Source organism: Palaemon carinicauda, chromosome 12 (genome assembly GCF_036898095.1).
Source record: "Palaemon carinicauda isolate YSFRI2023 chromosome 12, ASM3689809v2, whole genome shotgun sequence".
Classification (NCBI taxonomy): domain Eukaryota; kingdom Metazoa; phylum Arthropoda; class Malacostraca; order Decapoda; family Palaemonidae; genus Palaemon; species Palaemon carinicauda.
The window spans coordinates 135,278,302-135,335,544 of NC_090736.1; the positions used below are offsets into that span (position 1 = coordinate 135,278,302).

At 38.7% G+C, this 57,243-nt stretch overlaps 1 protein-coding gene across 2 annotated transcripts; it reads right to left on the reverse strand.

The window, feature by feature from the left end:
* Nucleotides 1-6,196: 6,196 nt before the first annotated feature.
* On the reverse strand, nt 6,197-43,257 carry Cbp20 (cap binding protein 20). Of its 2 annotated transcripts, none has more exons than XM_068384574.1 (4): nt 42,910-43,257; nt 13,833-14,026; nt 11,555-11,681; nt 6,197-7,996 (listed from the first exon to the last, which is right to left on the reverse strand). In XM_068384574.1, exons 1-4 carry the CDS (start codon nt 42,961-42,963, stop codon nt 7,907-7,909), a joined length of 465 nt encoding a protein of 154 aa, XP_068240675.1. In that variant the 5' UTR covers nt 42,964-43,257; the 3' UTR covers nt 6,197-7,906. The 2 variants fall into 2 exon arrangements, with proteins under 2 accessions (XP_068240675.1, XP_068240674.1); XM_068384573.1 differs by lacking the exon at nt 42,910-43,257 and adding an exon at nt 19,897-20,335.
* Nucleotides 43,258-57,243: the final 13,986 nt, after the last annotated feature.

Here is a 57,243-nt window from a genome sequence, read left to right on the forward strand (position 1 = left end):
ATTATGCCAGAAGATTACTATTTCAAATCTGGTAACAAAGGTTTCAAAATTGTCGTATTTGAAGAAAATTTGAGTGAAATTTTTTTATACCTTATACTGTCATATATGTCATTAATTACCATGACACACACACATGTATATATATATATATATATATATATATATATATATATATATATATATATATATATATATATATGTATATATATATATATATATATATATATATATATATATATATATATATATATATATATATATATATATATATATATATATATATATATATATATATATATACATATATATACATATATATATATATATATATATATATATATAATATATATATATATATATAATATATATATATATATATATATATAGAGAGAGAGAGAGAGAGAGAGAGAGAGAGAGAGAGAGAGAGAGAGAGAGAGAGAGAGAGAGAGAGAGAGAGAGAGAGAGATTATTTATTCAAGGTAAGTCAATTTTGTAGACAAATTAACTTTACCTAAACATCATTCCATCATTATTCATTGTTGTAAATGATGATTAAAGCCAAGCTTGATACACAAATCATATTAATTTCATCCCTAAGGAAAAAAATATCACATATTTAATCTTTGTATGTTTTCATTGGTTAAGATTATTTTATACTAATTCTTCAGTTGTATTGGCATAAAAAATAATTTTTATTTGTAAACGACTAAACTTTACAAATAACGTGTCTAGGATACGATCACCACTTCTGACGTAGGGTTGTAAGTAAATTGTTTCATTCAGGCAATCTATAGTACAGTTGGACATGGGAGTCCCTGGTACACCTTGCTCCAAAGAAGGGCACCCTGTTACAATCATACTGTGTGATAGGACCAAGAGAGCAGCTGTTAAATTAAGAAAAAAATATAATGGAAGGGATGTTCTGCAATCGTAATAGAAGCAGGTAAAGCATTCAAATTTTAGCCTACGGGATAAGAGCCTGAAGGAAATAACTATCCTTCAAGGAATGATATGTTAATATTAAATTGTCCCTTGGACCTAATCATTGCATATTATAAAGCTTATTACAAGTATAAAACTATTCTAATATACTGTATGTTCAACAGATCCTTTAACTGAATCCATTCCATGCTATTATTATCATTATTATTATTATCTGCTAAGCCACAACCCTAGTTGGAAAAACAGGATGCTATAAGCCTAGGGGCCACAACAGGGAAAATAGCCCAGTGAGGAAATGAAAGAAGGAAAGATAAAATATATTAAGAGGAGTAACAACATTGAAATAAATATTTCCTATATAAATCATAAATACTCTAACAAAACAGGAGGAAGAGAAATTAGATTGAACAGTGTGCCTGAATGTACCCTCAAGCAAGAGAACTCTAACCCAAGACAGTGGAAGACCATGGTAAAGAGGCTATGCCACTACCCAAGACTAGAGAACAATGGTTTGATTTTGGAGTGTCCTTCTCCTAGAAGAGCTGTTTACCATAGACTTTTAAAAGTCTAATCCAAAACTCCTTTATTAGGTATGAAAAAAATTTTCTTAAAAAGGTTACTATTAACCAGCTTGCTAAAATTACGAACCTGTGCTGCAATAGTTGACTGGCAAGACCTGTTATTACAGGCAACAGGTAGTAGTTTGACCAGGGCACCAGCCGCCCGTTGATACTACCGCTAGAGAGTTATGGGGTTCTTTAACTGGCCAGACAGTACTACATTGAATCCTTCTCTCCGGCTACAGTTCATTTTCCCTTTGCTTACACATACACCGAATAGTCTGGGCTACTCTTTATATATTCTCCTCTGTCCTCACATGCCTGACAACACTGAGATTACTGAACCATTTTTCTTCACCCAAGGGGTTTACCAATGCACAGTAATTGTTTGGCAGCCACTTTCCTCTTGGTATGGGTAGAAGATACACTTTAACTATGGTATGCAGCTCTTCTAAGAGAAGGACACTCCAAAATCAAACCATTCTTCTCTGTCTTGGGAAGTGCCATAACCTCTGTACCATGGTCTTCCAGTCTAGGGTTAGAGTTCTCTTGCTTGAGGGTAAACTCGGCACACTATTCTACCTTATTTCTCTTCCTCTTGTTTTTTTGAAGCTTAGTTTATATAGTAAATATTTATTTTAATGTTACTGTTCTTAAAGTAATCAATTTTCTGTTTCCTTTCCTCACTGGGATATTTCCCCTGTTGGAGCCCCTGAGCTTATAGAATTCTGCTTTTCCAACTAGGGTTGTAGCATAGCAATTAATAATGATAATCTGTCAACAGGATGCAACTATACAGAACTTCAATATGCATAACAACAAGGATTTCAAAGTAGAGTTTGTGTAAAATTATACCACAAATTTGCAGTCCTAAGAAAACATTTCTTTGACTGGCTAATTTGCCACACTTCTAGTCTATGTTAATGTGGAGAGTTGCTGGTATTTGCTTCACTTCTTCAATGACAATTATTATCAGGCTCCCAAGTTATTTTTGAAATTGTTGTAACTCATGCATAACCATCTCTCTAAACATGGGCTCTCTCTTCCCAAAGGTTGAAAGGGTGTTACTTATATAACTATCAAATTTAAAGTTGACTCACGAGCCTAGTAAAACTTTGACATGCTTAAATTTTAAAGTAAAGAATACAGAAATTCTACATCATTGGCACTGGTTAAAAACGTAACTTCGTACGTTAGGCAATACCTCCCTAGTCCTTAACCACCAACGAGCACAGATCTCGTTGCTTCGGTAATCCTACAAAAAAAACCTGTACTGTGCACTGCCTCTATATTTCTGACGTCACCTTAGACAGAGTTTGTCGAGCTTTGTGTGGACGGAGCCTTACTATTCACTTCTAGGATGTAGAATTCTCTACCTTACTGCGTCTCATAAACCTTTCCATCATACATGTGGGCATTACTCAGAAGTTCATTGACACTTCTGGTAATGAATAAGCTATACATCAGCAATCACGCTTGTTTCTCCATTGCCTTACCATAAGAATACAAGAGAGTCACCCTATTTTAACGGAAGCAAGTTTTGCATGAGTGTAGGAACATATAAGAAATTCTTATTTCTCCTAGCTATACAAACCAAGTTCTTTAGAGCAGGGAAAGTTTTCAGTGGACCTGAAACGGACATTGCCATCAGTAAGGCCAGGTGAACACGTGCGAGTAGCACCATCCACTTTCCTGTCAGACTCTATTTCTGACCTAGAAATAAGGACTGAAAACCTATGGTGGTTGAGGTGGGAAGTTTGAATTTAAAAGACTCCAGTTTGTAAAGCTAGGAAAAATACAAATGACTTTTATAATTTATTCTTTGCTCCTACAAGTATGCAAACCTTTTGTCCTTGAAATTAGGGAGGCTTGCTTATTGGCAACTAGGAAGCAATCCCCCTAAAACAAACTGATTGGATCTTTTTTTTCATGGAACAAGCCACTATACCTGGTGTCATATGGGGCGAGGGAGAAGACACGAGCAGCCTTCAATTTGCCCATCATAGGGATGAGTAGGGTAATAGGGTTTGGCCAGTATTTGGTTGTTGGTAAATGAAGTACTTCTTTCACAAAGGAGAGATGTAGTCTATTAATACTTGGTACATGATGGCCATTGTATTCATTCCACCATCCTTAATTACCCTTAAGGGAGGGTGGGGAGAACTACTTTACTTACCTACGGGCTTAGGACTGTAGCTTACCAGCATTAATGTCTGATCCAGCAAGTAACTGTAAAAACACTTCTTCCTCAGGTGAGAGGAAGACACAAAAGACCGCCAAACTTACATTGAGCACGTTATCATAGATAATATACTTCCTATCCCACCTAAGCTAGCTGCACAACTACTTGAGCATACAACACAGAGCCAAGAACTAGAGAATTTAAAGACTTGTGGGTATACTCCCTTGAATGAAAGGGTGAAGGTTGATTGTCACTACTAAACCCCCTCACCACCTATCCGAATGCAAGATTCTTCGGAGTTTATAGTGAGACCAATACCTACCCAACTTCATAAGCTCCAGTTTGAACTGGTACCTTGACACCCATCAATGGTCAAGCATATGCTCTCTGATCACCTGAGGAGGTCGGAAAGAGTCCATTCTACAACACCTTGACCTTGGTTACGCCTTATCCTCTGGCAGCATTGTTCAGTTACTTCTAACAGTTTCACGAGACATCATAATTTTGAACATACTTTCCCAAACTGTACCATCCTGACTTGGTAATAGGTACGCAGTTCTAACAGTTTCGTCTTCTCCATAGCACTCTATCATAAGTTTCATCCAGCTGTAACCAGATTGTGGAACAACTTTTCTATGGGAATTGAATTGGTGGAACTTAAAAAGTTCTAACTTGTTGCACATGCTTCTCTGTTGAATATGCTGATATAGGCGTCACTTCCTAGTTTATATATAATTGACCTATTCAAGTGTTGCCCATCTTTCAATATTTCATACTGATTTTTTATTCTTATTATTTCTCATAGTTTCTCTTCTTTCTTTTCCGCACTGGGCTGCTTTCCCTGTTGTAGCATTCTGTTTTTCCATCTAGGGGTACAGCTGTTCGTAATAATAATGATAAGGAAGAGTACCTGACGCTCCCCCGAGATGTTGTCTTCAGACAGTAAAGCAAAGCCCATACAGGATGCAAAAGCATCTCCTCTTGATTTACACCAGATGCTTTACGAAGGAAAGGAATGGAGGTCTCAGACCTAGGTTATGTGACAAAAAGTTTCAGTTTTTGGTCACAAATTCAAGCCCAAAACTAAGAAAGCTTTGTCCAACCTTTTGACTGGGTTAATAAAAGTATCTGTGTAACTTATAAATACTACAGCTGCAAAAATTAGTTTTGAGAGTCAGATCTCTGCCTGATGATCTCAAAATGCTAATTTGGGGCATGCGTAAGACTTGAGGATATGGGCCACGTCCCATTCAAAGCTTTTGAGACACTTCTAGACTAAGATAGTGTGACTTGACAATCTGTCCTAGACACTAAAAGATCGGGATATTAATCGGCTTGAAACCATGTTTGATCAACCAGGTTTATCCGAGACATTCGGTTGATAAGCCGGCATATCAGACTAAACGAGAGAAAAGGCATAGGAGTCCAGATGATACATGGGTATTTATTCTAATACTGTCTATGGATCTGGAACAGAATGCCAGAAGCATCCTGTTTAGCTGTATGGAGAACAAGGGAAGAAAATTTCTGCTACACAAGGATGTACGAACTAATATAAACCTTCAACTTGTCATTCAGACTGAGTATACCTGCTATTACTGTTCATTCCTTTTCCAAAGAATGCATCTGGCTGATAGATCTTCGGAAATTTACCTCCAACATGCATCTGCTAGTCAACTTGCAAAGGGGTAGGGAAACTGTGCCTCCTTGCCTGTTGGTGTTAAGTTGCTATGGCGGCATTGTTGTTCTTGAAAAGCTTGTTTAATCTCCAAAATGTTGATACAACAGTATTTCTTCTTCTGACCACACACCTGATGTGTCCAGGTCACCAAAGGAAAAGCCCAAGTCCTCCATCGAAGCATCCGCGAACAGCTGCATGTCTGGGGGTGGGGAGTTGCAAGAGACTTGGCCAATGAGTTTTCTGCAGGTAAGATTGGACTGTACCTCCTATCCCACTAGTAAGCTTCCAACAACACTGAAGGAATCTCTGCTGGTAACGACTGTGACTCCCCTGAAGGATAAGCTTTTTCCAAAGAAGAGAAGTGGCCAAGAAGACATCCAACATTGATTATACAGCTTTGAATACGAGGCATAGTACACAACAGTATGTCAGTACTCGTTACAGCAAAAGACAAAAGCGAAGAGCCTTTGAAAGAAGAGTAGGCGGGGCTACTCGGCCGTGTTCACCACCTGTTATTAAATACAGTACCTCGTTAACGATTTCAAAGGCCGTTCTAGGTTTCCTAAAATCACTATTTCTATAGGACGAAGTTTGTGTTACACGTAAGAACAAAAGGTACAGCAAAAGACAAAAGCGAAGAGCCTTTAAAAGGAGAGTAGGCGGGGCTACTCCGCCATCTTCACCACCTGTTATTAAATACAGTACCTCGTTAACGATTTCAAAGGCCGTTCTAGCTCTCCTAAAAACACTCTATTTCTATAGGACGAAAAGTTCGTGTACACGTAAGAACAAAAGGCAAAGTTGTCTGTAACAGGTAAAGAAATAATGAAATACAAATTCTGAATGTATTTTGACCCATCTTTCAAAATACAAATTCACTAACATAATAAATCTAGTGCCGGTGAGACTTATACAATCCATTAGCTTTCATGAATATTTATGTAAAATACAGAATCAAGATAACCTTGACACATTCTTTTTTTTCTGATGGTATGATTTAAAACAAAAAAACACTTACATCTAATGGAGGAAACAATACATTGATTACAGAATGGCTTTAGCCTCAGTCACAGCAATGGATATCTTAGTCGATAGAATTTTATGCATAATATACAGACAAAAGATTCAGAAAAAAAAAATATTCTAAACATTATATTTTCTATTATTGTTTCGGTGTTAAAAACATTTTGCATACATTTTTTTTTCCAATTACTGAATCCATCTTTCAAATGCCAGCATGATTCCTGTATATCTAGATTTACTAAACTTTCTTATATTTCCTAAGTCGATTTTACCCTTTCTACATCAAGTGCACAGATAAGGTAGTGCGGAAAGGTCAGACGACAATACAAAAATCTTTCTACTTTACTAATCCCATCCAAAAAAAAAATTTCTACTCTTATCCAAATCTTGTCGGTGGAATTTTTATATTATTTTCAATTTAAGCAGCCTTTCTCACAGCTATGTTTCATTACTGTTTTCACTTTTTCCTCTTTAAACAGCAGCTGTTACATTTATGTTTTAGTCTGTTTACCTCATCTAAAATCCATCTTCCTGGATATCCACTAATCTTGAAAAAGTTTCTAAACGTCACAACATCTTTTAGAGAGTGTTCTAATTTGTCCTTTCTTTTCCTTACTTAAAACTCTTGTCAAAAAAAGGTTCTAAAACTCTCAACATCTTTTAAAATGTTCTGATGTGTCTCTTCTTTACTTAAAACAATTCTTGTCGAAATCTAGTCAAAGCCTTTCATTGATCTGGCTGCCTAAACTAGTATTTGTCTATAGTTATTACACACTTGAAAAAGTCGACCTACTAAAAATGAATGTTCTAAACCATCACAGCTGGTCTTAAATATGTTTAGAGCACTGCTCTTATAAACTAGTACACTATTTCCTCCCTGGTTACTCTTATTGGCAGGACTTAAAACAACCGATCAAATTGATGAACACCTTCGCGGCACCTTGATATCTGTTGGCCTCGATTTACCGTACCCAAACTTTCAGGCACTTACAAACTCGGCCAGCATCCAATTATTTAAAACGGGTCCCTTTTGGGAGACAATGGATAAGGTGGACTTAGTTAACTGATTCTCCCCATCAATCAGTGGTCTTATACATTAACAATGTGATCAATCTTTTTTGTAAATTAAATTTGTATGAAAATTCTCTTCCTGACATGATATAATGTTTGATTAGCTGTTGGTTTCCTTTTCCTTTTTCTAAACCCTTTCTTTCTATCTATCCAAACCTTGGAAAACTGTCCCCCCTTTCAACCCTCAACAATCTGCCTTGAAGAAAACCCAAAATACATCACCAACATTACAAAAATATATGTTATTCAAGTACTTCAGCATGATCATTTCATGACATATCCTTAAGTGTAATACAAAGCAACGCTACAAGAAACTGTATTAAATAAAAGACCCTTTTGTCAAAGTTACCAAGACAGTTAAGTGTATTGACAATACGGTAATATAATAATAAATGGTACTGAAGGCATTTCCATTCGACCCTTGCATCCCTAGCAAAGTCCTTTTCTTTAAGGTAACTTTGGAAGGATCTTCTGTTGAACGATTTTTCCGTATCCTCCCCTGCCACTGTCGTAGTCCGTTCGATACTCGTCTCGGACCTGTGGACAAAAGAGTACAATGTAAATACTGAATTTGTTAAAAAAATGTAACTTAAATTAACCTAATTTTCAGGAAATAAAAGTTCCAATCTTTCATAGACCTAAGTAAGTGACTGGAGGATGTAAAGTGCCAATTCAAAAGAGCCTTTCTCACTGGGCGGCACGGGTCTCTCGCCCAGGAATAGATTTTTCCTTCGTCAAAATCCCTTTTCTGGGCTCCGACCCGTGGCGCCCAGTGAAATCGTACCAGAGAATGGGGACCCAATATGGCTAATTACCTGAAGAGGGAATAACACAAAATAACAGAGCTGATGAGTTTAATATAAAAAAAGAGGGATGTGGAAACCCGTAAAAATAGATCAACATGTATATGACAGTGATAAATAGACATGGTAAACAATCAATAATGAAACCCGTAGATAGAATTCAACAGATATGAATAGTGGGAATCCAGCTTCACTGGGCGGCACGGGTCTCTCGCCCAGAAATAGATTTTTCCTTCGTCAAAATCCCTTTTTGAAACCACTCCATTTGTTAAGTAATTTTCTATCTATTTTGCTACAATTATAATTTCTCAGGCTCTAATCACCTTCAACAGAGACTCCTTTTCACAAAAGTTAAATTGAGGGGAAACTGAATTTAAAGCTCGAAGCTGGGAGGATGTAGAAGCCACTCAACTTTCCAGACTGCTCCATCTTTGGAGGTTTATATTACAATACCTCTCTATACATGATGTCTTTTGCTTATACAACTCTTAAAATTGAATGCTGAATGTCAAGTTTAGTCCAGTTTGGGTAAAATCGATATGAAATTATTGTAAGCTGTAGGATATCACGAGCGTTAAAGAGTAACTTTTAATTTCATTTTATAAATTTTGGGGACATCGTGAAGCACAGGAGGCCAGCGCAAATACAACTGGGGAAAAATGTAGCCATAGGTGTTTTATAAAAAATGTATTCAGCTTTCTAATGCAATTTTCAGTTCCTATAATCGTTATTCATTGTTAGTTACGTTCCGAAATGTCAACCTTAGTAGGACGACACATGGCGAACGATTAACATAAAATATTTTAGGAACAGTATCAACATCAAAACAGATCTTTCATAGTTATAAAGCCTTCATAAAAAATAAAACAAGAGGAAGAGAAATACAGTAAGATAAAAGTGTACCTCCAATTTCTTTGTAACAGACAGTCTCCGATGCACTCTTGCACTAAGTAAAGGCATCGGACAATGCTAAATTATTATAATCTTTATTATTACTAAACTCAGCTACATCCCTATTTAGAAAACCAGGATGCTATAAGCCCAAGGGTTCCAACAGAGAAAAAATAGCCCTGTCAGAAAAGGAAATAAGTAAATAAATAAACTACAGGAGCCACAGTGAATAATAAATAAACAAAATTAACAAAGATCTGTCAAATATAAACTTTGAAGAGACTTATGTCGGACTGTTCCCCATAAAAACATTTGCTGCAAGTTTAAACCTTTTACTTCCACCAATTCAAGCTCGATTAGGAATATCATTTCACAGTCGGTCACAGCCGAGATGAAATAAAGACTTCTAGATTACTGCGTAGTGTTGAGCCTCATGCTGGAGAAGGCATGACTGTTAGAATTAACCACAAGCCTAGTAATTCGTACTATAAAAGTCCAAAAGCTTGTAGAGTACTGTACAGTAGAAAAAAATTAAAACTGAATTGCACATGAAAGGCTTTATATTCTAATACAAGTTGCAGTGTAAGACTAAAATGATAGAATATCATCCGGTAGCTACTCTCCACTTGGTAAGGGTAAAAGAAACTCTTTAATTATGGTAAGCAGCTCATCTAGAAGGACAAAATCAAACGATTATTCTCTAGTCATGGACAGTGCCATATCCTCTGTGCCATGGTTTTCTACTATCTTGGGTTAGAGTTCTCTTGCTTGAAGATACACTCAGGCACACTATTCTATCCGTTTCCTTATTTCTTTTCCTCAATGGGTTATTTTCCCTGTTGGAGCCCTTGGACTGATGGCATCCTGCTTTTCCAACTAGGATTGTAGCTTCCCATCCATATACCAAGGCACTTCCCCCAATTTTGGGGGGTAGCCGACACCAACAATGAAACAAAACAAAAAGGGGACCTCTACTCTCTATGTTCCTTCAGCCTAATCAGGGACTCAACCGAGTTCAGCTGGTACTGCTAGGGTGCCACAGCCCAACCTCCCACATTTTCACCACAGATGAAGCTTCATAATGCTGACTCCCCTACTGCTGCTACCTACGCGGTCATCTAAGGCACCGGAGGAAGCAGCAGGGCCTACTGGAACTGCGTCACAATCGTTCGCCATTCATTCCTATTTCTAAGCTTGTAGCTTAGCTAGTAATAATAATGGCAAACCCCAACCCACATAAAACATTCTCCCTTATTAAAAGACAAGAGTTTGTATGACACATAGAAACAAATGCATAGCACTAGCTGCCATATAGCAGCTGTCAATATTTTCCCTTTCAACTTGTACAAACAACTTTATGCTTGGCATGTAAGCTGGCTTCATTCATAGGAGCATTCTTTTCAGGTATGAAAAATTTGAATTGCAAACCAAGATATTACAGTTTGAATAATTTTGACTGATAGCCGATCTACCTCAGGTCATGAGAATAAAAGATTTTCGGCTCTCTCTCTCTCTCTGACATTAGAGGCCTATGGCAGGTACACTTGGACACAGGAATTTCTGGTACACCTCACTCTGAGGAAATGCAACCAGCCCCATAGGAGGATAGATGTGAGAGAGGCAAGAGAGCGTTCTAGAAGTAGGAATGAATGGAGAGCGATTGTGACGCAGTTCCGGTAGGCCCTGCTGCTTCATCCGTTGCCTTGGATGACCGCACAGGTAGCAGCAGTAGGGGATTCAGCTTTATGAAGCTTCATCTGTGGTGGATAACGGGGGAGGGTGGGCTGTGGCACGCTAGCAGTACCAGCAGAACTCGGTTGAGTCCCTTGTCAGGCTGGGAGGAATGTAGAGAGGAGAGGTCCCCTTTTTTGTTTCATTTGCTTGATGTCGGCTACCCCCCAAAATTGGGGGAAGTGCTTTGGTATGTGTATGTATGTACATCCTTACTGCTCGGTGGGTTCCTGCATTTAGCCCTGCCCACCCCCTCTGCCATCTCTCCGTCCACTATCTGTTTGGTTACTTGCCGTGAAATAAGGGTGTGACACGGTGCACTTATTTGGAGTGGGGTGTGCCAGATATTCCTGGGTCAAAATGTACCTGGCATCAAGTACATTATCAATAGTAATAGACTAAATTCGATTCTTAGGTAATCCAAAATCACACGACTCATATACACTGATAGGTTATACAGTATTAGTAAACAGAAATAATTAATAATACATGACATAGAAATATATCAGTAACATAAATCTTAAAAGTTAAACGATAGATTTCCTGTACTTTTTTAAAATAAATTCTATAATCTAAAGTAAGGCAATAATTTCCCTGTACTTTTCGTAAAATAAGTTCTATAAGGGTTGAACGATAAAAGCCATTTCACAACCACAGGATTATTTCTTACCTGACCACCACTCTTTCCTCTACCGTATTGCCGGCCTTCTGCAAAGCCGGCGTCCCAATCAGTTCTTATAATTCGGTCGTCCAACCGCGTTCCGTTAACATATCGCATGCACATTTCTGCATCCTCTCTAAAATGTAAGAAGTAAAAAATCATTAATATTTCAAAATAAAAATTACATTATCTCTTTTTTAATATATATAAAAAATTACTGTTCTGTACATAGATATAATTAGAAATTAAGCTATCATGTTTTACAAAATTTCCTACACTTCAGTCGTCCAAAATAAAGGCAGTGATATGTTTGCAATCAGCCATCGCCCATGTGCACGTGCACATATTATTATTATTATTTTTACTATCCAAGCTACAACCCTAATTGGCAAAGCAAGATGCTATAAGCCCAGGGGCTCCAATAGGGAAAAATAGCCCAGTGAGGAAAGGGAATAAGGAAATAAATAAATGAAGAGAACAAATTAACAATAAATCATTCTAAAAAAAAGTAACAACGTCAAAACAGATATGTCATATATAAACTATTAACAACGTCAAAAATAAATAGGTCATATATAAACTATAAAAAGACTCATGTCTGCCTGGTCAACAAAAAAGCATTTGCTCCAACTTTGAACTTTTGAAGTTCTACTGATTCTTCAAAAGTTGGCTTCCAGCAATTACAGCAACTACTAGTTTCTTCATGTTATGATCTATGGAAATTTCATACAACAGCAAACTCCAGTACTGTATATGCGACCCAATGAAATAATCGTTAGTCCATCAATAACCGACCATATATTCCTTCCAAAACAAACATAGGCTCGTCTGCCATGAACTGTCACTTATGTAAATACACTACACATAAGTGCTATCAAGTTTCCCATTAATGTAGCTGTGTACAGTATCACAGTATGTCAAATAATGAAAACAAAATACATCAGCTGTTCAGAATGAATGCGAGCAAATGATACCAACAATATGCAGTCATTTGCTTTCATTTCAAACAATAGAAATTTAAGGTTTATTTAACCCTTTTACCCCCAGGCTATTTGGAACTTTCCAACCCTTAACCCTCAGGGGTTATTTTTTTTCAAGCACATTTTGCAGTATATTTTTTTTTAAATTACTCTAACAGCCTTAATTTTCGTCATAGAGAGGTCAGGTTGGTCTCATTCTCTTGGAAAATGCCTGAAGTTTCTCAAATAATTATCAAAAATATGCAAAAAAAAATGTAAATAGCAGTTTATTGCAAGGACGTACCGGTACGTCCATGGGGGTAAAGGGATGAGTTTTGTGAAACGTACCAGTACGTCCTTTGTGGGTAAAAGGGTTAACTGTTGGGGACGAAAATTGGATCTGAAATAGAAACATCTAAACAGGTAACAAACCTGGCGGTAGTTCAACACGCTAATAGTGTTAGATTCATTAGGTACTGGACAAAAGAATGACAGGTTGAAGAGGTTTAATATTACTAAGACCTCCTCTTAATACTCCCTGGGTTATCAAAATATCAGGATAATAAATGCTGGCTAAGTAAAGGCTTATTGTAAAATAAAGTACTTTCAGTATGGTACCATACAACCGAAAGTTAAAAGATGAGTTGATGGCATACCAAGAATCTGAAAAGTACCTACAGTATTACCATTGAAAACTGGAACCAACAAGAGTTTAAATTCTATAAATTATTTTATTTTACAGTTGACTAAAATCTTGGGAAGAGTACAATAGCTTCTCTCATCCTTTTTGGTAATGTAATTACTGTACTTTCCTATGTTACAGCAAACTGAAATCTTGGTAAGAGTACAAAAAATTAAAAATTACTTTAATATTTTTAATACAGCAGACTGAAATCTTGAGAAGAGTACAAAATTTCAAAAATTACTTTCCTATCTTTACTATAGCAGACTGAAATCTTGGGAAGGGTAAAAAATTTCAAAAATTACTTTCCTATCTTTATTACAGCAGACTGAAATCTTGGTAAGAGTACAAAAAATTAAAAATTACTTTAATATTTTTGATACAGCGGACTAAAATCTTTGGAAGAGTACAAAAACTTCCTTCAACCTTTTAAGCAATATAATTACTATCCTATGTAAATACTTGCCTGGTCTGGCCTTCCGTTTATATAAATAATGACACTAATAAGACAATGGTTTGAAATTTAATGTGTAAACAAAATCATAAATGAAGAGAGAAAATATTAGATAACATATTTTGTTCAAGGCCAGAATGCTAATGGCCTACATTCCTACAAGCTAACAAAAAATAGTAGACCACTACGTACCTGGTGAAATATTCCACGAAGCAGAATCCACAAGGTGTCTTCTTATATTTGTCTAACCCCATGACTATACGTTTAACATCACCAGATCGTCCAAAGAGCTCGTAGAGCTGTTCTTCCGTCGTATAAAAAGAAAGATTACCGACGTACAACGTGGTTGTGTTCCGTAGACACCGCTCTTGGTCCGCTCGTGAACCCTATGGGAAAAGGAGAGGTTATAGAAACTGTTCAATTTGAAAAAATCAGAGGACAAGGACTACCTTAAAGTGTCAGGCCTTTCTGTCCATCATATGCTCAAGTTTGACAGTAAATCAAGGCACAATTGTAGTTATCACCTGCATGACAAAGCACTGGGTAAACTTTTGTAACTTAATCTAGAGCATAAAATACAAACTAAAGAATTAAAAATTAATGAATTACTCAACACTTTGTCATTTGTTTCCCTGAAACACAAACCATCTTTACCTAGGAGACTCATTCCTCGTTTTCCAATGAGGAATGGCTCATAGAAATGACTGGCATTATTACAAAAAAAAAATCAGGAAAAGAGTTACATTATGATACTTTGCTAAGTCCAAATTGTCTGAGCTTACTGAAGAAGACTTAATGGAAAAGATCATCATTAATATGATGCAGTTACCCTTCACTTTCAAGGTTTCATTTACCCACATACAGTATAGATCTGAGAAATAGTTTCAATTTGTTTTGCTAATCCTCGAGATGTCCTCGTGGTTAGGATCACTGCCCAGTGGGAAGTTTTCCCTCAAAACGTTCCGCATCCCTCCTTGCAAAATCCCACTTCTCTAACTTGCTGTCTCTGTCTTACTGTATCCATCATCATGCAAGCATCTCCTTTAGTGTTTGTCTAACATCAATATTCCCTATTCTTTTTTTACCAATACCACAGTCTTTAACCCTTTTACCCCCAAAGGACGTACTGGTACGTTTCACAAAACTCATCCCTTTACCCCCATGGACGTACTGGTACGTCCTTGCAAAAAACTGCCATTTAAATTTTTTTTTGCATATTTTTGATAATTTTTTTGAGAAACTTCAGGCATTTTCCAAGAGAATGAGACCAACCTGACCTCTCTATGACGAAAATTAAGGCTGTTAGAGCAATTTAAAAAAAATATACTGAAAAATGTGCTTGAAAAAAAAAATAACCCCTGGGGGTTAAGGGTTGGAAAGTTCCAAATAGCCTGGGGGTAAAAGGGTTAATAGACTCATCATCGTCTCACGCTGACTCCATGCATTTGATGACTTTAGCAGAAGGTATAAGTACAGTACTCGATAAGTAGTTGGAATAATTGATGTATGCAGCCAAAGGATGATACAAATGTAAAACTCTTTGTTTGAGAGCCTAGATGATCCGCATAGCAAAGGAATAACCATCAACTCACTCATCATTAGGGGAAAACCCGAGCAGCCACGAATAACAATCTTGCACTTAAAAGTCCTTTATTACTGGAAGGGTTTCGCAATTGCAAACTCCCTCTCTGTTGTCAGACAACAGATGACGAATGCCGGCTAGAAACATCTGTGTCCTGAATGCGTGTGGACTTTGCATGTTTCAGTCATGATGAGGCCTTCAAACAGAAGGTGAAGATGATCATAGCCTTGGCATAGCGTGACAATCAAAGGCTTCCAGACCAATATGCTTAATTAAGTAAGGGGTTTCACGGTATGATGGACATAGTCATAAACGTCCTATAAAAAGGGAATAAAAATTCCCGTTTTCTAAGTACACAGAGGACTTGGTCCGCCCATCTACAAATGCTTCTTAAACCTTTATATTTGCAGCACAAATTGATATTAATCATTAGAAACACATGAAAATACCTTTGAACAATGTATTTCACCATTTTTTAGAAATATAGACATATGAAGGAAAATCATATATACTTCTGTAACTGAAAGAAAAACCGAACCAAAAGAAAATATACCCAAATTATATTAAAACCCCAAAAAATATAAGGAGGTCTACAAGAAAGTTTTTCAAAACAATATCAAATCTAAAAGAAGGAAGGGTATAGTCATCCAAGATATCTCATGGATGATAGGAGTCTTTTATTAACCCTTTTACCCCCAATGGACGTACTGGTACGTTTCACAAAACTCATCCCTTTACCCCTATGGACGTACTGGTACGTTTCACAAAACTCATCCCTTTACCCCCATGGACGTACTGGTACGTCCTTGCAAAAAACTGCTGTTTACACTTTTTTTTTTGCATAATTTTGATAAATTTATGAGAAACTTCAGGCATTTTCCAAAAGAATGAGACCAGCCTGACCTGTCTATGATGAAAATTAAGGCTGTTAGAGCAATTTAAAAAATATATATTGCAAAATGTGCTTGAAAAAAAAAAATTGCCAGGGGGTTAATGGTTGGAAAGTTCCAAATAGCCTGGGGGTAAAAGGGTTAAAAGGCAAAGTTTGTATTTACATAGGAAAAAAATTATCATATGAACATCAAGTACATGATTTCCACAAAATTAAACTTCTGGCTCCTGAAGATAAACTGTAATTGTGGATTATTTTTATCCTCAGAATGCTTGGCTACATAGGATGTCGGACGTACAACAGTGACTTGGTAAAGGTTGCGAAATGACCTATAAACGACACAGCAACCTATAATAGGTTAGATTAAGGAATATGAAGTCTCGATGTAAATGGCAAACTAGTTTTTTAGTACGATTATACTGTAGTATACGATAGAGCAATGGTAAACCTAGGATGAAAATAACAATATATCAATGTTCTGATATTCAGTAGCAAAATTTTTCTGCTACAATACATTGGGATATATATCTAATCACAATAATCTATCATAAAATATCCTTATCTCATTTTTCAATGGAAAATATACTCAGGCACGGGTATTTCTTAGAAGAAACGATTGATGACGGGAAGAAAACAGCCTATATTGTTTTTCTCCAAGCAAACAAGACTGCAGGGGGGCTTTTGGAACTGAGACACGGGAGTCACAATCCATCGGTACCGAAAGTTGTCAAAATCCAAACACATTGGTACCAAAGCCAGAACCTCGTAAATGCATCAATAAAGAGCCTAAGTATACAGCCTATACAAGAAGGAAATAATTTCTTATTTTATTAGAATTGAGAGAAGGGGCTGGGAGGATATGGACATAGATGTTAAAGGATAACTCGCTACCCTTCGCAGATGGCTATGAAATGTATACCATGAAATTGCTGAATTAGATCATTTGTATTATGAGTAGTCTAAATGGAACTTTTTTTTCTTATAAATCATTCAGAATGCAAGAAATAAAAATTTTAGCATTCATCTTTACTGGTTAGAAAAGAAAATATTATTGACGACGGACGCACAGCAGTGACTTGGTAAAGGTTGCGAAATGTTCTATAAACGACACAGCAACCTATAATAGGTTAGGTTAAGGAATATGAAGTCTCGATGTAAATGGCAAACTAGTTTCTTGGTACGATTATAGTATACTGTGGGGCAATCATAATGAAGAAAATAAAGTGGAGCAAAGACCAACTGAACTGTTTTACTGTATAATCAAAATAATGCCAAATTCCTCGTCCTCCACGTAGCGAACACTCGAAACGCCACATATACCACTTGCCAGAACAGAGAAGCAATGACATACAGCAATGTTAAATTGTGAGTAAAGTGAGCCAAGACAGCAAAAACTAATAAATTATTAAATAGTTTTGTTAAACCAGCAGACCAATATGCCTGTTGATGCGCTGAACCCTTTTACCCCCAGGCTATTTGGAAATTTCCAACCCTTAACCCCCAAGGGGTTATTTTTTTCCCAGCACATTTTGCAGTATATTTTTTTTTTTAAATTGCTCTAAAAGCCTTAATTTTTGTCATAGAAGGTCAGGTTGGTCTCATTCTCTTGGAAAATGCCTGAATTTTCTCAAAAACTTATCAAAAATATGAAAAAAAAAATTTTCATAGCATTTTTTTGCAAAGACGTACCGGTACGTCCATGGGGGTAAAGGGATGGCTTTTGTGAAACGTACCAGTACGTCCTTTGGGGGTAAAAGGGTTAAGAAAGGGGGTTTAGAGTACTACGGGCACGGCCACAAACTACCTAGAAAATGGGAATGATAATTCCCGTTTTCTATGCATCAGGAAGGCCCTGTCCGTTGATCTACAAACGCTCATATCCCTTCAATTTCCTGTACAAGCTGATATCAACCATTAGAAACATGAAAATACATCTGAACAACATATTTCACCATGTTTAGATACCTCTGAACATATTTCACCATGTTTAGGTACCTCTGAACATATTTCACCATGTTTAGGTACCTCTGAACATATCTCACCATGTTTAGGTACCTCTGAACATATTTCACCATGTTTAGGTACCTCTAAACATATTTCACCATGTTTAGATACCTCTGAATGTATTTCACCATGTTTAGGTACCTCTGAACATATTTCACCATGTTTAGGTACCTCTGAATATATTTCACCATGTTTAGGTACCTCTGAACATATTTCATCATGTTTAAAAATGCACACAAATGTAGGAAAATCATAATTCTGGTAATTAAATACAAACAACTAAAAAAGTTACACAATTTGATTAAAATAATACACAAAAAAGCCTCCCAGAATATTCTTCAACACAATAACAAATTTTTCAAGTAACTTCAAAGATGATTTACTAACTATGGTAGTCTCGTATATTTTTGTCATTATGCATAACTTACATTCAGCCAAATTCTACCCTAACATTGCAAATAAAAACAAAAATCAACAGGCCAACTAGAAATATTTCAAAATAATTATTTTCTTATGCATTTTCAAAGATTATTAATTATCTGGGCTACTTTTGGAAGCTTCTTTCATTATGCCTAACTCACATTCAGCCGAATTCTAGCCTAACAGTGAGTGAGACCAAAAATTACATAGAGGCCTATCAGGGTTTTTTCAAAATAATGCCCAAATTTAGGGAGCCTTTGTACATCAGCGGCCAGTTCCTCAAGCGTTGATTAAAACTGGACATCAACTAACCTAAACCTTTCCCCCCTAACCTAACCTACAAGCCATGTCCTTAACAACTTACCTCACGGGGAGGGGGGAGGGGTTACGGCCCCTGCGACCCCCCTTACACTGCCGTATTTTAAGTTAAACATAATACATACAGGTGGCCACTTTCATACATATACCCTTTAATCATTGAACTTATTTTTAATGCCTAGCCTCACTCAACGGCTTTCTGGCCTAAACTTCCTTCTATGCCTAACCCCATTCATCCGAACTCTAGCCTAACCTTGACAAAAAGCCTAACTTCATGGGGGGGGGGGGGGGGGGGTTACGGCCCCTGCGTCACCCCTTACACTGCCGTATTCTAAGTTAGACATAATAATACATACAGGTGGCCGCTTTCATACATCCACCCCTTAATCTTTGAGCTTACTTTCAATACCTAGCTTCATTCAACAGATTTCTGGCCCAAACTTCCTTCTATGCCTAACCCCATTCAACCGGACTCTAGCCTAACCCCATTCAACCGAACTCTAGCCTAACCCCATTCAACCAAACTCTAGCCTAACCCCCTTCAACCGAACTCTAGCCTAACCCCCTTCAACCGAACTCTAGCCTAACCCCATTCAACCGAACTCTAGCCTAACCCCATTCAACCGAACTCTAGCCTAACCCCATTCAACCGAACTCTAGCCTAACCCCATTCGGGTAGTTTGTAGCGCTACGGCCAAGCGTCCTAATTTACTTATTATCGCTCCGACTGTTATCTTGTATAGAATAAAAACGTTTGGAAATGGTCTACGGATCTTAAATATGTTGTGTAAGGGGGAGTCCGGGGGGGGGGGGGAGCCGCCCTGGGTAAGGATACGGCTTTTGGCATAGGTTAGGTGGGTTTTTTTTAAGTTAGCTTCTCCCGCCAAAATCGTTTTAAGAACGACGGCCACAGTTCAGAATATTCCCGTTTTCTACGTGATCTGGCCGTCACCCTGCAAAGGCTCCCCGAACTCTAGCCTAACCCCATTCAACCGAACTCTAGCCTAACCTCGACAAAAAAGCCTAACTTCATAGCCTACCTTGTAGTGCTGATCACGATAATTACTTAGATCTACACTTGGGGTGACAACAGCTACGGTGACATTCATCTTCGCGAGGTAAGGATATATTCTTGGCAAACAAATCTTGCTTTTGACATTAGGTACGAACTACCTCAGCGTAGGACGTCCCTCGGGGAGGTAACTACCGTAGCGTAGGTATTCTACGAGGTAGGTCTCTCTGTCTTGGCAAATATTAATCCTTCGCACATTAAATCCACCACTTGATGTATATTTTCTTATTATTTGTGGATAATAATCACTTAAATAAGGTAAAAACAGCGGTGGATGGAGAACACTTCGGCCCTGATACGGCTGGCGAGTGTTTTGTTTACGTTTTCAAGTTTTGAGTTTAACCTTTTCAACGGCTCCCCCATAAACCTTAAATTTTTATTCTATATTAATAAAGGTTATATTCACTTAATAAATTAATATTTTATTCCATATTAACAAAGGTTTTCATTAAATAAACCTGTTCTCACTATGTCTTTTTCATATAACTGTCGAAACTACTAATCAACTTTTCTATATTCCTGGTAAAATAACAAAAATGATTAGAGCATTTCAAATTTTTTAAATTATACTTTCTCTCATATATACTTTATTTCATTCTATATCAATAAAGGTTATATCTATTGAATAAACCTGTTCTCACAATCTGTCTTTTTTCATATAACTGTTGAAACTACTAATCAACTTTTCTATATTCCTGGTAAAATAACAAAAAAAAGATTAGAGCATTGAAAATTCTAAAAATATACTTTCTCTTATATATACCCCATAAACCTTAATATATCATTCTATATAAATAAAGGTGATCTTCATTGAATAAACCTGTTCTCACTATTTGTCTTTTTTTCATATAACAGTTGAAACTACTAATCAACTTTTATATATTCCTGGTAAAATAACAAAAATAGATTAGAGTATTTCAATTCTTTTAAATATACTTTCTCTCATATATACTTATGTATTGTTTTATTACTAATTCTTCTTTTGATTCATATCATAATCATTATTACTATCATAATTGTTATTAAAAGGAACGATATTAAGCAACTCAATGTGCCAAACTTGACTTACTAAGCTGGCCCAAATAAATTAGGGTGATGGAAATATATATTATATTAAATTCTATCATACATAGACATTTAAATTTTATCATTTCATCTATTAAACTTATGCTCCTTGAAAGAAGTTAAAATATTCAACACAGATAAACTAAAAATAAAAAAACACTGTTGACATAAACAAACATCTTTCTTTTAAAAACTCATTTGCAAAAAATATATTAAAATACTGTCACACACATTGCACTTTGGAAGTGTCTCATGAGGTATACAAGTTAATGATCCATAGGTTAATCTCTAATGAAATCTTGCTAAAATTTAATGTCTTTAAAATACTGCCACACACATTGCACTTTGGAAGTGTCTCATGATGTATACAAATTAATAATCCATGGGTTAATCTCGAATTAAATCTTGCTAAAATATGTCTTTTTATCTTTGGACTGATAATTCCCCTAGTGAAAAAATAGTTTTACTTGCTTTAATTTATTACTATGATTCCCTATACCACATAATTTGCCACTCTTTTAAAATAAAATGCTCCATTGTCATTACATAATCCTTAATTATTATTATTACTAGCCAGGCTACAACCCTAGTTGGAAAGCGCAAGATGCTATAAACCCAAGGGCTCTAACAGGGAAAAATAGCCCAGTGAGGAAAGGAAATAAGGAATAAATAAATCATGAGAATAAAATTAACAATAAATCATTCTAAAAACAGTAACAACGTCAAAACAGTTATGTCCTATATAAACTATTAACAACGTCAAAAATGGGGAATTTATTTGCAGAAAATTTATGACTGATTTACTATTAATATTACTAGCCAAGCTACAACCCTAGTTGGAAAAGCACGATGCTATAAGCCCAAGGGCTCCAATATGGAAAATATCCCAGTGAGGAAATGATATAAGGAAATAAACTACAAGAGCAATTCAAGAACAAAAACATTAAAATAAATCATACATATATAAACTATAAAAACTTCAAAACAAGAAGAGAAATAAAAAATAATGTGCCTCAGTGTACCCTGAAGTAAGAAACTCTAACCCAAGCCAGTGGAAGACCATGGTACAGAGGCTATGGCACTACCCAAGACTAGAGAACAATGGTTTGATTTTGGAGTGTCCTTCTCCTAGAAGAGCTGCTTACCATAGGTGAAGAGTCTCTTCTACCCTTACCAAGAGGTAGTAGTCTCTAAACAATTACAGTGCAGTGGTTAACCTCTTCATGAAGAAAATTATTTGGTAATCTCAGTGTTGTCAAGTGTATGAGGAACTAGGAGAATGTGTAAATAGACCAGACTATTTTGTGTATGTGTAGGCAAAGGAGAAATGAGCCATAACCAGAGATGGGGATCCAATGTAGTACTGTCTGGCCAGTTAAAGGACTCAATAACTCTCTAGCGGTAGCATCTTAGCAGCACCTGCTTTTCATTTTCTGTTGGAGACCTTGGCTTATAGCATCCTGCTTTTCCAATTAGGGGTGTAGCTTAGCTGCTAGTAATAATAATAATAATAATAATAATAATACAGTGATGGGCCGGTATCCAACATATATCAATATTTACCCCTTGAGGATAGAATTTTAGTGCTCTAATTTGTAATAAAAGCTCCTATCCCATTTAGAGCAAATAGTTAATTACTATCAACATCAGAATGAACCCAACCATCTATCTCTCATCTTTCTTATCTACCAACTAAATCTAACTATACTATACTCCAAGTTACCATAAACAACATGCCTTGGAACATATTCATAGAAAAGGACCATATTATGCTACAGTATATTTATCCTGATAGCCATGTCTTCGATGGGTATTGGCTGTGCAGCAATACCCTAGGACAAAAAAAAGGTTTCCGACTGAAGTATCGGTGTTTATATGTGAACTATGAGCTATTTTGCTGGCAATTAACATGATTAAAACTAAAGATAAAATGGAATTCTTGCAAATACTTAGATGGTGCTCTCCAGTTTTCCTTTATTTTTCTTGTATATTCCTATTATCATTACTAGCTAAGTTACAACGCTGGTTGGAAAAGCTGGATGCTATAAGCTAAAGGACTCCAACAGGGAAAATAGCCCAGCGAGATATAAACGTGTGCCGGAGTGTACCCCAAAGTTTTTTCCTTTTCAGTTTACACCTATATACTGTTGCTTCTCATCCGTGTTTTGATACATGTCCTTATCTTTTCTCGTCCCGAGCTGTTATTTTAGTGGCACCCAATGTTTTCTTATAAAGATCCCCCAAATATTCTGTCTTTTGTATCTTTACTATTCATGGCAATTTATTGCATAAACCACCAATTTTATATCTACTGTAGCTTTCCTATGTATGTCAATTTATCATGTTTGTTCAATACAGAATAGACAGTATTGTAATATTTTGCAGAATGTTTTAATGACAACTTTTTTAGAACTTTTCTTAATAGCTGCACGTTTCTGTCAGACCAACAAAAACAAATCAATTTCTATTTATTTCTTATTATAAATTGTATGTTTGGTAAATGCACTACTGTATTAGAATTACTTCATGTTTAGGGTTACTGCATCTATTCTTATAAAACCTGAACTGTTTGCTTGACTCGAGAAAATTTTTCCTCCTACCGTTCCATCGTTTTTTGGTTACATCGTAATTTATTCTCATTTCCCTTACTTCTGAAAAATCTCTTATATTCACAGGTTTCACAATTGCTGCATTATGCTTTTCTATTCGACCATAATCAGCCTATGTCTATGGATGATATGCTGTACTTCATGTATGTATGAGTAACTGGGCAGCAGCATACAGGCAGTGCCCCTGCATCTGTTACTGTTTTAAAAGGAATAAAGTACCTCGGTATTCATGTGTGCATACGTGTTATTCTTAAGAGTCGATACCCTAAGTGTACCATTTAGTGCTTTTGAAGCTGCCTGAAAAAGCACAAACTGCACTAAATTTTGAGATTCTCAACTCCCGGTGAGTAGAATCAGGTACATCGGCGAGGACTGGAATAAAAGTTCTCTTCTGGGACGTCATGACGTCACTTATAGCAGACAACTTTCAGCTACCGAGGTGTTGTGACAAGTTCAAATATGCCTGTACTTGCAAGGTCTCCCCTATACAAACTGAGTCCGTACATTGCACACTGATATACTGGCCCTAGAGCAGGAGATACAATATTTCTTTGGTAATCATATTGTATTGGATTCCCTGTTCTAGCTTTCCACAGGAAATTCTTAAGAGACCACACAGCACCTCCCAAAAAATAAATTTTTCCTTTGTCAAAACTTCTTAAATGGCAAGAAATTAGTATAAAATGTGTCCTGATGTACACTGCGATGAAGAATAAAAAGCTGAAATATTTAAACACAACCAAAATATATACCACAATGTACTGTATAAACATACATAGGTGTATGGCTTGAAGGTTGCTCATGAATGACTGAGGTAAGGGACAGGTCAATGACCTAGAGACTGTCCACATATACATACAATCAGTACAGAAGCCCCTATCCATCAAGCTTGGACCAGGGAGGGCCAGGTAATGGCTGCTGTTGATTCAGCAGGAAGAGCAATGGACTCCTCACAGCAATGGTAAGTTTGCAGACACTACTAGAAACTATCAAGATTGAGTGGGGCTTGAACTCTCGTCCAACAGATTGCCAAGCAGGGAAGTTTCCAATAGCCTACCGCAACCTTAAAGTAATTTAATCAAAATTAATAAAAATATCAGAAAAAGAGATATCAAATAAACGGTGGCCAAACTGATTCGTAGGTTTCTCTAAAATCCAAAGAGATGTGAAATCATAGACATCTAAAAGGAAATCAGACCATCCTTTACATTCAGATCTCCCTAGACAATTCTATCCTGCTCATAATACTAGGCAAGCAGTTAATTCTAATAGCCACGCCTTCTCCATCATGAGGCTCAATACTAGGCAGTACTCTAGAAGTTTTATTCCAGCTGTTACCAAATTGTGGAATGATCTTCCTAATCGGGTAGTTGAATCAGTAGAACTTCAAAAGTTCAAAGTTGGAGCAAATGCTTTTTTGTTGACCAGGCGGACATGAGTCTTTTTATAGTTTATATATGACATATTTGTTTTTGACGTTAATAGTTTATATATGACATATCTCTTTTGACGTTGTTGCCTTTTTTAGAATGATTTATTGTTAATTTATTCTCTTCATTTATTTATTTCCTTATTTCCTTTCCTCACTGGGCTGTTTTTCCCTGTTGGGGCCCCTGGGCTTGTAGCATCTTGCTTTTCCAACTAGGGTTGTAGCTTGGATAGTAATAATAATAATATCAAAAGAAAGCAGTAACGACAATAAAGAACAGTTCCATTTTCAAGAATACTATTAACTATTAACAGTAACAAATAAACAAATGGAGTCCTCTAAATGGACCAAACAAGGAGTGAAAAGAAGGCCAGCACAAATAAGGAATGATGAGGATGACATATATTTAATCCGATCCCATTTTCTTCCTCTTTTGAAGATGACAAGGGAATTGTTGAGCATTCTTGTTTCTAGAAAATGGCAAGGAAATACTGAGCATTTTTGTTTCCAGAAAATGGCAAGGAAATGTTGAGCATTCCAGTTTCTGGAAAATGACAAGGGAAATGTTGAGCATTCTAGTTTCTAGAAAATGACGAGGGAAATGTTGGGCATTTCAGTTCCTGGAAAATGATGAGGGAATTGTTGAGCATTCCAGTTTCTGGAAAATGATGAGGGAATTGTTGAGCATTCCAGTTTCTAGAAAATGAGGGAATTGTTGAGCATTCCAGTTTCTAGAAAATGACGAGGGAAATATTGAGCATTCCAGTTTCTAGAAAATGAGGGAATTGTTGAGCATTACAGTTTCTAGAAAATGACGAAGAAATGTTGAGCATTCCAGTTTCTAGAAAATGACGAGGGAAATGTTGAGCATTCCAGTTTCCAGAAAATGACAAAGAAATGTTGAGCATTCCAGTTTCTGGAAAATGATGAGGGAATTGTTGAGTATTCCAGTTTCTAGAAAATGACGAGGGAAATGTTGAGCATTTTATTTCTTAGAAAATGGCTAAGAAATCTTGAGTATTGTATTTCTTAGAAAATGGCAAAGAACTGTTGAATATTCTAGTTTCTCAACTATTTCCTAGATGGGTGAAATGGTGGGAAATAGGCCATGAATTAACTCAAGGTCTCATTCTGAGGTAAAGTCAAATGCCCTTAAACCATGGCAATCTGTAGGAGAAACAGAATCCCTACTGTTACCATGGAAATCACCAAGAAGCATAAAAAGACTTTTGATTACCTTGTATCATGATGGCAAGACATTGAGAAATTAGCATCACGTGAGTCTGGATTGCAATTGATGGAACACAAATGAAAGCTGCTATGCCAGCTATATAACTTAAATTTCCAGGCATTCCCATTCACAACACACCTTATGAGAAAAGGGTACTTATTCCTAATGTACACTGACATCCACCTGGTATGGTAGTATTACCACATGTCAGAGCTATTGGTTTCCAAACCTGGAATGAGATCAGATCAGTATCATCTTTGAAAAGCCAAAGTTTCAGGGCCCAGTAAAAGTATTATACTGTCTGGAGACAACTTAAAGGTGTCTAATATTGCCATAGAGTACAATACATTGGATATGATTTGGATACTGTACAATGGTCTGGGATTTTGCTCAATATATCCAAACAGTATAGGAAAATAACTATTAAAAGAAAAGATTTACCAGTCCCATGAGCTTGACTCTTACACACCTGGCCAAATAGGAAATTAAAACTAATAAATAAAGTTACATCGTACTTAACATGGATACGATATACAGTGAACCCTCGCTACTTCGCGGTTCGACCATCGCGGATTCACCACTTCGCGGATTTTTTTCATAACCCATATACATATACATATTGGTAATAACAAAATCAACATACTGTACTGAATAATCAATATAATCGATGCAAAAACTAACCTATACACAGATGTGTACAGTAAATGCGTTTGTTTCTTCATTATGATCAGAGAAACGTAAACAAAACATTGGTTGCCATTTTATATCGTGCTTTTTGGCGTGTTTAGGAAACGCATGATATAAAATCGCCTTTAATATTTGTGCCTGTTGCAGTTTAGGGTACTGTAGTACATGCATTAAGTGTTCTGTATATTAAAGGGTAGTTTGTTAACAGTACTACGTACAAGGGAAGGTTTTAAAAGTCTAAATATACATGTTAAATAAATAGGTAAATATGGTGTCACTACTTCGCGGATTTTCACCTATCGCGGCCGGGTCTGGAACCTATCTACCGCGATAAACGAGGGTTCACTGTACAGTATACAGAATAAAGATAACAGGTACACCAAATGCCAAAAACTGATAAAACTGATCAATTTCTTAACTGATACACTATGCAAGGCTATGTACCCTTCTGGTTAGCCATTTAAACTGAAGCAAAGTAAGTTACTTGTTCATTTACTCTATATTTTACTAAACAGGTGAATGAAAATAAAAATGCCAACATTCACATGAGCAAGGTCAGGTATATTTTGCTTGCATTTATTAACGATTCTTTTTTACAAGTTGTTTAGTCGAATGGTAAGTAGTTACCAGCTGTTACCAAGTTGTGGAATGATCCTCCTAATCGGGTTGTTGAATCAGTAGAGCTTCAAAAGTTCAAAGTTGGAGCAAATGTTTTTATGTTGACCAGGCTGACATGAGTCTTTTTATAGTTTATATATGACATATCTGTTTTTGACGTCGTTAACAGTTTATATAGGAAATACCTGTTTTGATGCTGTTACTGTTTTTAGATTGATATATTGTTAATTTATTCTCATCATTTATTTATTTCCTTTCCTCACTGGGCTATTTTTCCCTGTTTGAGCCCTTGGGCTTATAGTATCTTGCTTTTCCAACTAGGGTTGTAGCTTGGCTAATAATAATAATAACAATAATAATGTCGTATACGCAACTTTAACATCAACGCAGACTACAAAATTAATGAAAATAAGATGGACATCGTTACGGTTTTATCAGGGAATTTAATTGTTGATTTTTAAAGATCAGGTGGGACTTTATTTTTTTTTACCTACTTACACGTACTTACTTAAAACTTGTAAACTTCTTTATTTGTGTTACTTGTCCTTGTTTGGCTGACAGCTCCCTGCGAGAACTGCATGTTTATTTGTTGTATGATTCTGAAAAAACATTCAAAGGATCATACACCCTATTCCATATCAACTGTCAACACGCACAAGATAAGAACTTTGAATATTCTTGAAAGATTTAGTGTTTTCAGTCCACTTTTAAACTGAGAGCTCATTGCACTATTGTACTTTGGGGTTGAAAACATGAAGGTTTTGTATAAAATACTCCAAAGTGCATCTTTACACCCTATTCCATATCAACTGTCAACACGCACAAGATAATTACTTTGAATATTCTTGAAGGAATTAGTATTTTCAGTCAACTTTTAAACTGAGAGCTCATTGCACTATTTGGGGTTGCAAACATGAAGGTTTTATATAAAATACTCAAAAATGCATCTTTGGTTTAGATAAATGACTTGAAACCATGTGATAAAATCATCTATAAACATCTTTAGTCAGTTGTGTTGTGTACATGAGAAAATCTAAAAACAACTTTGGACCGTGTTGTTAGTTTCAAGAGGTTTAGCGAGTAGTATTACTAATTTCTCTTCAGCTTTACATAATTTTGCATAATGTAAGTTCTAACTTTCTGTTGATCTACATATTTTTGGCAAGTGTTACTTTCCACTGTTCCCTACAGACTTTTCCGACACAACTGAATGCTCGCATAGAAGGTTTCAAGAAGGTACTGTAATTGTCTATTCTGTTCATGTGCAAATATTCGAATGTACTATGATAACTAAACAACTCTGTCCCGTTTATAAACATTTACAATTACTAGCCCAAAACCACGTTTATAAACATTTAAGACTACTATCCCCAGTTCAAATTTAAAAACATTTACGATAAATACCCCTAGATCACGTCTATAAACATTTATAAAAGTAATTTATTTTGGTATGAAAATTTGTAGGGTTAACTACAGTAGTTCTGTACATTCAAAGTAAAAACTTTATTTTTAACTACTGTATACATCTTTAGAGATCTGTACGCTTTACGATTGTTTCTAGCGGTTCTATGGGGCGATTGATTCTTTTCTTTTCGCAAAGCTAACGAGATTTTTTAGGTCATTGGTCCCAATTTCCTGGCAAGCATCATATGGAGCTGATGATCTGTAAGTTCAACTCCATCATTATATTTTCATATGAATATACAGCAGGTATACATATCACCACACAAATACTTCAGTACGCTACCAGATTCTTTTTCTTCTACAATGTAGTTGATACAGTGATAAACTTCCTATTTCTTTTATCTAGTAACAGGTTAAAATGTGCATCGGTTAGTAACCTGTTGGCTCAGAACGAACTCATTGGGAAAAGAAGATAAATAACCAATCTATCTATTGTTTTTGAAGGTTCTGCTGATGAAAAGTGGGTGATGGTACACCTAGCAGAAGAGGATAGAGGCATTATTCCCAATTTACTCTTCCTTTTACCTTTGAGCTACCCTATACCTCTATAGAAAAGGAGAGTGAATAGGTGTTCCATACCATGGCCTACAATGTCACTTTCAGTCTCTTACAAGACTGGGAAAAGATGATGTAATAGCATACCTGAAACACAGACTTTGCTTCGGTTTACTATCCTGAAAAGGAACAGATCTAAATGGGTATAAACAGTTGCCTGTGGCCCTACGGGACTTCCTGCTAACGGTCAACTTGAAAGTTTTTTTTTCTTCTCAAAAGAATAAGATTCCAAGGATTTTGAAAAATTCTCAATTATTACTACTATTACAAAGAAATGAAGTTCCCAAATGTAACGCGCACACTCACGCAGAAGACACCTAGATACTCGGATTGCCTAGGCTGAAGCAAGGTAGATCCAGGTTACAAGAATGCAAAGGTATTCCAAGAATAGGTTCTCAAGTTGTAAAGGTCCCTGATGATACACGAATTTGGAACCGTGGTGTAGAAGCATTGATATCGGGTGCCAGGAGCATTTGTCGGACCCGGGTTCATCAACCTGAGATCCGTATAATATTAGCCAATAGCTATAATCGAGGACTATGTGACGAGGAGTGAGAATTGTCAAAATTTATAAGAGGAAAAACACATCAACATGCAGACCAAGTGTTCATGAAATACTATAAAACTCATCTTGCTTCCACATAAACTTTGCTGTAGCAGAATATATATAATTCCATATATTCATCTTTTTATAAATGTACAAAATAGAAACTTATTAAACCAACAGCCATTTAAGTGTGCCCATTCACTGCTGAAGCTGAATAAAAATAAATAGCTTACGTCGTGAGTGGGCGGTACCCTGTCACTTCATGTTAACAACTAATAATTACAACTTTGTTACCAAGACAAAAAGCCTAATTCCAGCCATCATCAGATGCTCCTACATTAGAGGAAGGAGGCTTTCTACTTGTGATCCAGAAATTATCAGGATAAGCCAGAAAACCAGATTACAAGGGTTTGAAGAAACCACAGTTTGTTTTACATTCAGCCAGGATTTGTGGCCATTTTCTATTTGTCGGATTCATATAGGGACCTGTATCAGCACAAGTTCCAGTAATTTCCCTAGAAAGGAATGAGATATCATGCTTCTTGGTCCTGGTAAGAAGCAAGGGCAATAACAACAATATCTTCCTAATCTTATATACTAATTGTTAGGAAATCTCCAACTCTAGGTTTTGAATCTCCAAAGGCAAGGTGCTGACAGCCTCTTCAGGATCTCAAAACTCTCAAGATTATACCACAGGGAACAGAGACTACTGTAAACAAACCACTGAAGACTTTAAGGTTGCTTAAGAATGTATACTATACTCCATACAGAAAAGAGATCTTTACACCAGAGAGGAAAAAACACTACTTTAAACAAACCACTCTGAGGACTGTTTACATTTGCTTGAGAATGTACATTCCAATCAGAAAGCAATCTTTATATTAGAGAGAGAGAAAGAAAAAATATGACTAATTCAAACAAACCACTCATGAGAATGTTTATGGTTGCTTAAGAATGTATACTCCAACAAGCAACAAATCTGGATACATACCCATGAGAGCTAGACAATGGAGCAGACTGTGAGCGATCTCAATACCATTACCTTTTGTGAATGGGTGGAAACTGTCCACAAGCAAACCTGGAGGAACACTTCTTTCCAGTAACAATGGAGGAAGAGGAGCTAGCATACCATGTCAACATTTTCCTTTGTAGTTTCATGGAGCCATAGACAGAGAAAGAGCAGGGATGGTTGTCCTCTGTTCAGACAAGAAAAGGACAGGTGGGCATTCATGATTCACCTTGACCGAGTATAAGATATGTTCAATATTATAACTTAGTCATGGGCAGGACTGAACACTAAAAATTGGTGAAACAGTGACAGCAGCTACACAAGCCCCATGCTATGGTAAATGGGCCTGAAAGGTACTCATCACCGGGTAAGCACCATTACCCTCTCATGAAGAAGGGTGGTTGCTAGAAGTTCGACGAGGATTCTGCTTCTTAAAAAAAGGACCCAAAGAAGAAGAACAGTTGCGCTAGTAGAAGAAAAAAAGAAATGAGCCTACTTGTATCTCTTGAAATATGAACACTTCTCCCCAACTACAGTCACTAGGGGAAAATGATACTCCTAACCTTCCCTGAGGATCACCTCGTGTCAAAACCAAGGTCTCCTACCCCTCCGCCCATTAATTTCTTCAGAGGATCCTGCCCTGCAGGTCGAGAAACACCAGAAAAAGAGGGAGCTATAAAGTTTCTTCGGCATCAGTTTCAGCGCAGCCACAGTTGATTTAAAAGTGTTCTTGTTACATTTCTTCTTGGCAAACTCTGACCTCAGTAGAAGAGGCCACAACCAGCACTCATCGCAAGGGGATAACTGCAAACAGTCATGCCCCCCCCCAAAAGAAAAAAAAAACCCACAGAGCTATAAAATTTCTTTGGAATCAGTTTCAGCACAGCCAAAGTTGATTTAAAAGTGTTCTTGTTACCCTTCTTCTTGGCAAACTCTGCCCACTGCAGAAGAGGCCACGACCAGCACTCATCGCAAGGAGGTAACTACAAACAGTCATGCCACGGCAAAAAAAGAATAACAACAGATAAGGAGGATCAACAGCAGGTTTGCACACAAATCTGCCACATTTCTTCCCATGTTTACCCAAACACAACCACATCTGCACACTTATCCATTTATTCTGGAAAGAGAAAGCAGAAGATTAACAAAACCATAATTTGGGAGGCAGTATGAATACTTGCGTAGTGCTTGCAGCTGAAGACAAAAGTGCTGGTCTTGTTGACCGATATTAGAACTACCTCGGTAAATATTAACGTCTGCTCTAGTTTCGCTGAAGTCTTACCCCCTATTGGAGGTCTCAAGTTTGTATTTGTGAAGGAACAACTAAATTTTCCACGTAACCCAACTTAGGACACCATTTTAACTCAGCGAGGAGAGAACCTCTCGTATCTACAGTGCACTATAAAGATTATACCTTAACAACTCTTAAGTTTTCTTTTTAACTATTATATGTATTTGTTTCTTTAATCATTTCTTTTTCTCTTTCAAAGTACTTATATAAAACATTTCCTCTGTTCTATTTTATTTTCATCAATTATTGGAAAAATCAATATATTCGCTATCAAAATCATCTTTATTCTTTATAGTACAGTACAGTATATGATTACTACACAAATCAACCTAAGTACAGTACTGTATCGTATTCTAACGGGAAGTGTTCCAAGGCTTCGTTACCATTTCCACAAAAACATAGTTCTTTTTCCCTTCCTCTCCAGTTCAATTTAAGCGTCTTTTCCCTTTCATCATGAGTTTACGTTGTAACAGACTTAGTATGGCAGGTTTTCACTCATTAACTATCAAGGTACATTATCTCTGAAAGGAGCACGGGTAAATTTATAATATACTACAAGAAACCTGATGTTGAAATATTAAACACGATTAACTGTATTGTTACCTCAAGAAAATGAAGATTTTACGATAAAACAAAGTTTTATGAATACTTACCAGGCAGATATTTATATATATATAGCTATAGCCTCTGTCGGTCCGGCAGATTTTTCAAAACTCGCGGCAACCGCCGAGTGGTGGTTGTTCGGTTAGGTGGTTAACAACCCTTACAGGGTGGTACTTGGAATCATTCCCATTTTCTGTTCCTCAGATCATGCTCTTGCCCGACATGTTTCCTGAGGGGAGGTGGGTGGGACTTTAAATATATATATAACTGCCAGGTAAGTATTCATAAAACTTTGTTTTATAATAAAAACTTCATTTTTACGAATAGAACTTACCTGGCAGTTATATATATATAGCTGATTCACACATTTGAAGGTGGGTGAAAGACAGCCAACATTGTTGGGAAACAACTATAAGTCATAGGTAATCACCTTCATTCCTTACCAGCTAAGGTAGCTGACTTCAAAGGTTCCTGCCTCTAGAGTTGCTTTCCCTTAGGAGTGCCAGCCAGGTGGAGACCTGTTACGCTGAAACGACTCAATCGAGTCTGTCAAACGGGGCGAGACCAACAATTTGACTAGACTTCTGCACTATCCCCCTTTTATTATCTGCAACCTTACTCAACTTAACCACCTAACCTTGCAGACTAGATATCTTACTTATCTAGCTAGACTGAGGGTGCTGTTCCCACAAGCCAGTACCCTCAGACAACCATAAAAGCACAAACCCAGTTACAGGCATACCGTACAATAGTTAAGGTTGAGGGGAGGTAGTAACTCCTTTACCCAATACAGAAGCAGTAGCTACGCATGGGCCCAAAGTGTAACACTTTTCATAGTCAACTCTTACCTCTCCGAGGTAATGAGAAGCGAACACAGAGTTGCTTCTCCAAAATGTTGTGCCCATTATTTGCTTAACTGACACATTCTTCTGATATGTCAGTGATGTTGTAATCGCTCTCACCTCGTGAGCCTTTACTTTAAACAGACCGAAGTTCTCCTCCTCACATAAGAGGTGAGCTTCTCTTATCGTCTCCCTCAAGAAGAATGATAACGCATTCTTCGAGAGGGGCTTTTGTGGATTCTTTACCGAACACCATAAAGAACTGGATGCACCTCTTAAATTCTTCGTCTGTGATAAATATGCCCTGAGAGCTCTAACTGGGTAGAGGAGTCTCTCCTCCTCTTGGCCCACTAAATTTGTGAGGTTAAGAACCTCAAAACGTCCCCGGCCAGGGTTTGGATGGGTTCTCCTTCTTAGCGAGGAAGTCGAGCCTTAACGAACATACTGCTCCATCCTGGTTGAAGCCCACCTGCTTCTCTATTGCATGAATCTCGCTGACCCTTTTTGCTGTGGTAAGAGCCATCAGGAACAGAGTCTTCTTAGTTACATCCCTAAGGGTCGCTTGCGAGATGGGCTCAAACTTCCAGCTGCATAAGAACTTCATACATCCAAATTCCAAGCCGGGGGTCTGAATTGAGTCTGTTTAGTCGTTTCAAACGACTTTAAGAGATCCTTCACGTGTCAATCTTGCGTCAAATCTATGCCTCTGTGCCTAAAGACAGCCGAAAGCATATTTCTGTATCCTTTTATGGTGGATACAGCCAGCTTAGAGTCTTGCCTGAGGAACAATAGAAAATCAGCTATCTGGCTCACATAGGTAGAGGTTGGAGACACTTTGCGTTGTTTACACCACGATCTAAAGGTCTCCCACTTCGATTGGTAGACTCTCTGTGAAGAGACCCTCCTCGCTCTGGCGATTGCTCTTGCAGCTTGTGTAGAATAGCCTCTCGCTCTGACAAGCTTCTCGATAGTCTGAAGGCAGTCAGTTGCAGAGCGAGGGGGTTTTGATGATACCTCTCGAAGTGGGGCTATTTGAGAAGCTTTGGACTGGAGGAAGGCTTCTCGGAAAGTCCACTAACATCTCCACCACCTCTGTGAACCACTCTCTTGCTGGCCAGAATGGAGCTATCAAGATCATTCTCCCTGCCTCGAGAAGAGCGAATTTCTTGATGACTAGGTTGATAATCTTGAATGGGGGAAACGCAAAAGTGTCTATCCCTGGCCAGTCCATCAAGAAGGCGTCTACTGCTATTCCTTCCTCGTCCGGGACTAGGGAGCAATAGTTGGGGATTCTCTTGCTCTGGTTGGAGGCGAAGAGGTCTATTGAAGGCCTCCCCATAACTTCCACAGCCTCTGACAAACCTGATGGTTGAGGGTCCATTCTGTGGGCAGAACTTGCCCTTTCCTGCTGAGCATGTCTGCTCCTACCTTCTGTCCCTGCACGAATCTCGTTAAAAGCTCTACGCCATTCTCCTCCACCCACAGAAGGAGATCTCTTGCTGTTCCGTACTGGGATAGAGAATGAGTCCCTCCTTGCTTCTTGATGTAAGCCAGGGCCGTGGTATTGTCTGAATTGACTTCTACTACTCTCCCCGAGACAGAGTCTTTGAAGGCTTTCAATCCTAACAGAATGGCCATCAACTCTTTCCTGTTGATGTGCCATTCGTTCTGTTCCACTTCCCAAGAGCCTGAGTCCTCCCTGCTCCGACTCCGAAGCGTCTGAGAACAACACTAGGTCTGGGTTCTTCCTGAATAGGGAGATTCCTTCCCCTAATATCGACGGATCCAACCACCAACTCAGATGTCTCTTGATCTCTGCTGGAATGGGGAAGGAAAAGGAGTCCTGATTCTTCCTGTCCCATACTCTTAAAAGGAAGTGTTGTAGAGGTCTGAGATGCAACCTTCCCAGGGAGACAAACTGCTCGAGCGAGGAGAGGGTGCCCAGCAAACTCATCCAATCCCTCGCCGAGCACTTCTGCCTCCCCTGGAATTCCTGCACCTTCTCGAGGCACCTGTTCTGCCTTTCTTGGGAGGGAGAAGCCTGAAAACGAGCCGAGTCCAGAACTACCTCCAAATAAAGAATCGTCTGACTCGGTTCGGTTTGGGACTTCTTGTGTAAGTCCTCCAGACACCTGTTCTTCGACCGGGACCTTATCAGCCAGTCGTCCAGATATAGGGATACTCTTATCCCCTCTTGATGAAGCCATCCCGCCACGTTTGCCATTACTCAGGTGAAAACTTGAGGGGTCATGTTGAGGCCGAAACAAAAGGCCTTGAATTGGAAGCACCTGCCCTGGTCTACAAATCTTAGGAACTTCCTTGAAGTCGGGTGGATGGGGATATGAAAGTAAGCGTCTTGTAAGTCCAGAGATACCATCCAGTTCCCTGGACGGACCGCTGCCAGCACCGACTGAGTCGTCTCCATGGTAAACTTGGTCTTTTCTACAAAGACGTTCAGTGCGCTGACATCTAGAACGGGTCTCCATCCACCCGAGCTCTTGGGCACCAGAAACAGGCGATTGTAGAACCCTGGGGATTCTAGTTCCAGGACCGGTTCTATTGCTCCCTTTTCCAGCATCTGGTTTACCAGATCCAGTAGTGCCCCTTGTTTTATGGCATTCGAGTATCGAGCTACTAAGGCTAGTGGTGTTCTTGAAAGTGGAGGCTTCTTCAAGAGGGGGATCTGGTACCCCTCTCTGATGACCGAGAGGGACCAGGCGTCCGCCCCTCTTTCCTTCCAGGCATGCCAAAAGTGTGACAGCCTTGCTCCTGCTGCTGTCTGGAGGACTTGTGACTCAATTCTTAGCGCGGGCCCTGAACGTCCTTCTGTTCGCTCTTCTGCCCGTCTCCTGCCTTCTTCCTCTGAATTCCGTCTAGTTGGGGCTCTACCCAGAAAGAGCTGCTGAACCTTCTTCTCCTCCTTCTTCAAGGATGACGGATTTCCCGGTAGAGCCTTCGTTGCGGAGCGCGTCAGGAGGTCTTGCGTAGCCTTTTGTGTCAGCGAAAGGGAAATGTCCCTGACAAGGGACCCGGGAAAAAGATGTTCCGAGAGAGGGGCGTATAGGAGCTCTGCCTTCTGTGCGACCGTAACCGCTTTGGTCGTGAAGGAGCATAATAGAGCCCTCTTATTCAGAACTCACGCAGAAAACAGGGAAGCCAACTCGTTTGCCCCATCTCTTAGAGCCTTATCCATACAGGCCATAATACTGGTTAGGTCTTCTGTCCCTGTGCTTGTATGTGTTCTGCTTTCCTGGCCAGTGTTCCCAGTGCCCAGTCTAAGAAGCTGAACACTTCGAAGGATCTGAAGATTCCTTTGATGAGGTGGTCTAGCTCCAACATAGACTACATCACCTTAGCAGAATTAAGGGCATGTCTCCTAGACGAATCTACAGTACTATGCCGGAGAAGTCCCACTGGGAGGAGGCAGGTACTCCCAGACCAAGAGCTTCTCCAGTCTCATACCACATGCCCGCCTTAGAGGCAAGTCTAGCTGGTGGAAATGAGAAGGTGGTCTTCACTGCTTGTCTACATTCTTTCAGCCAGTCATTGATCCTAACCAGAGCCTTCTTTGCCAAAATCGACAGTTTCATCTTGATGAAAGCTGACTGCTTCTTCGACTTCTTCCTGATGAACTGAGACTAAGGAGAACGAGGAGCAGCAGGTTTAAACTCCTCTCCATACAGTTCAAGGAGGGAGCGTGAAAGGACCTTATAGTCAGCAGCCGCATTAGCAGGTTTATCTTCGTCCTCCGAAATATACTCCAAGTCCTGGATTCCTTCCAACTCTGCTTCCCTTTGAGCTGAAGGAACTAAGTCGGAGGTTTCTTTAACATCCAAATTAATTTCAGTCCGGCGTGCATAAGTATCACTCCCTTCTAGCTATTCACCTGCGTCAGAGGAGTAAAGCCGATCGCCGGATGCGTCCTGTCGGAGAGAACTGGATGCGTTCTGACGTCGAGAGACGCATGCATCCTGGAGCCGAGCGCTGGTTACGTCTTGGCGTCGAGCACTTAATGCGTCCTTGCGTCGAGAGCTGAATGCGTCCAGACGTCGAGAGTTGGAAGCGTCCTGGAGAAGCAGGCTGGATGTGTCCTGACGTCGCGAGCTGGATGTGTCCTGACGTCGAGAGTTGGTTGCGTCCTGACATCGAGAGTCAAAAGTGTCCTGACGACGAGAGTTGTATGCGTCCTGTCGTCAAGAGCTGGAACCTCGGCGTCGAGAGTCGGGAGAAGAACCCTGATTGGCGCAGGAACTTCACAGTGCCGAGAGAGGAGCGTTTCCCTGGGCGAAGTGTGACGTATCCTCCGCTCACCGCGAGAACGGTGCTGCCTGTAGTCCCGAAAGGGAGAGGAACTCCGTTCCCTCTTACTAGCTGAAGAAAACTCTGCGGGTGTTTCTTTGCTTGACCTCTTCACTGGAAACTTGTCGTCCTTACGTCTGCCCGACTGGGGGGGAGGGCGGCCAAAAGCTTGAACTAGTGACACCAGTTGGTCTTGCATGACGGTCATGAAAGATTTCGCAACCGCTGCTGGGTCTCAGGATTCCGAAGAAGAAGGCTGCCGAGTCACGCTGGTAGCAGGAGAAGGTTCTCTTGAGAGTCCTTTGTAACGTGAAGGAAGAGGAGATCTCTCCTTCCTCCAAGCGTCCTGCGGAGAATCGTCCATTCTGGGTTTAGACCTTTTCGCTGGAGAGGCGTTCCAGTCATCGTCGGAAGGAAAAGGTTCCGGGCTACTCCATCTACTCGAAAGGGGAGAGCGAGTACGGGTCTAGTCAGCTTGCTGCATCCTCCTTCTCTTGATCGGCCTCAACGCCTCATACTGCTATCTGCGTCTAGGAGAGGGGCTCGGAGAAGACACTACCACGTCCGACATGCCTTTTCCGTGGAGGTTATAAGCAGCCTGGGAAATAGCAACAGGACTGCTTGAGGCGACGGTTGACCGAGGATACGTACCTCTCACCCCCTTGCGGTCGTCGACGTACCTTCTCCCTTGGTCCTGGGAGCTTGGTAGAGGTCTAGATCTAGGGGCGTGACAGGTTCGATCAGTCGCCACCTCCTCTGCACTTTCAACACTATCATCAATTTCACTTGCACTCTTACCTTCTTTCAAGGCTGCAAGCTGGTCCTTAAGATCGTTCATCTCAGCCGCCATCCTGGCGTACTGAGGGTCATCCACAGTAGTCACAGTTCCTGTAGAAGGAGCAGGGGCTACTACCTCAAGAGAAGGTTCAACTTCTACAGATCTAGGACTTGAGGGGTTAAAAGAAATGTCTAGACTAACATCAATAACAGACTTAGAATTAGATTTAGAAGCCCTGCTGACTTTATCCAATTCTAATTTACGCACAGCTTTTCATTTCTATCAATTTCTTTTCATCCAAAACCTCACATTCTTTACACCTTTTTTCCAGAGCACACTCAATGCCCCTGCACCCCAAATCAAACAGTGTGAGGGTCCACCGAAGCTTTTGGTAACCTCACCTTGCATTCCTCATTCACACACACTCTAAAATGCTTATCAGACATCGCATCCAAAGAATAATCAAAAGAATAAATAAAAAAACGAGCCACAAAAGCGATTGCCAATCCACAGGTCAGTATATGTCACCAATAAATAGTCCAATACAACGACACAGGGAAAGCGAGCGAAAAAACCAGACGGCGGACCAGCAACGATGTTGTCAGTCCAACCGGCAGAGATGATCTGAGGAACAGAAAACAGAATGATTCCAAGTACCACCCTGTAAGGGTTGTTAACCACCTAACCGAACAACCACCACTCGGCGGTTGCCGCGAGTTTTGAAAAATCTGCTGGACCGACAGAGGCTATAGCTATATATATATAACTGCCAGGTAAGTTCTATTCGTAAAACCTTATTTTCAATTCTGATATGGAACTAATTACAGGATTAACTGTATTGTTAATGCCTTAATAATTTAAAGTAGCTGCGATGTTAGACAAAATTCCTATTTTCTTTTCTATGGCTGTCCATCAGAATAGCATATGACTATCAGTACTATACTGTATATTTAACAAGATTTTATAACCTGTTTCGCTTTAAATGCTCCATTACAATTCTTTTAATTCTTTAACTTTCTTCATACATTAAAAGAAAGTCTATTTTTCAAAGGCAATTTAAATAACATTCTACACGACATCAAACATAATATCCATGCATATTTTACCCGTTAAGAACTTTTCTAACCTGTGTTTGTAAGCTCTCAATTCTCAGACTTTTGGTTGGTCATATAACCCCTAAATATAGTCTGGACCAAAACTGTTTTCTATATTTGAAACAATTCGGGTTTACAGTGCTTACATGGAGTACTCAATCCAAAGTAACACAACCCAAATAAACCTAGTTTAGTAAGTGAAACTTTACTTAATGGGTGCTTCAACCCGAAACCCCATGAAGCACCCCCTAGTCGGTGACTGGACAGGTCACCCCAAAGACAGCTCCGCAAGCGGTCACCTGATAAGCCGTCCCAAGGATGATGAATCTATTATTGGAAGAATTATTTACAATCTCACTATATCATTATCATTTCATTTTTCTTTCTTAAAAATTACTATCCACACAAATTCAGCAATTTAAATGATGATATTATTGTAAGGCATCTATAGGTGAAAAATCTTGCCTTGTACAGCACAGAATTGTACCGCTGTCGTTAGTGCTGAAAAAATTACTGTCCACAAATTCAGGAATTTAAATGTTATTCTTGTAAGACGTCCATAGGTAAAAAATCTTGCCTCACACAGCAAAGAACTGTACCGTTGTCGTTAATACCGTCAAAGTTTCTTGTTGCGCACTGTGGCACGATGCAGTCTTTTGCTGACGGCATTTCACACAACTAAGGATAAAGTTTGAAATTAATTGATCAGGAAGGGTAATGGTGACAGTGACATCTAAACTGATTGGTTATAACACCTACATTTACAAAACAACACTTGGAATACTCTTGATGGTGGCTTTCCATGTAATAATTCCTACTTCCTAATCAACATGGGGGACCCAGTACTTTAATATATATAATTTTTCTTGTCAACGACAAAACAAACACCGGTGATACTTTTATACGTGGCTTCTTTTCTATTAATCAATTACCCTGATCTGGTAGTCAAATTGATTGAACTTCAAAAGTTCAAACTTGCAGCAAATGTTTTAAAGTTGAACAGGCTGACTTAAGTCTTTCTATAGTATATATATGAAATATCTGTTTTGAGGTTGTAACTGTTTTTAAAATAGTTTAATGGTTAATTACTTCTCAGATCGTTTATTTATTTCCTTATTTCCTTTCTTCACTGGGCTATTTTTCCCTGGTGGACACCTTGGGCTTGTAGCATCTTGCTTTTCATACTACAGTTGTAGCTCAACTTTATCATCAAAATTACCAATCCACTGTATATTACAACTAAACTAATAAAAAATAGATACAGTAGTCCTATCACCACTGAATAAAATGCAACCATTTAAATATTTCAATTCTTTGTCAATTCTGGCTCACTGGAATAGAGATATCGAGTGGAGAGATACGCTTTCCCGTGACACCAACCACAGAAGACATAACAACCGAACCCCGACCCCCGCCTAGTACCAAGGATATGCCTGTTAGGTTAGGTAGCACCATTGAGATTACTCCATTTTTAAAATATGGTTCTTCAGTTACAACTGCAATTTCAGAATACCTATAATTTGAAAATAAATAATTTACTCAAAAATGTTTTCATTAAAGTCATTAATAATATATATGAATGCACCAGGAATACTTTTTATTTTCTAAATTAGGAATACCTGTATTGTACACTACAGTAAAATTTTACCAATTCTTTTTCAAGACTTAAGGATTAGTCTAACCGATCTTATCTAATTTAGGTTTAGTGAAAGTATATAGGGATAAAATTAGGGGGTAAATGTACGATAACGGCCACCTGTTTGTATGATTACAGCCAATTTAGAATACGACAGTGTAAGGGGGGTCACATGGGGGCGTTAGCCCCACCCCCCTTAGGTAAGTTGGTAAGGACACTGCTTTTAGGTTAGGGGGTAAAGGTTGGGTCAATTGGTGTCCATTTTTTATCCATGCGGGAGGAACTGGACGCTGATATACAAAGGCTCCTAAATTAGTAACTTAAAGTAATTGGCTAGAACCGTGAAGCCATTTTTGGTAATGTTACGGTAGAGTCCCACCCAGCGCCATGAACACTTGCCAGTACATAAGAGCTTGATGTTTTTCTTTTGTTGCGAGCGGACGGCTGAGCAAAAACCATTGGACTCTATTGAAATATTACCAAAATCTAATGGTTTTCGCTCCACCGCGGGCTCGCTTCACTCGCGAAAAAAAAAGAAACAAGCTCCTATGTAGTGGCAAGCGGTAATGGCGCTAGGTGGGACTCTACCATAATATCAGCAAAAATGGTTTCACAATTCTAACCAATTACCCTAAGGTACTAATTTTGGAGCCTTTGTATATCAGCGGCCAGTTCCTCTCGTGTGGATAAAAAAATGGACATCAACTAACCTATACATCGAGCTCCCATGTACTGGCAAGAGGTAAAGATGCTGGGTGGGACTCTACCGTAATATTACCCCATTTTGTGCCGAGGAGGAACTAAAGGGTGGAAGCCGTCATTTTGCAATGGGACATGAAACAACATTGGACAGAATAAAACAGAAGAATAAAAAGAGAATGAAATTAAAGTAAAAGACCAGAAAGTAGGTGCAGCTAAATTCCGGGAGCCTTTGTATATCAGCGGCCAGTTCCTCCCGTGCGGATTAAAAATGGACATTAACTAAATTAACTTTCCCCCCTAACCTAACCTACAAGCCATGTCCTTACCTACTTACCTAACGGGGAAGGGGGTCTAAAGCACCCTGCGACCCACTTACACTGCCGTAATCAAAACTACAGGTGTAGGTGGCCGCTATCATACATACACCCCAAATGCCGTAAAGACGCTATCAAGACTACATTACTGCCAACAGTGAACCACCTGGGGTGCACTCAAGGCACTGGGGACCTTGGCGTGGCCTACCTTGAAGTGCTGATCTCGATAATTACTCAGATCTACACTTGGGGTGACGTTCATCTTCGAGTGGTGATAAATTTTGAAATAGCGAAGAAAACTCCACTGAAAAAAGAACTACTTTTGCGCCTGATAATAGTAGTTTCGAGAAACTACCCCAGGGTAGGGTGTGCCCTTTGACCAGCGTATTTGTGTAGGCTACGGTTTCTCAAAAGCAGGTTTTTATCCTCGTAGATGATAATCTCTTGTTCTTGTTATTGAACACCAGATTTGGTAATTATTTGCACAAGATATACACGTAAATATGGTTGGAAACAAAATGGCGAGCGAAGAGACTCGTTGACTCGCTGTAAGGCGAACTGTTGTTGTTGTCAGGGTTGCCAAGTCACACGACTCCCATACCGCCAGATTTGATCAAATTTACCGCCAATTCATAGACTTGAAAAATAATTATGAAAAATTATATCTTGATGGGTTTTGTTAAGTTTAAGACTTAAGGTTATCTTTGAAACGAAGAAAATGTTTGTATTTACACCTATTATGATTTTATTTGGCAAAACTTTTAAGGTTGTGTATAAATATTACTTTTTGGTAGTAGTAACTTCATAGCATATTGTAACCTTCAAGTGGCACTATCCTAGCCTATAAATATAGATAATAGGCCATGTCTTGGTGCTGAATAGTGAATAACCATAGCTGTTTCAGTGATTATCCTTTATTAATTAAGCTAAATCTCATAATCAAATAAAAACAAATAATTAAACTATGACTTCAATTTGACAGAAAATTTAAACTATAATTTCAATTTGACAGAAAATTTAAACTATAATTTCAATTTGACAGAAAATTTAAACTATAATTTCAATTTGACAGAAAATTTAAACTATAATTTCAATTTGACAGAAATTTAAACTATAATTTCAATTTGACAGAAAATTTAAACTATAATTTCAATTTGACTGAAAATTTAAACTATAATTTCAATTTGACTGAAAATTAATCCGACCTAGACCGAAGTAGGCTAATTCTTTGTTTTTCTCCACCCACTGAGTTAAGCTCTCGACTTTCTAATCCCACTGTCTTCTGTACAGGATTCGGATTTAAGAACTTTACCGACTGAATCAATCTTTTGATTGTATCTACAGTACTTGATAAAATCTACATTATTTCCGTCTGTTTTTTTTTCCACCCTCGTAGTCCAGCGACCACTTCCCTACAAATTTTGACCTGGAGTAGCTACCCTAATTGTAATAATAAATACAACCATTTTATGTCACAATGTTCATGAGTTTTCGTTTAATAGCTGCCTCATTTATAGAAATAATAATAAAAAATATGATTAGGAATATTTTCATTGATTTACTGCCAGAATTTATTTAAAACTGCCAAATTTGAGCCTCTTTATGATATTCTCCCAATTCACTATTTTTCACTGCCAAACGCTCACTATACTACCAAAAATCGCCAAATTTGGCACGGAAAACTACCAGTTGGCAACCCTGGTTGTTGTGTTTATTTCAAACGGCTTCTTCTTCTTTCCTTTTGTGGTGAGAATCTGAAATCAAAAGAACAGTTAGGTTCTATTGATTATTTCATATAAAATATTCGTGATTATAGAAGTAGATAATCACCTTAAAATAAGTGAGGATAAATAAAGTGGATTTAACAATAAACGAGCAATATGCAGTGTAAAATGATAGATGCCTTGGAATGTAAAAGATAAAATGAATTATTAAATGTCCTGTAGAGTGCAAGGTTCCCCTGCAGTATAGGGCCAGGAAAGCAACCCTTAAAGTAAAGTAAAGTAAAGTAAAGTGAAGTAAAGTACAGTAAAGTGGCTTTACAGGAGGAACCAAAATAGAAGACATCTTTATCCTACAGATTTGTGTAAAAGAGTTATAGAAATAAGAAAGCCCTTATAGTAACTGCTGTATATTTCAGTAAAGCCTTCATATCTGTAAAAAGGAGGTATTGATAGAAGTTTTGAAAGAATACAGAATCTGCACCAAAATTATATAAGAAACACAACAAATATTGACTTAGGAGAGGGCATAATAAGAAGAAATGGAAGTTACAAGTGGGATAAAACAAGAGTGCACTGGATATACTTAATTTATCAAGTTAATTAGATATATAATCCTATGAAAACAGGAAACGAAGGAAACGGTTTTAGAAATGATTTAGTAATAATAGGAGTATTCTTTGCAGATGATGCCTCGATATTAGAGGAAGGTGAAGGGAATGCAAAATGCAACATTCAGCTTATAGTAGAAACTGGGAAAAATGTCGATAAGAAATAAAGTGAAGAGTAATATTTTGATATATAACATGAAAGATAAGCCAGACTACATATAGGGAATCAAAGTAATCGAAAATTTAACATAGGGAATAAACTGGACAGAAAAGGAATATATATATAAAGAGAAAATGGAAATGATAGAAGAATAGGTAGTTAACCTTAGGTACAGAATCATAGAGAAAATATTTAATAAAATACTAAAAAAAAAAAACTATTTAGAAAAGTACAGTGTTACCAACTATTATCGATATTTGAAAATTTATACAGTACACTTTCCGGAAACTGAAATACACAAAACAGAAATGATAAAGAATGGGGTATATAGGAAAATATCAGGTGTCATTAAAAGTATAGTTTATACTACATCCAGGAGAAAGATATGAACGTTTATGAAAATAATGGTAATATATAGAAACTTGCCATACATTAATAGTATTAAGAATGGGGAAAATAGATACTGCAAGAAGATACCCTATTCCTTGACTAAGTAGGCTTGACCTGTAAGCTACCATTTCGAATTCCTTAAGTGGTAGCTTGCAGGACAAGCCTGCCCAGTGACCTGCATGGGGAGACCCTATTCCTCGACTGGGTAGACTTGACCTGTAAGCTACCATTTCGAATTCCTTAAGTGGTAGCTTGCAGGACAAGCCTGTCCAGTGACCTGCATGGGGAGACCCTATTCCTCACCTGGGTAGGTTTGGCCTGTAAGCTACCATTTCGAATTCCTTAAGTGGTAGCTTGCAGGACAAGCCTGTCCAGTGACCTGCATGGGGAGACCCTATTCCTCGACTGGGTAGGCTAGACCTGTAAGCTATCATTTCGAATTCCTTAAGTGGTAGCTTGCAGGACAAGCCTGCCCAGTGACCTGCATTGGGAGACACTATTCCTCGACTGGGCAGGCTTGACCTGTAAGCTACCATTTCGAATTCTTTAAGTGGTAGCTTGCAGGATAAGCCTGTCCAGTGACCTGCATGGGGAGACCCTATTCCTCGAATGGGTAGGCTTGACCTGTAAGCTACCATTTCGAATTCCTTAAGTGGTAGCTTGCAGGACAAGCCTGCCCAGTGACCTGCATGGGGAGACCCTATTCCTCGACTGGGTAGGCTTGACCTGTAAGCTACCATTCCGAATTCCTTAAGTCGTAGCTTGCAGGACAAGCCTGCCCTGTGACCTGCATTGGGAGACCCTATTCCTCGACTGGGTAGGCTTGACCTGTAAGCTACCATTTCGAATTCCTTAAGTGGTAGCTTGCAGGACAAGCCTGCCCAGTGACCTGAATGGGGAGACCCTATTCCTCGCCTGGGTAGGCTTGGCCAGTAAGCTACCATTTCGAATTCCTTAAGTGGTAGCTTGCAGGACAAGCCTGCCCAGTGACCTGAATGGGGAGACCCTATTCCTCGCCTGGGTAGGCTTGGCCAGTAAGCTACCATTTCGAATTCCTTAAGTGGTAGCTTGCAGGACAAGCCTGCCCAGTGACCTGCATGGGGAGACCCTATTCCTCGCCTGGGTAGGCTTGGCCAGTAAGCTACCATTTCGAATTCCTTAAGTGGTAGCTTGCAGGACAAGCCTGCCCAGTGACCTGCATGGGGAGACCCTATTCCTCGACTGGGTAGGCTTGACCTGTAAGCTACCATTTCGAATTCCTTAAGTGGTAGCTTGCAGGACAAGCCTGCCCAGTGACCTGCATGGGGAGACCCTATTCCTCGACTGGATAGGGTTGACCTGTAAGCTACCATTTCGAATTCCTTAAGTGGTAGCTTGCAGGCCAAGCCTGCCCAGTGACCTGCATGGGGAGACCCTATTCCTCGACTGGGTAGGCTTGACCTGTAAGCTACCATTTCGAATTCCTTAAGTGGTAGCTTGCAGGACAAGCCTGCCCAGTGACCTGCATGGGGAGACCCTATTCCCCGGCTGGGTAAGCTTGACCTGTAAGCTACCATTTCGAATTCCTTAAGTGGTAGCTTGCAGGACAAGCCTGCCCAGTGACCTGTATGGGGAGACCCTATTCCTCGACTGGGTAGGCTTGACCTGTAAGCTACCATTTCGAATTCCTTAAGTGGTAGCTTGCAGGACAAGCCTGCCCAGTGACCTGTATGGGGAGACCCTATTCCCCGACTGGGTAGGCTTGACCTGTAAGCTACCATTTCGAATTCCTTAAGTGGTAGCTTGCAGGACAAGCCTGCCCAGTGACCTGCATGGGGAGACCCTATTCCTCGACTAAGTAGGCTTGGCCTGTAAGCTACCATTTCGAATTCCTGAAGTGGTAGCTTGCAGGACAAGCCTGCAAAGTGACCTGCATGGGGAGACCCTATTCCTCGACTGGGTAGGCTTGACCTGTAAGCTATCATTTCGAATTCCTTAAGTGGTAGCTTGCAGGACAAGCCTGCCCAGTGACCTGCATGGGGAGACCCTATTCCTCGCCTGGGTAGGCTTGACCTGTAAACTACCATTTCGAATTCCTTAAGTGGTAGCTTGCAGGACAAGCCTGTCCAGTGACCTGTATGGGGAGACCCTATTCCTCGACTGGATAGGCTTGACCTGTAAGCTACCATTTCGAATTCCTTAAGAGGTAGCTTGCAGGACAAGCCTGTCCAGTGACCTGCATGGGGACACCCTATTCCTCGACTGGGTAGGCTTGACCTGTAAGGTACCATTTCGAATTCCTTAAGTGGTAGCTTGCAGGACAAGCCTGCCCAGTGACCTGCATGGGGCGACCCTATTCCTCGACTAGGTAGGCTTGACCTGTAAGCTACCATTTCGAATTCCTTAAGTGGTAGCTTGCAGGACAAGCCTGCCCAGTGACCTGCACGGGGAGACCCTATTCCTCGACTGGGTAGGCTTGACCTGTAAGCTACCATTTCGAATTCCTTAAGTGGTAGCTTGCAGGACAAGCCTGCCCAGTGACCTGCACGGGGAGACCCTATTCCTCGACTGGGTAGGCTTGACCTGTAAGCTACCATTTCGAATTCCTTAAGTGGTAGCTTGCAGGACAAGCCTGTCCAGTGACCTGCATGGGGAGACCCTATTCCTCGACTGGGTAGGCTTGACCTGTAAGCTACCATTTCGAATTCCTTAAGTGATAGCTTGCAGGACAAGCCTGCCCAGTGACCTGCATGGGGAGACCCTATTCCTCGACTGGGTAGGCTTAACCTGTAAGCTACCACTTCGAGTTCCTAAGGAGATAGCTTACAGGTCAAGCCTACCCATTCGAGGAATAGGGTCTCCCCATGCAGGTCACTGGGCAGGCTTGTCCTGCAAGGTACCACTTAAGGAATTTGAAATGGTAGCTTACAGATCAAGTCTACCCACTCGAGGAGTAGGATGTCCCCATGCAGGTCACAGGGCAGGCTTGGTCTGCAAGCTCCCACTTAAGGAATTCGAATTCCAGAGAAGAGGTTCAGAAATCCTTCTTCTCCCTGCAGGTCAGGTTTGGATTATAAAGATTTTGAAGCAACAGAATCCTACAGTGCAAATACTAAGTAGTAGCAGCAGCAGCAGTAGTAGTAGTAGTAGTAGTAGTAGTAGTAGTAGTAGTAGTAGTAAACATATTTTGGCACGAAACTATAAATAATTTTTAAGAATATTTGATTGTAAAGTGATACAAAATCAGCTAGGAACAGTAGCAGCCGCTAGTAGTAGCTAGCACCAGAAGCTGCAGCAGCAGCTAACAGCAGGAGCTAGCAGCAGCAGCAGCACCAGCTAGCAGCAGCAGCAGCAGCAGCAGCAGCTAGCAGCAGCAGTTAGTAACAGCAGCAGGTAACAGTATAGCAGCAGCAGCAGCAGCTAGCAGTATAGCAGCAGCAGCAGCATCAGCTAGCAACATCAGCAGGTAAAAGCTAGCAGCAGCATCTAGCACCAGCAGCAGCTAGCAGCAGTACAGCAGCAGCAGCAGATATATATATATATATATATATATATATATATATATATATATATATATATATATATATATATATATATATATATATAAAATCATCACCATTAACCTTAGCTAGTCCACTGCAGGACAGAGGCCTTAGACATGACCTTCCATTCGTGTCTGTTTATGGTCTTTCTATGCTAGTCTATCCCTCCCAGCAAATTTTCTTAGCTCGCCAATCCAACGTCTTCCCTTTCTTCCCCTGCTTCTTTTGCAATCTCTAGGGACCCATCCTTTATTCTTCCTGTCCATCTATTATCTGTCACTCTCATTATATGTCCTGCCCATGTCCATTTCTTTTTCCTACATGCCAGAAAATCCTCTACTTTTCTCTCGTATCCATATTGCTTTTTTTCTGTCACTAAGTGTTATTCCCACCTTTATTCTATCCATTGCTCCTTTTGTAACTAGCTTTTGTTCTAAAGCTGTACTTAGACTCCTTTTTGATGCATAAGTTAATAGTGGTAAGACCATATTTTATCAAATGGTCCCACTAGTATCACTAACTCATACATTAGACACTTGGAGCCTAATAAAAGGCCTTAGAACATAAGCTTGTTACATCTCGAAGAGCTATGGAAGGAATAATGGTGGTATTAACACCAAGAGACAGAAAAATCGCAACTTGGATACGAGAGCAAACTAAAGTAGAGGACATTCTAACAACTTGCAAGAAAAAAGAAATGGACATGGACAGGACATATAATGAGAATGACAGATAATAGATGAACGAGGAGAACTAAATGAGTCCTTAGATTGGAAAAGAAGCAGGGGCAGAGAAAACGTTGGACTGGCGAGCTAAGAAATCTTGCTGGTATAGACTGGCATAGAAAGACCATAAACAGACGCGATTGGAAGGACTTGTTTGATGTCTTTGTCCTTCAGTGGACTATTTTACAATACGATCCTGTTTCGGTTTGCATCACCATTAACCTTAGCTAGTCCACTGCAGGACAGAGGCCTCAGACATGAACTTCCATTCGCGTCTGTTTATGGTCTTTCTATGCTAGTCTATCCCTCCCAGCAAATTTTCTTAGCTCGCCAATCCAACGTCTTCCCTTTCTTCCCCCGCTTCTTTTGCAATCTCTAGGGACCCATCCTTTTATTCTTCCTGTCCACCTATCATCTGTCACTCTCATTATATGTCCTGCCCATGTCCATTTCTTTTTCCTACATGCCAGAAAATCCTCTACTTTTCTCTCGTATCCATATTTCTTTTTTTCTGTCACTAAGTGTTATTCCCACCTTTATTCTATCCATTGCTCCTTTTGTAACTAGCTTATGTTTTAAAGGTGTAATTAGACTCCTTTTTGATGCATAAGTTAATAGTGGTAAGACCATATTTTATCAAATGGTCCCACTAGTATCATTAACTCATACATTTAGACACTTGGAGCCTAATAAAAGGCCTCAGAACATAAGCTTGCTACATCTCGAAGAGCTATGGAAGGAATAATGGTGGTATTAACACCAAGAGACAGAATAAACGCAACTTGGATACGAGAGCAAACTAAAGTAGAGGACATTCTAACAACTTGCAAGAAAAAAGAAATGGACATGGACAGGACATATAATGAGAATGACAGATAATAGATGGACGAGAAGAATTAAAAAATGAGTCCCTAGATTGCAAAAGAAGCAAGGGAAGAGAAAACGCTGGACTGGCGAGCTAAGAAATCTTGCTGGTATAGACTGGCATAGAAAGACCATAAACAGACGCGATAGGAAGGAAATGTTTGAGGTCTATGTCCTTCAGTGGACTATTTTACAATACGATCCTGTTTCGGTTTGCATCACCATTAACCTTAGCTAGTCCACTGCAGGACAGAGGCCTCAGACATGACCTTCCATTCGCGTCTGTTTATGGTCTTTCTATGCTAGTTTATCCCTCCCAGCAAATTTTCTTAGCTCGCCAATCCAACATCTTCTCTTTCTTCCCCTGCTTCTTTTGCAATCTCTAGGGACCCATCCTTTATTCTTCCTGTCCATCTATTATCTGTCACTCTCATTATATGTCCTGCCCATGTCCATTTCTTTTTCCTACATGCCAGACTATCCTCTACTTTTCTCTCGTATCCATATTGCTTTTTTCTGCCTCTTAGTTTTATTCCCATCATTATTCTATCCATTGCTCCATTTTGTAACTAACTTATATTCTAAAGGTGTTATTAAACTCCTTTCTGATGCATAAGTCAATAGTGGTAAGACCATATTTTATCAAATGGTCCCACTAGTATCATTAACTCATACATTTAGACACTTGGAGCCTAATAAAAGGCCTCAGAACATAAGCTTGTTACATCTCGAAGAGCTATGGAAGGAATAATGGTGGTATTAACACCAAGAGACAGAATAAACGCAACTTGGATACGAGAGCAGACTAAAGTAGAGGACATTCTAACAACTTGCAAGAAAAAAGAAATGGACATGGACAGGACATATAATGAGAATGACAGATAATAGATGGACGAGGAGAACAAAATGAGTCCCTAGATTGGAAAAGAAGCAGGGGAAGAGAAAACGCTGGACTGGCGAGTTAAGAAATCTTGCTGGTATAGATTGGCTTAGAAAGACCATAAACAGACGTGAGTGGAAGGACATATTTGAGGTCTATGTCCTTCAGTGGACTATTTTACAATACGATCCTGTTTGGGTTGGCACTAAACAGTATTAAAATCCTGAAGGACCTTGTCTACACTGACAAAGAGAAGCGCAAAACGTAATTTGAAATTCTTTAGCTGGTGGAAAGAAAATTGTCTTTCTAGATTTATCTTACTGGCCGCACATTGAGGTTTATACAGCGCCATTTAAACCTCGTAGTTTCGACATACATGACATGATTGCGGTAATCAATAATTGCCGAAATATTTTTCAGGAAATCCGTTCCTAATGATATGTCTCCCACGCACCACGGTATGTTATATCTACCTACGTCAATTTTTCCTTTTGGCAAAACCCCGTTTTCTGACACTATCTGAAGTTTTTCGATGGGTCCCCCTACTATCTCCTTCTTCTCTAGGAAGTTTTTCCTTACGTAGGTATCCCTTCGTTCAGTTACCTGAACCAAGAGTTCATAACCTTTACTGTGGTCTACTGGTGTATGCTGATCAGGATATATGTGTTCTATTCCTTGTTCATGCAGTTTGGGAATGAAGTCTTCTATTGTTTGTTCATTCCATTCAGGATTCAAGTCTTCTATTGTTTGTTCATTCCATTCAGGATTGATGTCTTCTATACCTTGTTCATTCCATTCAACATTCAAGTCTTCTATTCCTTGTTCATTCCATTCAGGATTCAAGTCTTCTATTGTTTGTTCATTCCATTCAGGATTGATGTCTTCTATACCTTGTTCATTCCATTCAACATTCAAGTCTTCTATTCCTTGTTCATTCCATTCAAGATTGAAGTCTTCTATTCCTTGTTCTTTCCATTCAAGATTGAAGTCTTCTATTCCTTGTTCTTTCCAATCAAGATTGTAGTCTTCTATTCCTTGTTCATTCCATTCAAGATTGAAGTCTTCTATTCCTTGTTCTTTCCATTCAAGATTGAAGTCTTCTATTCCTTGTTCTTTCCATTCAAGATTGAAGTCTTCTATTGTTTGTTCATTCCATTCAGGATTGAAGTCTTCTATTGTTTGTTCATTCCATTCAGGATTCAAGTCTTCTATTGTTTGTTCATACCATTCAGGATTGAAATCTTCTATTCCTTGTTCTTTCCAATCAAGATTGTAGTCTTCTATTAATTGTTTATTCCATTCAAGATTCAAGTCTTCTATTGTTTGTTCATACCATTCAGGATTGAAGTCTTCTATTGTTTGTTCATTCCATTCAGGATTCAAGTCTTCTATTGTTTGTTCATACCATTCAGGATTGAAATCTTCTATTCCTTGTTCTTTCCAATCAAGATTGTAGTCTTCTATTGCTTGTTTATTCCATTCAAGATTCAAGTCTTCTATTGTTTGTTCATACCATTCAGGATTGAAGTCTTCTATTGTTTGTTCATTCCATTCAGGATTCAAGTCTTCTATTGTTTGTTCATACCATTCAGGATTGAAGTCTTCTATTGTTTGTTCATTCCATTCAGAATTGAAGTCTTCTATTGTTTGTTCATTCCATTCAGGATTCAAGTCTTCTATTGTTTGTTCATACCATTCAGGATTGAAATCTTCTATTCCTTGTTCTTTCCATTCAAGATTGTAGTCTTCTATTGTTTGTTCATTCCATTCAGGATTCAAGTCTTCTATTCCTTGTTCATTCCATTCAGGATTCAAGTCTTCTATTGTTTGTTCATTCCATTCAGGATTGATGTCTTCTATTCCTTGTTCATTCCATTCAAGATTGAAGTCTTCTATTCCTTGTTCATACCATTCAGGATTGAAATCTTCTATTCCTTGTTCTTTCCAATCAAGATTGTAGTCTTCTATTGCTTGTTCATTCCATTCAGGATTGAAGTCTTCTATTGTTTGTTCATTCCATTCAGGATTCAAGTCTTCTATTGTTTGTTCATACCATTCAGGATTGAAGTCTTCTATTGTTTGTTCATTCCATTCAGGATTCAAGTCTTCTATTCCTTGTTCATTCCATTCAGAATTGAAGTCTTCTATTGTTTGTTCATTCCATTCAGGATTGAAGTCTTCTATTGTTTGTTCATACCATTCAGGATTGAAGTCTTCTATTGTTTGTTCATACCATTCAGGATTGAAGTCTTCTATTCCTTGTTCTTTCCATTCAAGATTGTAGTCTTCTATTGCTTGTTCATTCCATTCAGGAATGTAGTTTTCTATTGTTTGTTCATTCCATTCAGGATTGAAGTCTTCTACTCCTTGTTCATTCCATTCAAGATTGTAGTCTTCTATTGCTTGTTCATTCCATTCAGGATTGAAGTCTTCTGTCCCTTGTTCATTCCATTCGTGACTGAAGTCTTCTATTATTTGTTCATACCATTCAGGATTGAAGTCCTCTATTCCCTGTTCATTCCATTCAGGATTGAAGTCTTCTATTGTTTGTTCATACCATTCAGGATTCAAGTCTTCTATTCCTTGTTCTTTCCATTCAAGATTGTAGTCTTCTATTGTTTGTGCATACCATTCAGGATTCAAGTCTTCTATTCCTTGTTCTTTCCATTCAAGATTGTAGTCTTCTATTGTTTGTGCATACCATTCAGGATTCAAGTCTTCTATTCCTTGTTCTTTCCATTCAAGATTGTAGTCTTCTATTGTTTGTGCATACCATTCAGGATTCAAGTCTTCTATTCCTTGTTCTTTCCATTCAAGATTGTAGTCTTCTATTGTTTGTGCATACCATTCAGGATTCAAGTCTTCTATTCCTTGTTCTTTCCATTCAAGATTGTAGTCTTCTATTGTTTGTTCATACCATTCAGGATTCAAGTCTTCTATTCCTTGTTCTTTCCATTCAAGATTGTAGTCTTCTATTGTTTGTTCATACCATTCAGGATTCAAGTCTTCTATTCCTTGTTCTTTCCATTCAAGATTGTAGTCTTCTATTGTTTGTGCATACCATTCAGGATTCAAGTCTTCTATTCCTCGTTCATTCCATTCGGGATTGAAGTCTTCTGTCCCTTGCTCATATCGTTCAAGACTGTCTTCCGTCCGTTGTTTAGGAGGTTCAGTCCATAATCTAAACATAAGTGGATTAGTTTGTAGTGTGTTCTTTACCCTTTTGAAATCACGTCTAATCCACAGCGTCGACATCTCACCCCTCTTGAATAATTTCCAAATGAACCCATACTCTGACAAAACACTATTCCCAAAGTTGATCTGAGGATGCATCCTTCTGTCCTGCACGAAAAAATCAACTTTGACCTTCATACCATGCGGCTTTATCACAAGTGGCACATTCGGTATCACACCGATTACGGTCTGGACGCCGAAAACCCTATAGCGGTTCAAGGCTGGGACCATCCTGTGAAAAATCCCTAATTTCTCAGCCATGCGCTTAGTCATCAAGGAGCAGTCCAGCCCTACGTCCGTGACCAATCCTGCTTTTAAACGTTGGTTTAGTATCGTGATGTCCAAGAGCCTCCCTCTTACGGGGAACATGGCGTATTTCGTTAGGTCCGGTTTGGCGCACGGCAGACATTCAAAATGTCGAAAATGAGCCTTCGCGGGATCTGTTGTCCGTAAGTAGAGTTTCCAAGTTTTTTTCTTAACGTTGATGACTCCTGGTTGATCTAGTAAGTGGGCCCTTTCAAATTCTGATATATCACAAAGACCCGCCGCATGATAATACTGACCCCGTTCATCTTCAAATTGTCGGGGCCATTTTCGCATACATCTTGGTCTTTCACACAGTCCCGGTTCACCAAATCTTAGTTGCTCTATGGTTTTAAGTCTTGTAGCCAGTTTTAGTTTTCCTTTTGTTTTCACCCTTTTAGACAGACCTTGTGCGTTTTTCCTCTTCCTGAATTCTGTATCTGGCTGACCAGGGTCTTTCCCGTGTGACCAAATCGGGCATTCCGTTTCCTCCGATTGGTCATGAGTCAGATCTTCACTTTTGCTTTGAAGCATCTCCATTTCCATGAGATTTCCCATACTAAGTTTGCTTCCAAACATTTCCAATTCTTTATTTTCCAAACTACGTTTGCTTCCAAGCCTCTCCATTTCCATGAGATTTCCCAAACTATGTTTTCTTCCAAGCTTCTCCATTTCTTTATTTCCCATACTACGTTTGCTACCAAGCCTCTCCCTTTCCATGAGATTTTCCAGGCTACATTTGCTTCCAAGCCTCTCCATTTCCATGAGATTTTCCAGGCTACATTTGCTTTCATGCCTCACCATCTCATGGAAATTTTCATCTCCCTTCGGTTCTTCCATTTCCATTTCTCTTTCCAGACATAATTCTGGAAACGAGAAACGCTTGGAAGTCTTATTGCTACCAAGCCTCTCCCTTTCCATGAGATTTTCCAGGCTACATTTGCTTTCATGCCTCACCATCTCATGGAAATTTTCATCTCCCTTCGGTTCTTCCATTTCCATTTCTCTTTCCAGACATAATTCTGGAAACGAGAAACGCTTGGAAGTCTTATTGCTACCAAGCCTCTCCCTTTCCATGAGATTTTCCAGGCTACATTTGCTTTCATGCCTCACCATCTCATGGAAATTTTCATCTCCCTTCGGTTCTTCCATTTCCATTTCTCTTTCCAGACATAATTCTGGAAACGAGAAACGCTTGGAAGTCTTAGAATCCCGACTCACTTGTTTACACACTTCCTGGAAGTCCGCCGAATCTCCGCTCTTGCCAGGAGGAGAATCCTTCGTGTCCTTTGTTTCAGCCAGGATCGAAGGAACTCCACTCCTGCAGGAGGGATGTTCTTCGTCAAATATAACGTGGATAATCATTGTTAGAAATAACAATGCCATTATGAAAATCATTGTTCGAAATAACAATGCCATTATGAAAATCATTGTTAGAATTAACAATGCCATTATGAAAATCATTGTTCGCATTAACAATGCCATTATGAAAATCATTGTTAGAAATAACAATGCCATTATGAAAATCATTGTTAGAAATAACAATGCCATTATGAAAATCATTGTTAGAATTAACAATGCCATTATGATAATCATTGTTAGAAATAACAATGCCATCATGAAAATCATTGTTCGAATTAACAATGCCATTATGAAAATCATTGTTAGAATTAACAATGCCATTATGAAAATCATTGTTCGAATTAACAATGCCATTATGAAAATCATTGTTAGAAATAACAATGCCATTATGAAAATAATCATTGTTAGAATTAACAATGCCATTGTTAGAATTAACAATGCCATTATGAAAATCATTGTTAGAAATAACAATGCCATTATGAAAATCATTGTTCGAATTAACAATGCCATTATGAAAATAATCATTGTTCGAATTAACAATGCCATTATGAAAATCATTGTTAGAAATAACAATGCCATTATGAAAATAATCATTGTTCGAATTAACAATGTCATTATAATATAACGTATAAGTTCAAAGAAATGCTGAACTACTTTCCAGCAAGACTTGAATAATTGAAGTAATTTGTAAATATCCATTTTGACCCGAATGCACATCCTGACTCTGTCCATGTTTGACGAAAAGAATGAATTGACTTCAAGGAATTCTCT

Coding starts and splice junctions, on each gene's coding strand:
- Cbp20 (XM_068384573.1), bottom strand. CDS start 19,965: ATGAATGTCACCGTAGCTGTTGTCACCCCAAGTGTAGATCTAAGTAAT. Junction 14,027..19,896: donor ATCGTGATCAGCACTACAAG/GTAGGCTATGAA, acceptor CTTTTCCCATAG/GGTTCACGAGCGGACCAAGA. Junction 7,997..11,554: donor GAGGAAAGAGTGGTGGTCAG/GTAAGAAATAAT, acceptor TTTTGTCCACAG/GTCCGAGACGAGTATCGAAC.